The 72,089-nt window shown below is 38.9% G+C and overlaps 1 long non-coding RNA gene and 1 pseudogene across 1 annotated transcript; both read left to right on the top strand.

The window, feature by feature from the left end:
• Window positions 1-26,121: 26,121 nt before the first annotated feature.
• Window positions 26,122-36,767, top strand: LOC122470058. The gene is made up of 2 exons (XR_006293808.1): window positions 26,122-26,304; window positions 36,524-36,767. It is a non-coding gene; the product is annotated as an uncharacterized LOC122470058 (long non-coding RNA).
• A 24,558-nt stretch (window positions 36,768-61,325) lies between these two features.
• Window positions 61,326-66,092, top strand: LOC122470014 (annotated as a pseudogene).
• Window positions 66,093-72,089: the final 5,997 nt, after the last annotated feature.

Below are 72,089 nucleotides of genomic sequence, written 5' to 3'. Positions count from 1 at the left end.
TCTAAAAAAAAAAATGAACCAACAGAAAAACAAAAACAGACTCATAAATACAGAGAATAGGTGGTTGACAGAGGGGAGCTAAGTCGAGGGATGGGTGAAATAGGTGAAGGAGGTTAAGAGTTATTTACAGTTATAAAATAAGTAAATCATGGGGATGTAAAGTACAGAAGAGAGAATGTAGTCCATAATATTGTAATAACTTTGTATGGTGACAGATGGTACACTCTGTGAGCACCGCACTGGGAGCACTGCATCATGTACAGAATTGTCAAATCACTGTGTTGCACACCTAAAATTAATACAACATGGAATGTCAACTATAATTCAGTTAAGAAGAATTTCTCCAAAGTGGCATTTTAGTAACTTCTTCATGGCTATAAGGTAGACTGGATGAGAGAGAAGAGACTGAGGTCAGGCAGGCACGAAAGTTGATACACAAAGTATCAAGTGATGAGAGCCATAATCAGGAAAGGAAGTGGGAAAGAATCAGACTGATGGATTTAGAATAGAAAGGGTCAATAAAACTAGATTTGGGCAGCCAAGAAAATGAGAGAATACAAAATATCTCAAGCTTCAGATTTAAGGAGTTAGACAGAGGCTTCACTTGGAGGAAATGAGAAAAGCCAGAAAGGGGAATGATATGGAGGGTAAACGAGTGAGCGTGGCTTAAAACACGCTGAGTTTAAAATGCTAAGAGAACATACAAGTGGATATTCAAGCAGTTGTAAACTCCAGTCTGGGGCTGTGTAATGAGCAAGGCTAGGGATATAGATTTGTGGTCACTTGACCAGAGAGATTTTGTAACCTAATAAATGACATGTCCAAGAGTGACATAAAGAAAATGGAACAGACGGTAATAGCCAGAATCGTAAGGAACGTCCAAGTTGAGAGACTGGAAGGAAGAAAAAAAAAAAGGCAAAAAAAGAGATAGAGATCTAATGCTTAATGAATTAGAATATATAAGGCCCTGGATCAATCATGTACAGTTTATAACAACCTATAATGAGAAATGCTTCAAATATCCCACCCTCTGGCCTGCTGCTTCCTCTTTGTTCCCACTCACATTTTAGCAGTTCTCAACCGCCAAGTTCAAACATGTATACCAGAGTAGTTGACCCAAAAGGCAATTCATGGTGCTTAGCCCCTCCATAATCATCACTGGACTTCCCAAGCCATTCCCTGACAAGCATACAATCTAAATAGAGCCTCGTACTTGTTATGCAAATACAACTTCCAAAAAAAAAAAAAATCCCCTGGGTGCCAACCTTCCCACCCAATGGTGGCTCCTGGCCTACTAAAGGAAAACCATGTAGCTGCCACTGGAGCACACAGAGGTGCAGACTTATCTAAGCAGGCCCAAGGGGCTGTATGAAGAAGGAACAATCCCTCTCTGGTAATGATCTGTGAATTTTACAGTTGACAGAGGTAAAATGGCCTTATTGACCATTTTCCCTCAGAGACTCCTAGGATCAACTTGCCTGAGTATGTACATGTCGTTCAATTTAACCCCTGTTAGTTATATATAGTCTCCCTTGGACCAGGGGTTAGGAGACAGGTCATTTGTGGTCCATTCTTACTACATTCCAAGATGAGTCAGTTCTCTTTGCTCCTAACTTCCTCTATTTAGAGAGAATAAGGAGCTCTTAGGATGGAGGCTTAAAAAGTGGCTTAGACTGGAAGGTGGGACAATTTTCATGGGGGGAACTAATGCTAGTGGTAGATGGAATTCATCAGGCTGTGGTCCTCCCTGAAGGCAAGCAAAGAAACAATGAAGATTCCTACAGGTTCCTTCTCATATGATGGCTCCTCATGAAGGATGATAAATCCTTAGAAAACCCTCTTAGTAATTAGTAAGTTAATAAATCAAATTGAGTATTAATCAATACATAAAGCCATAGCATTGACCTCATATTTGAAACAAGGAGAGCTTAAGCAGCAAATCTTTTACAGTATTCTGAAGCTCTGTTCCAAACTACAATAGTTCACAGTCTTGTCAGGCTACAATCAATTAGTTCATAGATTTAACTGGTATGATTCCCAGGATAACACAATGTCAGTCTGTAATCAGGGAGTTTCAATAGCTAATCAGAGGTTATAATTTAAGAAAATCAGGGTAAGGCCTGCTTTTGACAAGGAATGGTATTTTACTTTTAAATTTTATAGAGGTGATAAAAATAATTTAGAGAACTTTTAAGTACTTCTTTCAAAAGGAGCTCAAAGCACTTAAGCAAAATCAACGCATTATTCCTAAGAATACTTACAGAGGAAGTAGAGGAGAAAGCAATTATTAGGTTGTATAGTTTATAGATTCAACAGAGGAAATGTTATATGCAGAGTTCCTTTTTAACAAAAAAAATAGCACATTTTATTCAAGCTCATGCAAGCACTCTGGAAACAATCATTAAGCAACAAAGCCCACACTAGGAATACAACCATCAAGCCAGGGGTCAAGATATTCAGCTGAGACCTAACTGGCAATGGTGCCATGAATAAGTCACCTTATCTTTCTGTACAATGAGGGATTGTTCTGGAAGGAGTTTGTCAGCCTTGTCATTATTCATATTTTGAGCTGGGTAATTCTTTGTAGTGGAGAGCTTCCCAGTGCATTAGAGGATGTTCAGTAGCATCACTGGCTTCCATCCACTAGATGCTATTAACAACCCTGCATCCAGTTATAACAACCAAAACTATCTCCAGGTTTCCAGACATTGCCAAATGTCCCATGAGGGCAGAAGGGTAAGTAATGGCCCTGGTAAACAACCACTGTTTTAAAAGACCCCAAATTCCCACCTGTTCTACCATCTTATCTTTTTTTTCTCAGATGGCCAGAGTACACAATAGGAGGGTATGATCCTAGGAGCAATCCTATGACCTTCAGTGGAACTCGCTAGACCACCACAAGGCTGTGCTTGGCCAGAACCAACACAAAGATACATGGCACCTTTCACTGTAGTTGTTTTAGATCCTCTTGCTCAAACCTTGTTACAAATATCTGGAGTCATACACGCTACCTTTGTACCATGAGGTCCCTTAACAGAGACCATGGGGGAGGGAAAGGGAGAAAAAAGAAGTTACAGAGAAGGAAGGAGGCAAACCATAAGAGACTCTTAAATACTGAAAACAAACTGAGGGTTGATGCGGTGGGGGGTGGGGGGAGAGAGGGGAAAGTAGGTGATGGGCATTGAGGAGGGTACCTGTTGGGATGAGCACTGGGCCTTGTATGGAAACCAATTTGACAATACATTATATTTAATATAAAAAAATATCTGGCTCTTTCTTTTCTTGGTTTTATTGGTCTGGCCCACTGGAACCAACAAATGACTTGGCTTCCAAAAGTTTGGATCTCAGGTTGGAATGCAGCTTCCATTCATTCTCTGACTCCTCATTCTGAGTCCCTCTGAGCAACTATCTTCCAAAGAGCTTTGGGTCCAAGGAATCGTCTGTCTCATCCCAACAGCAATTTACCATTTCTGGAAATTTTTAGGTCAGTAAATATGTATATTAAAAATAAAAAAGTTTTCAATACTTTGTTTCCATTTTGTTGGTGGTTTCCTCAAGAAAAAGGAAAGAGGAAATGTGGGGAACAATGGGAATCTGGAAAAAAATAGAAACATAGGACTTCAAAAGGTATTATTACTTATTAAATAAATCATTTCTTCATTTAATTTCTGAACTAAGCATTGTACTAGGCACTAGTTTAATAACAAAAAGCTACCCAAATGAACTAAAATCAGCAATTTGAAAAATATTTGTACATACATGTTTACAGAAGCATTATTCACAATAGCCAAAAGGTGGAAATAACCCAAATGTCCACTGATCAAACAATCAATGAACAACATGTCATATATCCATACAATGGAGGATTCAGCCTTAAAAAAATGAAATGTTGGGGCGCCTGGGTGGCGCAGTCGGTTAAGCGTCCGACTTCAGCCAGGTCACAATCTCGCGGTCCGTGAGTTCGAGCCCCGCGTCGGGCTCTGGGCTGATGGCTCAGAGCCTGGAGCCTGTCTCCGATTCTGTGTCTCCCTCTCTCTCTGCCCCTCCCCCGTTCATGCTCTGTCTCTCTCTGTCCCAAAAATAAATAAATGTTGAAAAAAAAATTTTTAAAAATGAAATGTTAATGCATGCTATAACTTGGATAAAGCTTAAGGACATTATGCTAAGTGAAATAAAGCCAGGCACAGAAGAACGAATACTGTATGATTCCATAGGAGACCCTAACATAGGCAAATTCAGAGAGACAGAAGTGGAATAGAAGTTACCAGGAGTTGGGGGGAAGGCAAGAATGAGGAATCATTTTCCAATGGGTATATAATTTCGATTTGGGATGATAAAGTTCTGGACATGGATGGTGGTGATGGTTGCATAATACTGTAAATATATTTAATGCCACAAAATTTTATGCTTAAAAATGGTGAAAATAATTTTTATGTCATATGGTTTGTTTTATGTTTAAAAAGAGACAAAGACAAAATTTGAAAAAGATACATAAGACAGTTTTTGCCCCAAAACTGTGCATAAACAGAGATTGTCATATATACAATTATACAAGGCTGGGAGAAATATGATAAACCATTTGGAGTCAACAAAGGAGGGAGAGAATCTTTTTCATAATACTTTAGGGCTAAGAAGAGATAAAACTCAGCAGACTAAATAGCTTCTACACAGCAAAGGAAACCATAATGCAAAGGCAAGCTACTAAATGGGAGAAAATATCTACAAATCACGTATCTTACAAGGGGTTAATATCTAAAATTTATGAAGAACACATACGACTCAATAGCAAAAAAAAAAAAAATAGGCAAAGACATTTTTTCCAAAGACAACATATAGATGGCCAACAGGTACACGAAAAGTTGGTCAACATTACTGATAAGGAAATGCAAATTAACACCACAAAGAGACATCATCCCATACCTGTTGGAATGGCTATTCTCAAAAAAGACAAGAAATAACAAGTATGGGTGAGGATGTGGAGAAAAGGGAATCCTTGTGCACTGTCTGCGGGAATGTGAACTAGTACAGACACTCTGGAAAACAATATGGAGTTTCCTCAAAAAATTAAAAATATAACATATGATCCAGCAATTCCACTTCTGGGCACTGATCTGAAGAAAATAAAAAACACTAACTGGAAAGGATATATGCAGCCCCCTGAGAAACAACCTAAATTTCCATTGATGGATGAATGGATAAAGATGTGGTATATATATATACTGGAATACTATTCAGCCATTAAAAATGAGATTTTTTCCATTTAAGAGAACACAGATGGACTCTGCCTGCATTATGCTAACTGAAACAAGTCAGAGAGAACAAATGTCTTATGATCTCATCAATATGCGGAATTTAAAAACAGCAACAAAAAACAAGTTCAGAGATACTGGTGGTTGTCAGAAGCAGGAAGCAAGGGGTGGAGAAATAAATGAAGAGAGTCAAATGATAAAAACTACCAGTTATAAAATAATTAAATCATGGTATGTTGTACACTTTAAAGTTGCTAGATCTTTTTTTTTAATATGAAATTTATTGTCAAATTATTTCCATACAACACCCAGCGCTCATCCCAAAAGCTGCCCTCCTCAATACCATCACCCACCCTCCCCTCCCTCCCACCCCCCATCAACCCTCACTTTGTTCTCAGTTTTAAGTATATGAAATTTATTGTCAAATTGGTTTCCATACAACACCCAGTGCTCATCCCAAAAGGTGCCCTCCTCAATACCCATCACCCACCCTCCCCTCCCTCCCACCCCCCATCAACCCTCAGTTTGTTCTCCATTTTTAACAGTCTCTTATGCTTTGGCTCTCTCCCATTCTAACCTCTTTTTTTACCCTTTCCCTCCCCCATGGTCTTCTGTTAAGTTTCTCAGGATCCACATAAGAGTGAAAACATATGGTATCTGTCTTTCTCTGTATGACTTATTTCATTTAGCACAACACTCTCCAGTTCCATCCACATTGCTACAAAAGGCCAGATTTCATTCTTTCTCATTGCCACGTAGTATTCCATTGTGTATATAAACCACAATTTCTTTATCCATTCATCAGGTGATGGACATTTAGGCTCTTTCCATAATTTGGCTATTGTTGAAAGTGCTGCTATAAACATTGGGGTACAAGCTCCCCTATGCATCAGCACTCTTGTATCCCTTGGGTAAATTCCTAGCAGTGCTATTGCTGGGTCATACAGTGTGAAAGTTGCTAGATCTTAAAAGTCTTTATCACAAGAAACAAACGTGCAGCTATGTATGGTGATGGATGTTAACTAGAGTTACTGTGATCACTTCACAACATACACAAGTAGTGAATCATTACGTTCACCTGAAACTAAAATGTTATGCCAATTAACCTCAATTTATAAATGTCTCAGATTTCAGACAGCTCATACTGCATATTATATCATAGCACCAGAAGGAAGGTTTAACATAGCATATCACAATCAAACAGAACATGAATATACATGTGAAATAAGAATTACAGGTAAATTAAGTCAGTTCAATTAAATATGTATATCTATATCCAACTCTATTTTTATGTTGGATAAAGTCATTTCCTAATTGGCACACTGGTTTAGGTGTGACCAAGGCTGACCCTTGGAAGTTAAACAGAGAACCTGAGAGTCCAAAAGGATAGTAGCTGTAATGAATCCCTGAACTAAGTATGAAAAACTCAGGCAGTGCAGGCAAAGTTGTGGAAAAGTGGTAACATGAGAACAAATGCGCGTAAGTCCCATACAGGCAAGGCAATGTCACATGGTCATGGTTGGTGCACCACAGGCACACAAGAATGTGCTCAATGAACTCATTCTGTCAAATTCAGCCTTCTCACCTAGAGCTTCTAGTAGCCAGTTGTCTAGATACACAGTCACCAAAGACAAAGTGATTCATTTGGTTAAGTGTTCCTAGAAGAGGACCTAGTTAATTTTTTTTTTAACATTTATTCATTTTTTGAGAGGCAGAGGGAGACACAGAGTATGAGCAGGTGTGGGGCAGAGTGAAAGGGGAGACACAGAATCCGAAGCAGGTTCCAGGTTCTGAGCTGTCAGCACAGAGCCCAATGCAGGGCTTGAACTCACGAACTGTGAGATCATGACCTGAGCCGAAGTCGGAAGCTTAACCGACCGAGCCACCCAGGCACCCTTAGAAGAGGAACTACTTCAAGGGAAACTGAAGTTTAAGTGATAAAAGGCAAAGAGAATGGCATGAGCAAAGTCAGGATGATCTGAAATTCAAAAGGCAAGATCAGGACATCCACTGTGCCTGAGTCTCTATGTGTGTGGGTGTGTGTGTGCAAGTGCACTAGGGTCGGAGGTCAGGAGGAAACTTGGAAGACAGGTTAGGGCCACATTATGAGGAATTGTTACCTTTGCCTTTCACCTCTTGTGATACTTGTTGTGTTCTTCACTAGGTATTAAGAATAAGTAAATGTACTCCCAAATCAAGTAATAATTATGCAACTGTTATTCAATGTAATTTCAGTGTTTCTAACTTTTGTGTTAGACAAACCTACTACTCTGTAAGGAATCTCCTATTTGTTAGTCTGTGCTGGATGTTATAGTATCAGCAAAAATGTGACAACAGGAGAAGCCAAACTGCATTTCTCAGCTCGAAAATGAGACTATTGATGCTATTTCCTGGGACTCTAGTGAGGACTGCTAAAATAAATGCTAAACGCCTTTCACAGTGCCTGGTATGCAGCTAATGCGCCATAGGAGGTAGTTATGAGTAATGCTCTTATAAAACAAAATTATAGTACAGCCTCTTCACCTGTCACAATCAACACTAGTAGTCAATCAAAGTCCATTAAAGCAGGAAATCGTTAAAATGATACACACAGGTATCTAATATTTTAACTAAAACAGGTAAAGGTTTACTTATCTGAAAAACTTTTGATATAGAATACTTTTGAGTGTTAGTCTTCTCATCAAAATTTTATGCCACCTGTATTGCATAAGACATATCCTCAGTATCTCCAGTTCTGTTTCTGTAAAGTGAGGAAGAATTGAAAATCACTGACAAGGGGTACCTGGCTGGCTCAGTTACTGGAGTGTGCAACTCTTGATCTTGGAGTTGTGAGTTCCAGCCCCACGCTGGGTGCAGAGATTACTTCAAAATAAAATCTTTAAAATCACTGACAAAGCATTCTGAGTGCAGAATCTATCTAGATTTTGAAGACACTGGGTGACTTGCCCACACTTAATTGAAACCATTTTCCCCCTAGAATAAGTGGCCTTTGAGATTTTTCAAAGTTCTTGAGTTCTTTTTCAGAGTAATATAAGGCGAAACTAAAACACCTTTCTTTTCACCGTGATATTTTATTGGTTTTCAAAATATTTAATGAAATTACACTAAGTTGCACCTGTTGTAAACAGGTTGGCCTGTGTGGGAACTAACACAGCTGACTCTCAATTAGTAAAAGCTACAAGAAGGGGGCCTGTACTAGCTTCAAGCATCCATAGTGGAGTGGTCAATGGGCAGTATGTCTTTGGGGCCTAGGGATGCACACGGACCCGTTCCCTCTCCGAAGAATGACATCACTGGAGAGCACCTTAGAAGCGCAGGATCTGGGGCCCGGTCAAATACTAGCCTACCAAATACTACATTCTTTTTAGCCAAATCCCCAGGTAAGTTTCATGCGCATTACAGTATGAGAAACTTCTCAAACTTACCAGCATGACTTTCCACTGCTCTCAACCCTGAATGCACTTTCAAATCCCTTAGGGAGCTCTCAAAATCCCCAGAGGCTGGGTGCCAGACCAATTATTTCAAAACCTTTGGGGAGTGGAAATTCTGCATACTTAAAACAACAAAAACACCTCACCAGGTGATTTCACTGTGCAGCTGAAGTTAATTTCTCAGAGTTGAAGTGCCTCAGAACCACCTAGGAGACTTTAGCTAAACTCAGATGGCTAAGCCCCACGAGTCTGGTCTATGGTAGAACCCAACTGATGCTCCTACTGTTGATCTTGAGAACGCCCTTTGGGAACAACTTTCTGGGAGGGCAAGAATTCACTTGCATCTGATGAGTTTGGCTTAACCTCAGTGACTTGATTTAGGGGTAATTTAAGGCAGCTTCAGCTGTTGCATGCTTTTGAAATTAGGGAAAACTCCAATCAGACACATTTTTTTAAGATGCAGTGGGAGAAAAAAGGAAATCAACATGCTAACACAACCAAACTGAAGTTACTGTGTGCATGAAACAATAGTCATCCAATCCACCTCTTTTTCTGAGCTGGCACTCCTAACATCTTTCTCTTTTGAAGCTTGTTATCACAAATTTCTAAAAAAGTTAAACTCTGTCCAACGTAAGAAAAGCCCCCTACATTTTTATGTGGTTCGCTTTTTCTTCCAGAAAGGATGCAGAACTATTTCTTCATGCTGCAGACAGGGTAGAACTCTGAAGGAGGCTGAAGGAGGAAAGAAGTGGCTGAAAGGCTCGGTCGCACCATTCAGAGGACTTGCAACAAATTGCCTGAGCAACGTGCTATTTCTCAGGCTGCATTTTTGCATCAAGTAAAGAGGTGATTTTTCAAGCACACTTTTTTTTTTAATTCTACCAAACTTAGCCTATGACAAGCCTTGTGAATGTTTCTCTGGATCTCAAATCTCAGATTTAAAGTAGCATGAATTTCTGGGAAATAAATGTTCTCTCATTTTCAGAATTTCAAAGAAATGTAGGTAGCTCAGTTTAACGACAATTTAACATATGACGGATTCCTGTTTAGTATGAACAAATCCAATTTTACATAGAAAACACCAAGTCACTGAAAGGATTTAATACTGTATTTCACATATACAGGTAACATGATCACTCAGAAATTTTGCTTACAAGGTGAATATGTTTGGAAATGAAATCAGCTCAACTACATTTCCTACACAGCAATAAGATACACCCCAACAAATAGGCCAAAGAGGAATGTTTTCTGGACTGACAGGTGGAGAGCAGACTGTGGTAGCTGTCTTACACTTCAATCCACACTGTGGTTCTACCCTTGAGTCATGTACTGTGTTTAAATGGCATGCAGCATTGACAAAAGGAATCCGGAAGAAAGAAATGCTTGCCCATTGATAGCAGCTCCTGTGAGCTGACAAGGCCATGAGTGAGAGATGCTGATAACATCAAGAAAGAGCAGGCTCTTTCTGCAACCATTTCTACACCTCACTGCTCTGGGCCAAGCAGGTGAGGAGCTGGGAGGTCAGGATGGAAGTAAAAATATGCTTGGTCAGACACACAAAAATTCCCAGCAGCCTACTGGCTTGGCAGAACCAGAATCTCAAAGTATGAAAGTCCTTGTAGGACACAGGAATACAGGTGGGGCAGGAATCCCTAAGGGATAGTCTGCCACACTGTCATGCTTCTTTAGAGCAGTAAAGGATAGAAGCCCTTGACATGTGCAACAGAATCTGCTCTGGAAGATGAGAGGCAATCCTGGGAATCAGAGCACTGTAACTTCAGAGGCCTTGTATCCTGGAAAAAGGTCTCCACAAATCCATTTTCTATGGAGACTTTTCCTAAACTGTGTGTGTGTGTGTGTGTGTGTGTGTGTGTGTGTGTGTGTGTGTGTGTGAGAGAGAGAGAGAGAGAGAGAGAGAGAGAGAGAGAGAGAGAGAGAGGAAATGTGCAAGCACACACGAGAGAAAAGTAGATTTGAAATACCCCTTGGGAACATCACAGTGAAGTAACAATTATGTAATTATCCTTGGTCTAAGTTAATTGTCAGGACCTTGCAACCCCCTCCTTTTTCCCATCAAGGGCCCAATCATCTCCTCTGTTCTCTGGGATCTGAGCTGTTCTGTCCTGTGATTCCATTCTATGTCAGCAAGACACAGCAAGGAGCTTTCTTGGCAGTGAGGATATTTGTTCTTAGAATAAAAATATCCCTGCAGTGGGGTGTTCAAGCCTGCCTTCCAGATTCCTAGCAAACCATGAACTGTTCCAGTGAACAGGGTCTGGCTTGAGTGCCTGCATCTGTGCTTCTGAGCATGGCTGCCAATTGCTCAGTTCACTGTCTCCCTGTCTCCTGACATTACATCTCCCTCCATGCCTGTCCCATCCCTCCCCTGTTGACTGGCTAGTATGTCACCAAGTATTCTTTCTTTCAACCTCCTAGCTTTATAATGTAGCTCCCTGAGAGCAGGGGAACAGCATTCAATATTGCCTGTGCTCTATAGCTTATGTGCCTGTGTTAAAACCCAGTTCTGCCACTTCCCTGTTGGCTACCCTCCATCTAAATTTCTTCATCTGTAGAATGAAGCCAATGTTACAACTTACCATACAGTGTTCTGATCAAGGAAGATGGTTAGTGCCTGTAAAGAGTTTACAGTGGCCAAACATAGCAAACACTATGTAAATCATAAATCCATGTGAGGTCGTCTTGATTTTGATCTCCAACCCCGCTGCTCTAGACTGAGTATTTGTGCTCCTCCCCGCCCAATTCATAGGTTTAAACCTATTCCCCATTGCGATGGTATTTGGAGGTTAGGGCCTTTGGAAGGTGATTAGGTCTGAGCACAGAGCCCTAAGGAATGGGATTGGTACCTTTATAAATGAGACCCAATAGAACTCTCTGGCCCCTTCTGCCAAGGGGGGGGACACAGAGAAAAGATAACTAAAACCCAGAAAGCGAGCCCTGACCAGCCACCAAAACTGCTGGGACCTTGATCTTCAAATTCCCAGTCTCCAGAATGATGAGAAATACATTTCTGTTCTTTATACATCAACCAGTCTACAGTATTTTTGTTGTAGCAGCCCGAACAAACTAAGACACTGGCCTTTCTCTTATCCTTGACTTCCATTCTCATTTTTTCTTCTCATTTCACAATCGTCTACTGCACATGGAAATATAACTCAAGCCCTTTTTCTGAAGTTTTCATTTCAGGGAATTCTTAAATACACTTAGTGAAGCACTTTTCCCCTACAATTCTAAGACCTTGTTAAGAGAACATTCGTCCATAGCACTCTGAGAATAATGTACAAAGCTCTTCAAAATACTTCTCTGGGAAAGTTTTTCAGAGACAACAACCAGAGATAAGCCATTCAAGTCAGCCACTGAGGATACCAGAAGCCTGCATTTGTCCTCAGGTAGCTGCAGTCACTTCCAATCCCAAAACTGCAGGCTCCAAACTTTTTTTTAACCAGTGCCATCTACCATTTTCAAAGCTTGACCTGATTAGAAATTCTCAAAGAAGCAGCAAACTCTAAGTCATTCAGGAGAGAGAGTCAGGTCAGTTGAATGACCCTCCATATCCCATAAATAATATAATTTGTACCTATTAAAAAGAGCCAGGTACTGGATGGCTCAGTGGGTTTGAGTTAGAGACCTTCATTTCAAGGTCATTAGTCTGAAGTCAGCCCACTCGAAGGGGAAGCCTGTAAATCCAGGTTTCCTTGTGAGCCAAAAATGTATTTTTGGTAATTAGTACTTACGTGAGTCCAAAGGATAATGAAAATATAGCTGTTCATTTACTCACTGAACACAAAGCTAATACAAATTACCCTGAGTGTCCATGTTCATCTATGGCACAAGCAGAGTTTCTGTGAGAAGGAAGAAAAAAAGAAAACAAAAAGAAAAAAAAAAGAGAAGGCAAAACTATAGAGACAGTAGTTTTTAAAAAGGCCAGGGTTTGGGAGGGAGGGATAAATAGCCAGAGCACAGAGCATTTTTAGGGCAGTAAACATACTTTGTATGGTACCATGAAGGTGGGTACACGCCATTATACACCTGTCCAAACACAGAATGTACAGCACCAACGGTAAATTCTAAAGTAAACTATGAATTTTGGGTGACAATGACATGTTAACATAGGTTCATCAATTATAACAAATGCACCACTCTGGTGAGGGATGTTGATAATGGGTAAGACTGAGCACGTGTGGGGACAGGAACACATGGGAAATGTCTGTACCTTCCCCTCAATTTTGCTGAGAATCTAATAAAACAGCCCTAAAAAATGAAGTCTCATAATAAATTTTAAAAGAACAAAAATAAAAGGCACGGTCTAAAAAGGGAAAGGAGTGCGCTTTGTCTTGTCCTGCTCCCCCCACAACATGTACAGGTGCCTCTCTTCTATAAACCTGAGTGGCACAGTGGTGATGCAGAAAGATGAAGGAGACCCCAGGAGTCAGGACTGGGGGAAGCCACCTGATGTGGTAGACCACACCGCTGGCTCTGGGACACAGGGCAACATCTGTACACAACAGGCCAACATCTCCACATCTGTACCAAATAGGACTGCACCACAAAATCCCTCCCAGTCTTGAGAGACTATGAGGCTCTGCAGTAAGTTAAATGAAAAATGGGAGAGATGTTGCTCGTGTTACAAGTAGATACCTATCAATAAGTAAAATAGAAGGCTGCCAATAGTTAAATCAACTTTGCCATATTATGAGAGCTTATCAGTATGCAAAAAGCATGTATTTGGACCCATTATATGTGAAGCGCTTTTAACATTTAAGCTTTGGTTCTATCATATGAGGTACATCCTCACATGTAATCAGGATCCCTTCCCTAAATTCTGACAAGCATTATCTCTATCATAACTTGATACTTAGGGTATATTGCTCTGGGTCTATTTATGTCTTGTTACCTTTTATGTGAAGTTATCTTGTCTTTCTTACTAAACTGCAGGCTGTTGATAGATTTAGTTAAGCAGAATAAGCAAACCTTAAATTCTGCCAATGAGCTGTCACTTCTACTTGCCTAGCAAAATCATCAAAGTAAAGGTTTCAAATTCAGAATGACTCATGAATATATCCTAATGGGTTTTTTGTTTTGTCTACTTAGAGAACATCACAAGTAACCTTGACTTGTGTATTATGAATATCACCTTTCAAAAATGATTCAGAGTAGTCCCAAAGAACTTTCCACCTTGGTCGGAGACTTATTATTCCTTCAGGCTTTCAAATGAATAGATTTCTACAGTATTTATCGTGCAAATGGAGAGATAAGCCATGCAATTAAACATGCAGATAACTTAAGGTACAGTGGTAGACAATCAGACAGTCTTTTCCTCTGGCTGCTTGGAAGGCACCCATCAATTCTCTCTGCTCCCAGAAAAGAATTAAGTTAGAGACAGCCATGGATCGTGGCAGTCAGTAAAAACAAGAATTAAATCAAACAGAACCCGATAGATGGAAACTTGGGTGGGCTGGTGAAAATCCAGTCAAATTGCTAGATATGTATGTCCAGCTGCAAAGGTTAATAGTTAAATACATTTGTTATATTACCACAAGAAATCACGCCTTGACAGTAAAACCTCAAAGGGCCAACACTGAAAAATTCAAACAGCAGCTGTTATTGCCTAAATGACTAAATGCCCTTAATAAAAATATCAGATAATCCAAACCCAATTAATTCAGAGCTCATTTTTCTGGTCCCTTGCATTTCAAATTAACAAAGTTTTTACTCTACCTGACTGGTAAATGTTTCCTATCACATTCTATTTGCATCTAATTATTTCTAGAGGCACCAGATTTAAGTGGTCTATGGTGCATGGGTTATTACACACTTTCTCTACAGGTGAAGATATCAACATTGTCAAACCTCACCTGCATTTGTGGTCCATAGTATCAGTGTCATATGGTTATCACATTTCACTACAAAATACAGATAATCGCCTTCTAATAAGAGATAATAAGCCTCTACCATGTGGATATACCACCATATATGTGTCGAACACCAACTAATCCCATCTGAACTGGGTATTTGCAAGGCTCTGCAGGCTGTTGTGTGAGAAGGTCATTATGATCCCTACCCTCTAGATCTCAGGACGTGTGTATGGGTATACACAAGTCAAGAAAAATACCACCACCACATACATGCACTACTAGAAACCGCATAGGGAAGATTCTATTGCACAGTTATTGAAGGCAGAGGTTTGCTTATTTTACATTCTCTTCCCTGATATCTATAGCAATTCCCTAAACACAATAGCAAAACATAAACATTTGTTAAGGAAATAAAATCATGAATGAAATTTTAAAATGCTAATTAAAGGATAAACATTAACAAGTCTATAAGGATTTACAAAACAGATATACTGCTGCAGGTGGGAATATTCATGAAAGGTTCTATGAAGGAGGCAAAATTTGAACTGGTTCTTGAGGCATAAACAGATTCTAAGGAATTCAGACATAATTCACATAATTCAGCATTAAGTTTCCACTACCTATTAGATACTGTGTTAAACACTTCTGAAAATGAAAATATGAATTATGCCAGGCTGCTGTCCTCTTGACCTTGTAATTTAGTGAAGGGCATATAACATAAATAATAAAACACATGAGCAAGTGCTGTAATACAGAGAACATACAACATAATGGGAAGTCAGAAGGCAGCTTCTTAAAAGTTTTGTTAGAGAAAGTCATTCAGTTGAATTTTAGTGGAGTAACAGTAACCAAAAATTAAATGAAAAGGAAGATGGGAAGAAAACGTCATTCCAGTTGAAGAGAGAATTGCTTCTCGGTAAAAGTGAGAAATTCCTAATTTTAAAGTACTGAGTAACAGGTCTACTAGGTGGAATTTTAAATGTGTTTAGCAGCAGAATCTTATTATTCACTTATTCATCCAATGTATATTCACTGAACACTTATTATATGCCAGGTACTGTTGTAGGACTCAGGTATGTAGCAACCAGTGAGACCAGACAAGGCTCCTGAAGAAAGACAGATAATAAAGAAGACAAATTCAAATAGTCAGAAGTCTTTAAAGAGGAAATAGGGTGAGTTATCTTCCACTTCCATCCCTGTACCTTGCCCCTGAAGCCAATGGAAAACTCCTGGAGTAGAGTCTTCAGACCTAAGGTTTGAAAGGATGTGTCCTGAATAATCCCTAAAGTTCCTAAATGCCACATGAAGCATTTTGCTTGGCTCACTGGGACTCACAAGAAAGACAATGAAAATAAAACTGTATTATAGTGCTATTCAATCCCTGTCGTCCAGGGATTGGTCCTGACCATGAACTGTGCTATGGACCCACAATGTGACAATGTGCTGACAACCATCCAAGCAATGGACTCATCTCATTAACCAGGTTACAAACCAGTTTGCATATTGTCAAACTCAGGTGTTGAGTTGCATGTTGTGTGAACTTCACATAAGCCATACCCAATAACAGGACCACAGATAAACTCATGATTTATTTTGAATTAAATAAACAACAACAACAAAACTGGTCCATCACCACAGAAAGTTGGAGTATTGCTTTATAATAATGGCAACTATTAGTGTTTATTATATGTCAAGAATTATTGTCAGTGCTTACATGGATTATCTCTTTCCATACTCCCCACAAACTTGTGAAGTAGTTACTCTTATTATCTCCATATTTTGCAGGCATGGAACAGATTACCCAGCCATGTGCTTAGAAGGTCAGAGCCGGAACTGGAATCTAGTTCCTCTGACTATACTCTTTACCATTTTCCTGAATTGTCCCCATGCCTCTGTCTCACTCAAGCCTGAGTCCCATGAAGTGAAGATCCATGTGTCTTTCATCTTTGTTTCATCTTTGTTCATCATCATAGGTAGGAAACATGTGGTACAGAATGGAAGGGAAATGCTAGAGAAGAAAACATACTTTAAAAGTCAGTGGTGCTATCAAGAAACTGGGGATAAATACCAAGTGGTGATGATGGACATGGGGAGGAGAGAGACTTATGAAAAATAGTGCCAATGTAGAATTCACAGGACTTGTTGACAAAATGGACATGAAAATCAAGGAGAAAGGAACCTATGATACCAATGTTAGGCACTGGACAACTAGGAAGAGTGAACTAGGAGGAAAACAGCTGTTAAGAGAGGTCTGTGAGACACGTAAGAAAAGGTGTCCAGATAGCAGATATCCAGGTAGAAGTTTAAAAATGCCCAAAGAATAGGGCTTTATTTTATAGGCACAGATTTCAAGTGTGTAAAGACATTGTGTAATGATACTAGACTTTTCTCCAGGGCTTGACAATATGGAATGAAGGAGAGGACTAAGGAAACAGTCCTGAAGCTGTGCTTCACAAAATGTCCATCAATCAGCCATATCACAGAATGGGGCATGGAAGAAGAGATGGATATGGCTGATTGATGAATTGAGCCTTCTCAATTCATTGCTTGACTCTACTATCAATGTACCTAAGGGTGGGTTACATTGCAATCCTGATACTCCAGCATCCAGGAGATTTTGTTTTTAAATGGAGAAAGCTCTTTCCTTTTCAAGGCCCATGGTTTTTCCTCATAGTTAGTGCTGGCCTTAATATTCTTGGCTCTTTTTAGGTAAGGATGAGTCTGTGTCAGGTTAAGAATGGATGATTTCCCAGTACACAGTGTCTATGTCAAAGACATATTCTTATCTATAAAATGAACAGTCATTTAATTATGTCATGGCTTATAAAAGAACTATGTGGGATTTATCCAGCCTTCTACTCTGTTGTACCTGTAATTAAGATGACTTCTGTATTTTCTAAAATTAATCTATTACCCTACTTCATAGTATTTAACCTGCTGATCTTTTTATTCATTTAAAGTGTCCTTAAATTTAGCAGAATCTCATTTTCTTTCACAGGACAGTTGACGTGGCTCTTTTTCTCTGTACTGTATCATAAATCTTGGCAAGGACGCTCAATGAAAAGGAACAGTCTACGGAAGGAACCCTGGCTCAGAGACCCTAGGGAAGGTGAAACAAGCTGACAGAAGCCTGGCCCATGTCTCCAGGGAAATTTAACCTTAACCCTCCAAGGCTTAGGGAGGTTAAGAAAAATACTGCCTGAGCTAATAGAACCCTTAATTCATAGGGAGAATTTTCTCTGTGAGGATAAGAAAAATTCTGAAAGCTGGAAGGGTCAGAATAAGAAAAACTAGAGTGGCCACTATATATCCAGACTAGCACAGAGATTCTTTGTATCCTATGAACTGGTGTGCTGGGCAGGGCAAGAGAGCACTGGAGAGGCAATTCCTACAGGTCACATCCTGCCAGGGGCAATTTTTTTTTAATATATGAAATTTATTGTCAAATTGGTTTCCATACAACACCCAGTGCTCATCCCAAAAGATGCCCTCTTCAATACCCATCACCTACCCTCCTCTCCCTCCCACCCCAGGGGCAATATTAAATTGTTGTCAATGCTTGCTATTCCACTGGGAATCAAGGAACCCAAATGCTGTCTCCTCTGCTCACTTCTTTTGTGAGCTTCAGAGGTTCACTTCACCCTTGGCCCCAGTTTAGTCATCTGTAAATCAAGAGATTTTTACTACATTAAACTGCAGGACCCCTTTCATTTGTTTAAAGAATTTTTTTAATTTTTTATTGCTTTTTTTAAATTTATTTTTGAGAGAGAGATAGAGACAGAGAGAGAATGCAAGAACGAGTGATCAGGGGAGGGGCAGAGAGGGAGACACAGAATCTGAAGCAGGCTCCAGGCTCCGAGCTGTCAGCACAGAGCCTGACACGGGGCTCGAACTCACGAACCATGAGATCATGACCTGAGCCAAAGTCAGATGCTTAACCGACTGAGCCACCCAGGTGCCCCTAAAATTTTTTTTAATGTTTATTTTATTTTTGAGAGAGCAAGAGACAGAGCATGAGTAGGGGAGGGGCAGAGAGAGAAGGAGACACAGAATCTGAAGCAGAATCCGGGTTCTGAGCTGTCAGCATAGACCCCAATGTGGGGCTCAAACTCATGAACTGTGAGATCATGATCTGGGCTGAAGTTGGACACTTAACCAACTGAACCACCCAGGTGCCCCAGGACCCCTTTCATTTGTAATCTTCCTTAATCAAGCACCCTCAGCTCCTTCCAACTAGATCACAACTGCTGGATAGCTTGGGGTGGGTGTGCTAGGAAGAGTGATGTGGAGGTGGATGGAGATGATGAGCCACAGGAGGAGTCGGGAAGAAAGCTGGTAGGAAGCATGAGGAAAAAGAAAAGGAACAGTCTTCATTCCATGACACCAGTGTCTACTGTTAGCTTCTTTTCTACTACTAACATCTAAGAGATAATCCAAACCATGTCCTGTTTTGAAGACAGTTTTCAGAGGCCAAATAATGGATGACATATTGGGGAAAATAAAAGAGATAGCCTGAGGGTGAGTTTCCTTTAAAATTAAAAATAAAATAATAAATGAGACCATTAAAAAAGGCATAAAAATCCATTTGAAACTCATATGAGAGAATGGTTTCTGGAGGGAACCTAAAAACATGTCATTTTCTTTAAAACCTTACCCAAACACATACATATTCAAGCATTCAACATGTATTTATTGAGCACCCATGATGCAACAGGCACCATTCTAGACCTTAGATAATGGTTTCATATATATGTTCATGGATTCCACATAATACAGTCAAATATCTGATGGGGCACCTGGGTGGCTCCATCAGTTAAGCATCTGACTCTTGATTTCTGCTCAGGTCATCATCTCATGGTTCAGGAGATCCAGCTCCACACTGGGCTCAGCACTGACAGTGTGGAGTCTGCTTGGGAATCTTTCTCTCCCTCTCTCTCTCTGCCCCTCCCTGACTCGCTCTCAAAAATGTATGCACTTTAAAAAATCTGATTTTCTGTTATTCACTTCCAAAAACATTTTCTTACATTCCATGCACTTTGATATGAATATCCTTCATATGGGACACCTTAATTTAGGATAGACATATCTGATGGGTTTCTGATATAAAAAGCCCAAGAAAGAATGGAACACTTGCACTCTTCAAACAGATTTTATTGTTACAAATTTCATCAAGAATTTATCCAACTTAGAGAGTCAGTCCAAGTGTCTGCCATAGCCACCTTGGACTGCAAGAGTCAAGTTGCAGAGAAAAGTTACATGAAAGGTACTTCAATTCAGTTCAGCAAATAGTTTTAAACACCTCTTCTTTTTTAGGGGTTTAGGAGAGATTCAAAGATGCAAGAGACAGCAAGAAATTTACAGATTAGTAGGAGAAGGCAAACTCATGAATAATCAACAGCCTGGCAAAATATCCTAAATTCTGTTAACAATACGTACATAAAGCGCTATGAGAGAAAAATCCGATTTGATCAGGGATGAGAAAAACGTCATGAAATTGCATCTGCACTGAGTTTTGAAGGATATTTAGAATTTCAAGGGGACAAAAACAGTGATGCTAAGAAGCAAAAGAGGTGATAATAAGACATTTATTGAGTACTTACCCTAATAACAAACTGTACAAGATTTTACTTAAATCTTACAACATCCTTATAAAAGATAACATTACACTAGTCAGGATCTAGCCAGAAAAACAAACTGCTTCCAGTATTTGTAGCCAAGGCCATGTGATGCAGGAAACTGAGGTAGCACAAATATTGGCTAAAGAAGGCAATGAGGGACATAAAGGGGAAGGGAAGATGACAGGAGCTTGGGGCCAAGGTCACTCAGAATCACAAAGGAGACCCAGACACTCTAGAGACAGCACCTGAGAGAGGCAGAGTAGCCTCCCTCTTCCTCCTCTCTACTCCATCACCTGCTAGTGCCTCCTAGAGCCAAACCCGGCCAGAAGCCAGCTGAGCAGACCTCCTGGGACTCTTCCACCTATGGGGTGAATCCTTCCAATATAGAGCAGAGGAGGAGAAGTTCAGAAATACATCTGTGGGCAAGGACACCAGCCAGGGATGAAACAAACTCCCCTTGCTGATGACAAATTCAAGTGCAGACAGGTGGAAGTGACCTGACCCATGTTGCTCAGGATATGGCAGAGGTGATATTTGGACCCAGTACGGACTCCAGGTCTGATCTTTTCTGAATGTCACAGTTGCCACTTTCACAAATTCCCAGAGCACTCATCTGTGGTGGAGAAAGAGCTGCTTTGGTAAAGGAATCAAAGCCCAATCCAAGGAATCAGAATTCACTTGATGGAGAAGAAAATACTTAGCCTTGAAACCTACTAGTACATGTTAGAGAAGAAGAGAAGAAACTCATTCTTCTCCTTTGCTCCTTACATCTTTCCATGTACTGATCTTTTACTCACTGACAAGAAAAAGGGGAATCTAGATTAAAAGGTTCAAAAAGAGGCAGTCAAGTCCCCTGGCAGGGGTCAGTGGGAAATATCAGTGGGACGAACGTAGCATCCATCATGTCTGCATCCAAATACCATTACCGCTAGGCTACTTGATGCTGTTACACAACCTGTGTAAATTTCCCAAGCCTTCTCCCCTGAGCAAATGACAACAGAAGTATTTAATAATCTCACAATACTTTGCTTGTTAACACCTATAGACAACCTGAGCTTGGTGTGTAGATCCTCCAAATATCATCCACACAGGGGCAGGAAGAAGAGAGAGAGAGTCTAATTTGCATAAAGACCACCAGGCACTGAGAGGTTAAACGACTTGCCCTTGGATCCCACAGAGCCACAGCAAGGAGGAGAGGTAAAGGGAAGGCTCCCAATTTCTCCAGTTCAGGTCTCTATTCTGCCACTTCAGACAATCACATAGCAGGGAAAACAGCACTCCTATGGAGAAGCTGGACTCCGGCAGCCCCTCAGAACAGCCAGGAGATCAATGCTTATTAGCACTTCTCCTCAAGCACCTGCCCAACATGAAGCAGGCCAGCTGGAGAAATGCCCTGTTCCTTATTAACTCTTTCATCACTGGGTTTCATTCCACTTGCCCCCAAAATAATAGTACTTACAATAAGAAAAACACCTTAAGTATCAAACTACCTGCAGATGTGAAAAACCACAGACCAGCAAGGTAATTGTGAGAAATCACATAGGTAATTAGTGGATTACTGTATCCACTGTATCCATACATGCCAGCAAAAGTCTAACAAATAGCTCTGGGTGCGATGGGGACAGAGATCCTGAATTTTAGTGTTTGCTGATTTCCATGACAAATTCCCACAAAGAATTTCAACCAAGTATTGTTCAACCTGCTTGCAAAATTCCCGAACGTTTAACAATTAATTGGCTCTCACGAGCCAGTAAGAGCCAGCTCCAGCCCACCACGAACTACTACACCCCAAAACCCCAAATCCCATTTGCTGTATGTCCAAACTCAGTTTCTCTCAAGATCCAATCCAAACATCAAGCAGTTTCTGCATATGGTTGCTACCTACCAAGTACCTTTTCAGGAAATCAAATGTGTAGAATGCCAGCTATACATAGGAGCCCTTCCCAATCTCTACTGTTCTCCCTGACAGCTTAAATTTTGTCCTTTATGACCTTAAATAGCATTTCTTTTTACATCTCTTTTATGGAATTTTTGGGTTTTTTTTACCTTTTTCAATCCATACTATTCAACATTTATTCAACAGTTACATATCTGGTACATATTTAATCTCCTGAGCTAGATGTTAAACTCCTTGAGGGTAGGAATAATGTCTTGTTCATCTTCATATTCCTGCAGAATCCTTGCCTGGGCCTTACACCAAATCATCACTCCACAAAAATTGAATGAATGAATTCTGATGAATCAAGATTTGCCCTAGGCTGCTTATGGATTGAAAATAGCTCAATGCTGCTCTGTGTAAAACAGGAAACTTTGAAATGTTAATGACTTAAGCTATGATGTGCCTACAGGAAAAATGAACACAAGTTGCCAGTCTTGATGAAATTGTACTCCTTTACCAGAGCAAAGTAGCAGAAAAAGCTTTTCTTTAATCAGGAAAAAGAAGCCCAGGAGGTTTCTGTATGATGAGAAGGAACCATGTGTCTGCCCCACTCCCTGCTATGTTGTCTCTTATCAATGTTTCTATCTTTGTCTTCTATGATTGCCCCTCCCTCAGCTACTCCCCATTTCTAAGTCTGCTAAGATAGCATTATAGCAAAACCGGGCAGGGGTTTACAGCAGGTGTTGGCCACAACACTGGTTCCAATCCTCCGGGCTGGGAAAACATAGACCAGGACTCTAGTTTAAACAGACTGTTGAAAATTCAGTTTCCTAAACTAATAGTAATAACAAGAATGCTTTTGTGCTAACATTTTCAGAATTACTGTGTTCGATGTTTAGTACTTTTGTTAGTATTTTGGACATTATTCTTTAGAAAGAGGTAAAGAAGTGTTGAAGGTTACAAAAAAGGTTTCAAATACTCCGTGGTTAAAAGTCAAATGTTTGTAGACAGGCAAACAAATACAGCATAATTTGACATTGAAAGAGTTCTGCTGGTATTAGTTTATGATATTCAAGTAACTCATTTCACTGTTTACAGTAGAACTTATTGGTTAAAATTATATTCTTCTTTTAATTTAAACTAGATACAATTTTTTTCTTCAGCAAATCTCTTTGGAAATGATAGCATTCTGTACTTTGCTTTTGCTTATTTTTAACATTGTCTGTCTTCATATCATAAAACACAATATAGGCCTCCATTTAATCTCTGCAGTTAGTCTTATTTCAAATTCTATGGAAGAAGTACCTCACGGTAGTATAAATATTCTGCCACAGAATTCCCTAGGTCTACATACTTTCTCGATTAAGAATATGATATCAAACAACACTTGCTGTTTGACAGCAAGTGTCCCATTTTTATCCACCACTCTGTATTGCATGGAGATCTATCAACCCTGAACACAAGTCTGATGTGGAACCAGAAGGTGTTTGCACTTTTGAAACCTCTGGTAGGACTGATGTTAGCACTGGCATCAAAGATTGAATACGCAAAACAAAGCAGAGAACACATGCAAGGACTCCGGTGCACAAGACTTTTTCTTTTTAACTTGTCCAGATGTATGTCTCAAACCCACAGCTTTCGTGAGAGAGCTTGTGAAGAGCAATGATAGCAAAAATACATGGATGCTCCCTGCATTCAGGGGCATCCACACTTGTGAAAAGACTTGAGTTTTATTTCTGGGTAGCTAAATTGGTAAAATGTGTTATATGAAATGATGCTTATGTTACCCTATTTTCAATGCTGTAAATGTTGTATAGTAGATTATTGTCTTATTTTTGGTACATAAATGAGGTTTGTGAATTGACGCTGTTGGAGGGTTATGACTGAGAATACTGACTGAGTTAATCCTGGCCTTGAAGCAGAGTTCACCAGTGAGCTTAGTATGAGTCTCAAAGGAAGGAGTCCTAATGACTGCAACACCCACAAGAATGCTGTTTGTGGCAGTTCTGGGTTTCAGAATTAGATTCTTTCTATAGGGTTGTTGACGTTGAAAATTCTTAAATAAAACTTTTTTTTTTAAAGAAGGAAACCAACTAGTCTCACTTTCATTTTAGATTAGCAACCGAGATTCTGAGAGATTAGGTGATTTGTTCAAAGTCCAACAACTTGTAGATAACAGAGAAAGGACTCTCACTGATGTCACTCAGTGACTTCTATATTAACAATCCCTTCAACACTTTCCTCCCCATAACATGTGTTTACATGTTATGCTTTTCTTCTGCTCCATTTGTAGTCTCCATTTTTTTCCTCAGCTACCCCTTTGTGGATCATACTGTTGGGTCTATCAGTTAAGTAGTCTTGTTTGAAAGGCCCTGGCTGAGGTTCATGGCCCAGGCACACCCACCACCTTGGACATAGCAACTGTACCTCAAATAAGCATATGATTCCAATCAGTTATTTTTAAGGAACCGATATTACTGATGGAAGAGAGAAAGGTACCTTTTCTTCAGAGTAGGACCTGTAAATTCCACATCACCTGAATCTTCTAGATGCCATTTTTCTACTCTAGAGAGATCTTGCTGAGAATGAAGCCAATACAAAGAGAAGCAAAACAGAAAAGATTCAAGAAGCTGACATCAAAAGGGCCTCTGGATCCACCTACACCTGAACTTAAGTCCTAAACTGTTGTATTATTAAAGCTAAAAGTGTTCCTGTATTTTCCATTTTCTACCAAGCTGTGATTTTTACTTCTCCTCTGCCTTGGATACCTCTTATGCTCCAACTCACATCATCCATGTTTCTGTGGCCCTCAGGTCCACACAAGTAAAAATTCAAAGCATCTGGAAAGCACCACCTCCCCTACATCATCAATCTCTCACTTTCTGCTCCAGGTTCCTCTCACTCTCTGATGGGGAGCTGCTGGGAACCACTATGTGCAAACTTGAAAATACAAAGGAGTTCCCATCCTTTGGGGGCAAACACTGAGTATTGGAGGGCTGGAGCTGGTGGGTTGTCACTTCCCCTTTTTATCCCTCAGGCAGTCCATTCAGAGGTATATTCTTCACAACTCCTAAGGGGTCCAGAGGGGGTGAGCTAGATAGTTCACCTGATACTGGCTTCCCTCCTTCCTTGGCAGTCCCAAAGTCAACTACCTGACTGGCTAGTTTAGCTTTTGGAATTTTCTTTGTAAAAGAAGCCCAGGCCAATACAACTTCTTGGTGGCATCTAATAGATCCCATTATTCCTTTTTTGGAACTCTTGCCTCCCTTTACTTCTGAGATACTGTATTTTTTCTGGTTTTGTTTTTTTCTCTTCTAACTCCTCCATTAGTACGTCCCATATGAGCTTCTCTTCCTCCATTTTCCCATTAAATGACAGTGCTGCCCAAGATGCTGTGCTCAATCATCTCTCTGCAGTCCTGAGCTCTCCCACATCAATAGCTGCACCAAATACTTACAGCCACTCTCTAATCTCAAACCCAGACCCACATGATAAGCAAATTCTCAGAGCAAAAAGATCAGTCCATGCCATATGTGTTCTGTTTTGATTTTTGTGCCAATTTGATGCCTAGCACTGATCTAGAAATAGCAAAATGATGACCAATTAGATGAGTGCCTTTCACTCCTTGTTTGCTTGACCCATATACCTTAAGGGACCTCATACTTCATAACTGCACACATTTCCCAAAAGATGTTAGAGTCCATTTTCTTGTCTATAAACAGAATTTTAAATAATTTTTAGAAAGCTGGGAATTAAATTTTATACTGCCCCTTAGGAACTGTAAAAAGGCAACTTTATTTAATCATTGTTAGTGTTGTGCATATTTCCTTGATGAGGGAAATTGGGAGGTTGGGGAAGGGAGAGAACAGGTGTTGAATTTGTACCTCTGAACCTCTTGGCCCTAGTCACTTCCACTAACCCCTGCTGACTCCCTGAGTCACAGGGACAGGTATAGCTTTTGCTTATTGATTTATCTGCAAAGCCCCTGGACACTGAAACTCTGGAATTCCTGTAAATTCTATGCATCATAATAGGTTTTAAGTCTGAGACTCGGAACACCTAGAATTACAAGTGACTAGGAGAGCTTAACTGAGCTCACAACTTCGTTCTCTTCTGTGATCTATAAATACAGAACTCTACTCACCAATTATGTTCTCTTTTATGTCGGCATACCCCCAGCCCCTTAGGATCTATGCTCAGAGGAAAAGAGAACTGGAGGCCAACTCAGCAGCCAGCCACTCAGACACTGTGAAGGTATGTGTTTATGCATCTTGCCAATGAGTCTTTTTTTGCCTGCTCCCAAGGTGCTAGTTCCTGAACTCGATCACATTATAACCAATTGCTGTCTGCAGAATGTAAATTCAAACCATGTTCTCTAATTAATCTATTGTGTTCCATCCAATTTGCATTAGAAGTTGTAGGAGCAATGCCTGTAATTGCTTTTTTCCATGGCTAAGCTTATTAGAGACCTGTGCTCTGAGTGAGGAGATGCTGTGACGCACTTCTAGTATTGCAACCTTGTCCTTTGGACAGCCTCTTCTCTGGATGCTCAGAGGTTAATGGTCCTGAGTCTTAAGTTTAAACTCTCTCTAGCCAAATGTCTGTCTTCTCAGTTGTAAGCAAGCAGATGCAGAGCAGAGACAAATTGAGAGGAGCTAATTATAGCAGGAGGCTCCAACTTCCTAAGACCCAGGGTTGAAAGTGAAGAGAGAATTTGACTCAAAGTCCTTTCCTGTGGACAGCAGGACGACAGTGTGTGGGGGTGGGCGGGAGGGGGAGGGAGGCAGGAGTTTCTCACCCATGCTACTCCACACTCAGCCTCCAGCTATTCAACAAAATTGCTATTTAAGTGTACCTGCCAGTAGTGGCTCTAGGGCCTTGGCTCCAGGTAAATGGATCTCAACACCTTGATTCTCTAGATTCCTCTGTTTCACTAGATTTCAGGATGACACTGTGCCCTGAGATCTCAGCTCTTTCTCTAATGACTTCAAGAAAAGTCACTGAATTTTCAGAATGTTCAGGTTTTTTCTTGCAGGAATGGGAATGACAAGTTCCAAGCTCTTAGTGTGTCACCACTGAAAACGAAGTCTTTATATACATTTCGATATTTTTTGGTCATCTTCTATGTTAATATCTTAGCCTTGTTTTCCAAGTGAAACAAATGTCATGGTATTTGGCTTAATGTAAATAACACTGCTAATACTGTGCCACTAGACTTATGCTCTAGACCTTTCCTGTGACAGTACATCTAGGTCTCCATTTTTTTTTAATTTTTTTAATGTTTATTCATTTTTGAGAGAGAGAAAAACAGAGCACAAGTTGGGGAGAGGCAGAGAGAGAGGGAGACACATAATCTGAAGCAGGCTCCAGGCTGTCAGCACACAGCCCAACACAGGGCTCGAATTCACAAACTGTGAGATCATGACCTAAGCTGAAGTCAGACACCCAACTGGCTGAGCCACACAGGTGCCCCTAAGTCTCCATTTTCAAAATGCGGATCATCACACATGAAAATAGCTTTACAATACAGAAAATATCAAAAGTGTTTGGCCACTTTGGTTAGTCCAAAGTTTCATCACCTATTGCTGGTGGGAGGTTAAATCGGATTTGCCACTTGTGATAAACTGTTAGGTGGTTTATTCTAAATCTGAATACATGCATAGACCCTATCACAATCCAGTGATTTTAGTTGTAGGTATATAACTGGAAAAAAGGGGTAAAATATGTTCCTAGTAACAGTATTTGTTATAGCCATGAACTAGGAACAACGCAAATGTCACTAGAATGGATAAATGAATTGTAGAATAAATACTGGAATATTATACAGCAATGAGAATTAAGGAAAAATCTCACAAACACTGAAAGAAGCCAAACAAAAAAACAGTACATAGTATATAACTGCATTTAGTTGTAGTTTAAAAGCAGGCAAAAAAGTAAGCTATGGTATTAGAGATCAGGATGTGATTTCCTGTTAAGGGTATCAGTTATTAAATGAGCACAAAGGGACACATGATGCTGGCAATGACCTATTCCTTGAGCTGTTTACATGGGGTATTCAATATGTGAAGATCTAACAAGCTGTAGACTTATGATCTGTGCATTTCTTACATGTTTATTATATTTCACTACAAAGTTTATGGAATCATAGATAATGAAGTCTAGCAATCTTGTTTGGTTCATGTTAGGTTCTAGAGCAATGTATGTGAAAATGTTTTTAAAAATCCCAATGTGATAGTGATGCACCGAATTATTATTACAATCATCCTCACCACTGCCGCCATCTATCCCATACTATTTACATGCAGTATAACCCCAAGTACTTGTACCTTTCTAAATCAGAGACAATTCTAGCCTATGTAAATTTATCTTAGAATAAATGAGAAATCTGATCTCAATTTGAACTTTCTCAGTACTCAGATTCCTGGATTTTCTTTTTACTGCAACATTTTATGGAACTGAAGGCTAATCTAAAGCCAATGTAAAAGATGACCATCAGAATTACCAAGCATGTTTCCTCATTAGACAACGCCTTACTGGATAAGAAATATAGTCCTTCTCTACTCTGTTGGTAGAGTTGTGCACACGTGGCTTATTATTGTCACTTGTTCCAGAGAGTATTTTTTCTCCATATCCTCTCCATTCTCCCTCTCTGGTTTACAATATTGAGGCTATTTGGACAACTCATAGGGTTCAAGCCAATCTTGACAAAACCTCTGATCCTTTGTGCAGTCTACCTTAGACGCCTAACTTTTATGATCCATGTAACTGTCCTTAAAATGGTTCATTCTGCAGACAGAAACCCAAGCCCTTTAAAAGAAGGGAAAATGTGTTAGATCAAAGCTATAAACAGCAAGGGGCACTTGGGATGGATTAGAAGATGAGCTAATGGGATGCAAAAGTAGATGATTTCGATGGTAATTTTTAGCAGAAAGATAATATCTTAATGGTTGATTAAGATCTTTTTCTCCCACCATACATTCTAAGTGCCAAGAAAGCAGGAACAAGACTGCATATGGATCATTGACTTCCTGATGATTAAGCCCAGTACCTAACAGGTTCTCAAATGAGTGAATGATAGCTGATGGAAACGTGGACATTTATTTGGTTAAAACTATCCTGAGGACAACTAGTTAGGCCAAACATAGAGGCAAATATCAGTAAGTAGAAAGGGGAATGGGGAGGAAGCCCAATAAAATGTGAAGATTTAAAACATATAGAATGGGGAAATTTGAATATCATCTATCTGATAAGGGATTTGTATCTAGAAAATCTAAAGAATGATTACAACTCATTTACAAAAAGACAATTCATCTAATTTTTAAATGAACAGATTTGCATAGATATTTCTCCAAAAAAGATACACAAATGACTAATGTGTAAAGACACTCAATATCATTAGCCATCAGAGAAATGCAAATCAAAACCACAATGAGATCCACTTTATATTCATTAGGAAGGTTAGAGTCCAAGAGACAGATAATTACAAGTGTTGGTGAGGATGTGAAGAAATTGAAACCCTCATACATTTCTGGGAGGAAGTAAAATGTAGCTGCTTTGGAAAACAGTCTGGTATTTCATTAAACAGTTCAAGAGACTCACCATATGACCTAGTAATTCAACTCCTACATATATACCCAAGAGAAATGAGAACATAGGTCCTCACAAAAACTTGAGCAGAAATGTTTATAGCAGATTTGTAATAGCCAAAAAGTAGGAAAAACTCCAAGTGTCTATCAATGAAGGAATGAATAAAATGTGGTATATCCATATGATGGAATACATTTGGCAATTTTGAGAGCGAGGGGGCACACAAGCAAGGGAGAGGGGTAGAGGAAGATAAAGAGAGAATCTTAAGCAAGCTCCACACTGAGCGCAGAGCCCAACATAGGGATTGATCCCATGACCTGAGCCAAAATGAAGAGTTGGGTGCTCACATGACTGAGCCACCCAGGCACCCCACATTTGGCAATTTTAAAAAGGAAGTATGATTCATACTACACTATGGATTAACCTTGAAAACATCATGCTAAATAAAAACAGAGAGACCCAAAGGACCTTCTATTGTATGATTCCATTTATATGAAATATCCAGAATAGGATAAAAAAGAAAGATCAGTGATTTCCTAGTAGTAGGAGGCTACTGCAAGTTGGTAAGAGCTAAGGGATATAGACTTACTTTGGGGGGTGATGGAATGTTCTAAACTGTGGTGACAAATGAATAATTCTATGAATATAGTAAAAGTCACTGAACTGTACACTTTAAATGAGCCAGTTTCATGGTTTGGGAATTATTTCTCAATAAAGCTGTTCAAAATAAAAGTGTGATCACTGAGATACGAGACTAGGCACTCCTGAGAATGGCAATAGTAATAGAGAAAGGGTAGTTAAAAAAAAAAAAATCAACAAAGAAACTTTATGTATGTAATTATCTATTTTGCCTATAGAGGACCTCAAATTAATCCTTGACTCCAGGGTAAAACTAATTCCTCCTAAAATTGGGGGGCTTATTTTTCCTGCGCATATGCAACTGTAAATGCGGAAGAAAATATGAATAAATCAGGACATGCAAAAGCAAATTATGATAAACCCCTTTAGTACAGATTCTAATTTAATCATGAAAAACCAGGACCTGTAAGTCAGATAAATTAACTTTTCAGGAAAAACCATGTCCTGGCTGGGTCCATGGCAATCACATCATCTCTTTGCCAGAATGTATTTTCTTTCTCCAGGCAGGTCTCTCAAATAACCCCCAAATATTCCATTAAGAGCATTTCCCTTTATGCATTCCTTTGTAGTTTAGTCATTGTTGCTGATACAATACTAACAGACCTTTTCTTTAAGTCAGACTTCCACTTATTAAAGCCGTGAGACAAAGAACATGTCCAGAAGTCTGACAATTTCTAGTCATTTTTTTTTCCAGACGTGTCTGCCATTGTTAGTTTTCTTTCTTTCACAAATAAGATGTCTGCAGAGTTACAACAAAGCATAACATTTCCTGTCTCTTAGCTTGAAGAATATAAAACTAGCATTTTCTAGACAACTCCAAAAGTTCATCTAATATTTAGTAAAAATTTTAAAAACTTTCAATAGAGATTTATGGAGCTTCTCTGCTTTTATAATAAAAATTCTATGTTCTTACTATGAAAAACTATGAAACTTAGGGACAAAGGATGATAATACAGATTGATGTCCAGTAGGAGAGACTGTTTGGATCTCTCCTATTCTCATTTTGCTCTGTTCTTCTAATCAGGCTAGTACATAAACTACCCTGACTCCTTAAAACCTACCTGGTCTCATGTATAAGTATATGCAAATTCTATATGATAATGAGAATAAAGTTGGCAAATTGACACATTTTGCTATTTACTGACATTAAGTATTACCTGAAGGTTAGAAAGGATCTGAAACATCATACAGTCCAACCATATACTGATGACACTTGAATACCTTCCACCAAACTTCCAGTCCAACTCCTCAAACACAAACAGTCAATTCTATTTCTATAAAGCTCCCACTGACTTAAAGTGCTTTATAATTAAAATTATTCTAGATCTCTTATCTTAGAGCCTACACAAAAGCAGCCTACATATTATCTTAATATTTCATTGACTCCCCACAAAAGTATAATAAATTCAATAACATTATCTCCATTTAATACCTACTCAAAGTGAGACTTGAGTAGCTTACTTTTTTCAGGCCCATGCTGCAAGGGGGTGGGGGAGCCAAAGGACCTCCAATTCTCTTTACTTCAAAGGCTTCTACTCATTCAGGAATAATTCCCCATTCTTTCAAACATTCTGCACCCAAGATTTTTAAAATTCTACTCAATGTACCCTCGTATGGTACTGTTAATGTGTGACATTCGGAATTCAACACTTCTAGAGTGATCTTATCAGGACAAAGTAGAACAAAAGCATCACACCTCTCTCCACAATTATATCCATGGAACATCATCTGCACTTACTGATTTTTTATCAATGGTAGGAGTTTGGGTGATTTTGTTATTTTACCAGTAATATTTCAACAGATATTTCGGGAGCATTCAGAGCACCTTTCAAAAGCTCATAACATTCACTTCCATTCCCTTTTTTTTTTAATGTTTATTTTTGAGACAGTGAGCATAAGCTGGAGAGGGGCTAAGAGGGAATCACAGGATCTAAAGCAGGCTCCACACTTACACCAGAGATCCAGACCTGGGGCTTGAACTCAAACTGTGGAGATCATGACCTGAGCGGAAGTCCAATGCTTAACCAACCGAGCCATTCACAGACCCCTATTTCCATTCCCTTGATTTGCAAATCAGCCATGTTAGGCAGGTGGGGGCAGTTATGAACTCTAGAAAGAGTTGAGAGAGACAATCCTAAAAACACTGCAGAGGTAGAAGTGTGACTTGACTCTATGCTGATCTCGTCACCCCAATCTCATGTTCTATTCACCACACAACACTGAGAATCAAAACTGAGTGCCCTACCCTTTCAAGCCCTAATTTTATATATGTTATTGTAACTTCTTCTTCTCTGTAAGCAATTGTTTTTAAAAGTTCACTATACATCCCTATGCTTCATACTGTGTAACTTCACCTTTTTAGGTACAATTATCAAGATCTGAGAAGTTGGCTTCTATGTGCTCCGTAACAAAACATCCGATAAATGGCAGCAAATGCCAAAGTAGAGTTAAAAGTCTCAGAGCTAGGGTTAATGGGTTTTTTTTTTCAGCATTTTAAGTATGCTGCACCATTGACTTCTATTCTCCATTTTTTTTTTTACAAGTGTGCTGACATTCTTAATGTTGGTCCCCTAAATACATCATTTATTCTTTTCCTAGATTAAGAGTTGGCCGCCTTTTACTGAAAATGGCCACATAGTAAATAATTTATACTTATGTGGTTCTGCTTCTAGATTATGGACATTTTCCTGCTTGCTTCATGGTTATTTTTTGACACCAAACACTGGCTGTAAAAAAACTAGTATCAGAGACTGAATAAATAATGTTTATTCCCAGAGAAGGTCACACAACTTCCTTTCTCAATTATCTTGGTGAGGCTGACTCTAATCCATTATTGAGCTGTGTTTGGGCTCTGTTGTAGCTTTAGAAAAATTCAGTCTAGGGGTGCCTGGGTGGCGCAGTTGGTTGAGCGTCCGACTTCAGCCAGGTCACGATCTCGCGGTCTGTGAGTTCGAGCCCCACGTCGGGCTCTGGGCTGATGGCTCAGAGCCTGGAGCCTGTTTCCGATTCTGTGTCTCCCTCTCTCTCTGCCCCTCCCCCGTTCATGCTCTGTCTCTCTCTGTCCCAAAACTAAATAAACGTTGAAAAAAAAAATTTAAAAAAAAAAAAGAAAAAAAATTCAGTCTACCATGGTCTTCAAATGTTTTTATGGTGGGAATACAGCTCTCCCTTAGTAGAGCTTCAGATCTGAACACCACCAAGACTCCAGAAATTGTCTTATGTTTTACAGTTGGTCACTAGCCCTCTGAGATATAGCAGCTGTAGTTGTGAACCCTCAGCTATATGACTGAATAATCACCTTTTGGGGCTCAGGTCATGATCTCATGGTTCAGGAGTTCAAGCCCCACATCAGGCTCTCTGCTGTCAGCACAGAGCCCACTTTGGATTCTCTATTCCCCTCTTTCTCTGGCCTTTCCCTGCTTGCATGCTCTCTCTCAAAAATAAATATTAAAAAATAGTAATAACTGCCTTTTAGGTGTCACTTGAAAGTCTCACTTTCTATCCCTGCAACTGGTTTTCTAGGCTTCATGGAATTTCTACGCCTTGTTCTCACCCTTTTCAGTGAAAACCTGGCGTATCTCAGGACATTCTCTCTCAATAATTCTGCCATATCACAATCCTAATTAGGTGATTACTATTCCTTTGGTATGGCCCCATGCATCCTGGGGGAAGGGCTGAGATCTAATCTAGCTCTCTGCCTTGTCCTCATCCTTTGAGGTTCTCATCATCATAAAAACCCCATGCACTTCAGGATGGAGGTGGGGATCTTGCTCTGTTCTTCTGCCCTGTTTTGTCTAACTGCTGACTTACATTCAGGGAAGTAGCATTTTGCCTGAAGAAAGTGCTCTCTCAACTATGCCTCTTCTTCCCTTCAGGGATGTCCTCTTCTCTGCCCCTAACCTTTGGTATTCTATCCCTGTGCACCATGGGAAATATGCAGAGATTGGATGTGTATCTGCTTTACAACCATGGATCCCTGAGATTTCCATTCATCATGTCTGTCTACATTTGAGTGTTAAAAATAGAAATCAGGCTGATTACTCCTTAGCCACATCAGAGGGGGCTTAATCCTTTACATCATGTCCCTAGGGATGACAACAGCCATGACACTCTTCATTCCTAGAAATAGCCTTTTCCTTTCTGAAACTTAGCTGATTTGTATTTTACTTGTTCTAAGTTACTTTTTAAAACTTATCCAGTTTGCTCTTGTTGAGATAAAAGTGATGGTCTTTTTCTCCTCCAAATTTTCCTTATTTTAACCTCGGTTAAAATTCTGCCCCACCATTGCTTCATTGTACTAGCTTCCTTCAAATTACATAAAGTCAAATACTTCAGTTTTCCCCTCCATAAAATGGGGACGATAATAGTAGGTCATTTTTAATATTTTTAAATATTTGAGAGAGAGGAAGAGAAAGAGAGATCACATGCATGCAAGCAGGGGAGAGGGGCAAAGAGAGAATCCCAAGCAGGCTCCACACTCAGCATGGAGTCCGATGCAGGGTTAGATCTCAAGACCACAAGATCATAACCTGAGCCGCTATCAAGAGTCAGACATTTAACCAAGTGAACCACCGAGGTGCTCCTGTTTCATTTTTTAAATAAAAATGACAAGAAAAAGTACATGTGAAAGTATTTGGTATGGCAAGTAATCATTAAAGAGTATATCAGGAATAACACTAAACATTTTACTTAATTTACAGTCTTCTTTAAAATACACACACACATGCTCAGAGATGTGTTATTGCCACCTTATGAGAAAACTGAACCTCAGTGAGGGAAGTAACTTGCTGCCTCACATAGGTGGCAGGTGACTTAATAGGGAATTGAACCCCGATTTGTCTTATTCCTATGCATTTCTTAGTATATCATCTGTCACCAATAAGTGGGCCAACTAGGCCATCTAATATGTAAGTCTCCAAAAGGCACAACAAGCTTAAAACTGTGAGCAAAAGTGTCAAAAGTGTCAAAAGTTCAAATTGGGTAGCACTCAGTCACAACTAAATCACAGCTTGATCTGAGAATGAACAGGGCAATGGGAGATTTGATCAGAAGTAGTAGGATGAAAGTTAAGATGTCCTACCCAACCTCCCCCCATGCCTTATATACCCCAATCTCTTACTAAGATACGAAGATCAGACAACTAATCCTTTTGAGGAAATCACCTCTAACCAGGAAACTTTAAAGCCAAGACACGTATTAATCACCTATTGCCACATTAAGGCTGCCTAACAAGCCCCAAAACTCAGTGCCTTAAGACAACAAGCATTTATTTTTATACTAACGGGTCTGCAGATTGACCACAATGGCTGCTTCATCTTGGGTTTGCTTCGTAGGTCTCAGTCATAGATTTGGGTTGGAGAGGCTGTCAAATGTCTTTCCCATGGATGACGTCAAAAGCCCCCAGAAAGTTGAGCAGAAACATGAAAGTTTCTTAAAACTTTGGCTCAAAACTCTCAATGTTGCCTATATTCTGTTGGCCAAATCAAGCCACATAGTCAAACCCAACATCAATGGGTTCAGTACAGACCTCCCATACAGGTTGGGTGAAAAAAGTAAATACTTTCTAGTGATAACTTAATTTTCCATAACCAAGGACCAGTACTGGCTGTTAGAATCATGCTTCAGCATATCAGGAATAGTACTATCTCCAATATGCCAATAATTAAAGGAAAAGAGCCTGGCTCATGAAAATGTGGCTAATTTGAGATAATAATCCACACCAGAAGAAAACTCCCTTGTAGCCTTTATAATCACCATTTAGTTTGTTTCAAAAGGTATATATTCTAACACTTTTAGAATTTTGGTTAGGAGATATTTGAGAACCAATGCTCTGCTGTGTAGTTTGATGACAGCCTATTTGGTGTTTTTTCCCTGAAAACTTAGTTTAGAAAACACTTCTACATTTTATTATTTAAAGCTATAGATCATAAGAGCATATGTAAGGGATATTTACAGTCATATATCAGAAGTTCATTTCTCTCGAGAATTGCTATAAAGATAGTTTAGCTCATTAGTGACTGCCCAGATATCCCTGGGGCATTATAGTTGAGTATTATAATACAAATGCTTCCCATAACTTGCAATGAAATATTTTGAATATTTAAAGGCAACTCCTTACCGCAGATGCTTTATAGCATAATGAGACCTGATTAAATGCACTGGTAAATCAACATTATTGAAAAGTACTAGACTGACATGAATCATTTTCCAAATTTCCATAATGGTAAGAATATCTATTTGGCTATAGATAAAAGAAAACAAAAAAACAAAAACAGGACAAATGATCGGTCACCAAGATCTACCATGGGACTGCACTGCCTTGGGGACTATTGACAAATGCACAATGTAATGGATAAAATTCACTAAGATGGAACACCATCATGCATAAATGCAGAAAATGGTGAGTGTTTTCATTTATCTTTGACTTTCAGAGATGGAAGAAACAGTGCTGAGAAGCATATGACACCAAAAAATAAAGACCCTGGAACGTGGCTTATGCTACACTATCTTCTATTTTTTTTCTTTTTAAAATTTTTCTTCATGTGTATTTATTTATTTTGAGAGACAGAGCATGAGCACAAGTCAGGTGGGGGCAGAGAAAGAGGAAGAGAGAACCCCAAGCAAGCTCCTAACTGTCAACACAGAGCCCAAGGTGGAGCTCGATCTCATGAACCCTGAGATCATGACCTGACCTAAAATGAAGTCAGATGCTTAACCGACTGAGCCACCCAGGCACCCCTCTTCTATTTTTTTCTCAATTTCTCTCTGTCTTGAGTTCACAACTAGATTTCAAGCACATTAAGGGCCATGCCATTAGCATCGTAACATTTACATTAGCACTTACCTGACACTGGGCAGCGCCCCACATGCTTTACACAAATCATATCAGCAATTTTCATGATTCTTTCATAAGTAGGTTTCCTTATTTTCCTAGGTTACTAGATGAGCAAACTGAGAAACAAGAAGTAAAACTTAGCCAAGATCACACACAGCAAAGTAGCAGAGCTGGAATCTGGAAGCAGACCTTCTAACTCCAGAGTCCATGATCCTAACCACTCGGCTAGGCAGTTTTCTGTTCACCTAGATCCTCTACAGTTGCCAGCTATATGCTGACCCAAGAGGATCTCTTAAATATGTTCCTCTTGAAGGAAATTCTTGCTAAAAATAAATAAACCAAAATTCACGTTTTCTGTCATGTTCTTACAATTCCCTACATGTCTACCTCAAAGTCTTATATTGGAACCAGATACTCCTACCTCCCTCTACTCACCTTTGTCAGAAATGCCAATGTTTCACATATTATGCCTGCAAAGTTCTGTTCAAAAGGATTCTGTGGCCGCATTCTAACTCAGCAAAAAAAAAAAAAAATAGCGTTGTAATCAGTTAGTAATACCTGCCGTGGTATAACAATATACATACCAACGGTAAAATACCATCTGGCTCTCTTTCAGAACACCCTGACTACAAATGGAACCGTTAGTAATCTTCCTCCTAATCGTAATGTTTGTACTTGCTCTATTTATAATAAGCCACTGTAAGTACTACAGAAAATTGCCATGCAGTTTAGGGGAATGATCACAGACTTTAGAATTGCCAGATGCAGAATTAAATTTTGTCTTTAGGTGTGTGTCCAATACACACGCACACACACACAAATACATAAACTGTGGTTGTGTACATATATATGAAACCCCTCAGCTTCTCTAAATAACATGTAGTAATTACAATGAGTGAAAGATAAGGCAAAGGACAGCAAGTTTTGTCTATAAAGGGGTAGACAGTATATATATTTAGTCTCTGTGGGTCATAGTTAGCTGACAACTGAAATAAAGTAATGTGAAAGCATATCTTAACTAAGCAGTAAAAAATGTTAATTTTAATCAATGCTTCAGAGATTATTTTTTTATTATAAGACATGGAAATACATTATTTCATTTAAAATGCAAACATAAAATAAAAAACACAAACAACAGGTGTTGGCAAGGATACGGAGAAAAGGGAACTCTTATGCACCATTGGTGGGAATGCAAACCAGTACTGCCAGTGGAAATAGTGTGGAGGTGCCTCAAAAAGTTAAAAATAGAACTACTCTATAATGCAGTAACTACTGGGTATCTACCCCAAAAATATAAAAACATTAATTCAAAAGGATACATGTACTCCTGTGTTTACTGTAACATTGTTTACAATAGCCAAATTATGGAAACAGTCCAAGTGTCCATCAAAAAATGAATGGATAAAGAGGTAATAAATGCATATGCATACACACACACACACACACACACACACACACACACACACCCTGGAACATTACTCAACCATAAAAATGAATGTAATCTTGCCATGTGCGTCAACATGGATGTAACTAGAAGAGTATAATGCTATGTGAAATAAGCCCATCAAAGAAAGACAAATATCATATGATTTCACTCATATGTGAAATTTAAGAAACAAATTAGCAAAGAAAACTACAAGAGAGACAAACAAAGTTAACTATAGAGAACTTATGGTTACCAGAGAGGAGGTGGACTGGGGGGTGGGTAAGATAGGTGATGGGGATTAAAGAGTATACTTATCATGATGAGCGCTAAGTAATATATAGAACTGTTGAATCACCAAATTGTACACCTGAAACTAATTTGAACTATATGCTAACTATACTGGAATTGAAATAAAAAACTTAATAAAAAATCAATTTAAAATATTAAAAATGCAAGCACAGCTTGGTGATATATAATAAATTGCTGTTACTTAATACCTTAATATGAATATGTCAATTTTGGATTGTGTAGTTCTTCAGCAATTTTTTCTTACATCCAAGTCTGTATAGATATTTATAAATTATATGCATTACTACTCCATCATTATATTTGTAGCTTATAAACATGCACAAAATATAAATTATTTAAGAATAAAGATTGAAAGAAGCTCTAATGTTGCCTTCCCATGTCCCCTGGATGATTGGAGACCACTATTCTACAGAATGGTGAAGAGAATGAGCACTTCCTTTTGTTAGTTGGATGGGAGTTTTAGGTATATGGTTCTCTCAACCAGCCTTTATGAAAGGTATTACTAAATTATTACACTCTTTTGCCACTTGTGTTAAGCACTGGGTACTATATTAAGTTATGAATCACTAAATTCTACTCCTGTAAACAATATTAAACTATATGTTAACTAACTATAATTTAAACATTAAAAAAAATTATTACCCTATTTTGCTAGTGAATGAACACCAAAGAGTTAATAACTTCTAAGACTACAGATAGTAAGTGGCAATTTGACTACAGTGTTATGTGAATCCCAAAATCTTGTGCTTCTTTTTTAATTTTTTGAGGGACCTCCATACTATTTTCCAGAGTTGCTTCACCTGTTTGCATTCCTACCATCCAGCAACTAGGAACATCCAAAAGATACAGAAATGCTGATTAAAAGGGACACATGCACCCCAATGTTTATAACGGCACTATCAACAATAGCCAAGTTACAGAAAAAGCCCAAATTCCCATCGACTTATGAATGGATAAAGGAAATATGTACACACACACACAATTTGGCAATGAAAAAGGATGAAATCTTGACATTGGCAACAATGTGGATGGAACTAGAGGGAACTATGCTAAGTGAAATAATTCAGTCAGAGAAAGACATCATATGATTTTACTCGTAGGTAGAATTTGAGAAACTCAATAAACATAGGGGAAGGGGAGGAAAAATAAGATAAAAACAGAGAGGGAGGCAAACCATAAGAGACTCTTAAATACAGAGGACAAATCAAGGGTTGTGGGAGGGAGTGGGGGGGATGGGTTAAATGGGTGATGGACATTAAGGAGGACACTTTCTGGGATGAGCATTGGGTATCATGTGCAAGAAATCAATCACTACATTCTACTCCTGAAACCAAGACTACACTGTATGTTAACTAACTTGAATTTAAATTTAAAAATTTCAAAAACCAGTCTTGTGCTACTTTTACAAGCAAAAATTGAAGCATCTCCCAGAGAGACCACGTCTGAAGGGAACATCAAAGGAATGACCTTGCAGGAGCAGGTTCCATACTCAGGGAAAATCTGAGTACTCAAAAGCTCAGGCTGGGAATAAGTGGGTAAAGGTGTGTTGATAAATGTTTAACTACAGGCTCTCTAGGAGAAGTGAGAGGGACCCCTGATTTGTAGCATTTTCCAGTTACTGAGATGTGCACAACAGGCTTCCATGAGCCTGCAGGTGCTGGCCCCACTACCATCTGGGTGCAAGGATGAGCACAAGCCAGATCTAAGGAAGCTGTTAAACCAGTAAGACCATCTTTGCTTTGCTCACTCCCAAGTAACAAAGTTGTCAAACACTAGGCTTCTTCCCCTCTTGAGAATGGGGCACAAAATGCACAAGTTAGGAAGAGAAAAATAGGGTGTCAGTCATTCCTTAACTATTTGAGATGAGCAAAGGCTGCTTCAATGTCCATATTTCATGGCCTTAGAAAATCATGGGGCTCACTATGCATTACGGACTTGCTAATGTTGGTTTCTCCTTCCTGGTTATTCTACTTATTCATTGAACATGGAAGATATGAAAAAGAGGAAGAAATTAATTCTTATCTTATGAATCACAACGTATATTTTAAATATCATTGCTTCTATACAAAGAAATATACACAAGGTATTCATTCAAATGTATCTTCTTGGAATTATGCATTTACCATAGCACAATACCATTATAGCACCAACTTATAAAAACTGAGATGTCCAGGTAACCTCAATGTCTAGAAAATATGGGCGGTTACTTCCAGGCAAAGCATGAAATTAGTTAAGGCAACATTTTATTGCAGGATTCTTTTAGGCACTCTAAAATGTTCATTTAATGAATAAACTGATGAGTGCTATGTTCCAGAACAATGCCAAATGGAGAATATGAATATAGGACACAGGATTTATCTTCACAGAGAGACCGTGGATCCAGATATACTGTACCTGTTCCAGGTCTAAGCACATCTCTAATCTCCCCCTACCCATTCCAGACCTTTGAGAGACAAAAACTGTGAGGAATAAGTTTAAGAATTCCCTGAGCTTGCACCAATGGGTTAACGAGACTTAGGGCAAAAAGCCACCACAGGGTGAAAGTGCCCCCCAGCATAGAACAAAGTGTAGAGTGGCAAGTGGCTTCCACAGGATGAAAGCATCTGAGAATAGGTAAACAGGTAAACAGGGTGAAAGACTGCCGCAACAGGGCGAAATTGCCTGGAGCTAGTTAGAAAAAAAAAAAAAGTGCCTTGTTGACCATGAGGTAGTGTGCTCTGTCTTACACCCTAGACTAATTAAGATAAACAGATACACCACTTCGTGCCTGCTATAAACAGCCATCTGCTGAGTGCCAGGATTTTGTTTTGTATTCACCCAAACCCCTAACACCACGTATCTTAGAAACCCCCTTTCTCTCAAACACATGAGTTAATGGTCACTGTTTTATTGTCTATTTCTGCATGTCCATCACATTTGTAAGCCTCCTGATCCTAAACACAGAGCAAGGACCCTTACTTAGGGCTCTTGTCTCCTCCTAGAAATTAGCCTCTCTCATATTCAATTCTGCATCCGGTCTCTTGCTGGACAAGAGAGAACTCCAGACTCAAAGTCTCCAACAAAAAACAACATGCTCCACAGTAATGCAAAGAAAAAGACCTCTCCTGGTTTTCCCAAATCTTTTGCAAGAGACAGATGAGGCAGAAAATCACAAACTTCTATCTGGTACCTCTACATGACTATTGGTATCACACCTCCTTGCTCTCAATAATCCCTTACATTTGTAATGGGATTTGTGCTTTTCCAAGTGTTTTTGAAATGCATCTGTCAAACAGAATCTCACTGTTGGAAGTTGTCTCAAGTCATCCCAGCTAAACAACTGTCAAGCCTTGAGTGCCCTTGACCTTACCTTGTGTGTGTGACTCACAGTAACCCTGTAGGGTGGGAAGGACACATGTTCATGCCCCTATTTCACAGATGAAGAAAAATAAAAAGATCTCATGGAAAGTTAGTGACATTGCCTGTATGGGAGGTCAGGTCTCTGGAACTCTGAGGTAGTACTGATCCTTCTCTCAAACCTCACATTTCCATGTAGATACGAGAGGCCTTAACCTGGACTGTCTCTACTCATGAAAATATCCAGTGTCCCTCAATCCTCTGACATCAGGGTGAGGAATCCCAACACAGTGCAAAAATATTCCTGCCCTTCCTATCCGTTAGCCTTATTCCCCTCTCCCCCATCACACTCCACTGTCTGTACAACACAGGAGGCTTTGCGGCCCATCAGTTGCCCTGAGCTTGAATTCCAGCTCCTGACCTTGGGTAAGTTACTTTATCCCTGGTCAGCCCATTCTTTCATCTATGAAATGTGGTCATTCTTCACTGGTGACTGTGAGAATCAAGTGAGATAAGGAATTTAAGGACTTACTTATAGGCCTGTGACAGAGGAAGCACTCAGCAAAAGCAAGCCATCTCCTCAGATAAATTTCCAGAGGGGTAGATTCACCACCTCCATTCTCAGAGTCAGAGAAAGTTGTTACAGACAAGCGTGGGCAGGAACCATGCAGCTTAATTTCCTTTTAAACGATTGGCAAATAAATGTTTTCCAACTCCATTATTAATATCATTATTGAAATAAAATGCGTTGCAATAATGTGTTCCATTGTACAAAGACAAAACTGCTTCCCTCAAGGCAGAAAAAGGAGAAGTCAACAACAGATGATAAAGAGGAACACTGGGATGATGTTTAGTAGCTTTTGCTCCCTTTTGCCAATAAATAAAAGCTATTTTATGTGGTTCCTCAATTCTAATCTTATATTTCTTGCCATTCTCATTGAGTTCCCAGAGGGGAGCCATCCTATTGCTGACATTTAATAATGCCAAACAATAATCAAGGGCTCATTAGGCCAGAGGAGGCCAGAGGAAGTGTTCAGTGTTGGCTGCTACTGGGTAGAGTCCCATTTAAAAGAGGAGGCTCTATGCCATTTTTAAAGCTGTCATGAGAAAGAAATGCCACAGACAGTGCTCAAATTGTGAATAAAAGATGATGAAGACAGTGGTAATTTTGCTTTGTGTATGGGCTAAGAAGGTTGAGGACAGGCAGAACTCAGAACTTGAGCTTGACCTTGCAGGAAGAATAGGATTCACAGCAGCTCAGAGGAGTTTTGGATTCATTCTACATTGATAAAGAGTAAGGAAAAATGAACATCTTGCTCAGGGCAGAAATGGACTACACAAGTTACTCCTTGAGTTTCCTTTTTCCAGATTAAAATATTTCTTTTGGTACAAAGGACTAAGGCTGAAATAGGATTTTTCCCATTTGCAGAGGTGAAAACATATTACCCAAGGAAGTCCTTTGTCTTCCTTACATTCGAAGTTTTACCATATGGTACCCACCTGCCCTAATCTACACACTGAATAATTCTCCTCTGTATGCCTCCTGGTTCCAGAAGAGCTTGGCCAATGCCAGCACACAGCTATTGTCTGCACATCCTGCCTCTCTAGCAGTATCAAATCACACTGGGCCAAAACACTTAGGGAAACTGGGAGCCTATGTTGGTATTTAGGAAGGAAGGCTTCAGATAAACTGAATTTTTTGCTCAGAGTTAACAAGCTGAACACTTGGCACTGAAATCTTTCAAGTAATGATTAAGTCCACTCTTCTATTTGAATGGACAGGCTAGTGAAGGGAACTGAACCCTTACCTGATCATCTGAGAAGCACAGATCTTTAGGTTAATCATTTATTTGAGAATCAAGTATCATCATCTCACACTGGACAGACTGAGAGCTGAGTCTATGGCAAATCTCAAGAAAGAAATCAAGAGGAACTGTTACTTTTCCTCTTTCCTTTTAAAAACTAAATTCATGATATCAATTGGTTTTCATGTGACATGTCTCTTTCCCTTGAAAGGCAGTAAAAGAAAAACCAGTTAATTACAATTTTTTGAAGCTGAAGCATGGTTAATCCAGGCTTTACTATATTTTACAAATCTCCTCAAAAGTCACAACCTTAAATTTATTTTCTATGTAGCCACCCTCAACATATGGTGCGCAAAGAAACTGGAAGTGATGCTACTTATTATAGTAATACTTCGTTTATCTGATAGTTATTTTTTCAGATAAGCAAAACATTGCTTTTTAAAATTGTGCTTTTTATTCAAGTTGTTTTAAATTCGTCCCTTTATCCCCTGCCTCGCAAAATGACCTTCAATTACTGCTATAAAATAGTGATACCCTTAAGAGCCCTCTTGGCAGGTAGGGTAAGTCAGTTTATCTCCACTGCCATTTAAAATGTACAAACGTATTACAAAATGAAAAAGAGATACTGAAGATCATGCGAATTAAATACAAGAGTAAATAGTTCTCAAGTATCTGAAAAAAAAAAAATCATATGACCAGGACACCATATATGTATTTAACATTCAACATATGTGAAAATGAAAAAGGTGTTATCAGTGACTATAACAAAGGTATAAACAAGTACTGCTCCAGGATAACAAGGTTATACTATAGACACGGACAGTGCATATATATTTGGGCCATGGAGTTTCTTCTTTGAATTCCAATCTGGTTCCTGACAGTATTCCAGAAACTTTGTTTGTTCATCCATCCACCCATCCATTCTAAGCTAAAGGATTATTACCTAAGTCTTTTCTACGTGCAAAGCTTTGTGCTAGGCACTGAAAGTATGTGAAAATGGAAACACACACACACACACACACACACACACACACACACACAGATCATATAGTTCAAGCTGCCAGATATAAATAAGTGAGGTGTTTCTAAAGCTGGTACTCAACTTATAAAGAGATTCTTGGTTGCTGAACTAGTGTTAGATTTCTGACTTTTTAGATTTACTTGAGACTTTGATTCACCCTCCCAAGCAGATCAGTTAACTACAACTTTGGAATTTACCATGGGCTGGCTACAGCAAGGATCCAAAGGACACAGTATTAGTGGAAGGAAATGTAACAGCAGTGCTAGAGCTTACAGAAAATATTCGGGGGGCAGGTAGCGGTCACCAGAATTTTACCTTACATTCTTCGGGGGTTCAAACTATCTTGTCAGGCAACAAACATCAAAGTCTTAGACACAGAGGTCAGGAAATGGAGCGTTTCAAGCCTCATTAAAGAGTGTGACAATTATAGGAAGAGAGAGATGTGTACTTAAAATAGGCCAGGACACTTAGCCCCAGACACAAATGACTATGTAGTTATCTCAACCTGTTAAAAAATAATTACCATCCAGGGAAAAGACATTGCTATGGACAGACTTAGTGTACATAGTGAATGTAGCCAATTTTTGCAGAGAGGGCAGGATGAGGAAGGAAGCTTGAGAAGGGGTCTCAATTAAGTACCAGTATTCACTCTGCTAAATGCTCCCTGCACAGACCTAGGGGCTGATTATCCTCTCTCCTGAGAGGGAATCTTGCCAGCCCCTCTCTCAGGAACTCACCTTCTGCTATGCTGCCTCAGGCAGCTCTGAAACTCAATGACAGCCAGACTCCACAAAAGCCACAGGATTAAGAGACAACTGAGGAGACCTCTGATGATACCACAGAAGTGCCTGACTGTGGTCATTTTTAATTGATTCCTTGAAATTTTTGATAGGAAAAGATGCTAAACTACATGGCTTCTAATCCCTCTGGCTACAACCAAGGGAGTTCCCTGTGTTTGTCCCAACATGATAAGGAAATGGTGACATGATGAGGAGTCTGGTGGCCACAACAGGTTCTGATTCTTATCCTCCGTGACTCCCTTCTCAACCCCGATTCCAGAGGCGATATAGTTGCTTCTGCCACAATTGCTCATAATTCCAGTGAATTAATGTTTCCCTTCATACACACATGGACTACTGTAGGAAGAAATCTCCTTCCCCTCTATTCAGTTTATATAGGCCTGGAGATTTGAAATCTTTTCTATGAAATGAGTAAAACAAACAAAAAGAATAAAACACCCACAAAAGCAGAGAAATAAGTAAGTTCCACAGACCACCAGTCCCAGTCATACTGCCCATCAGAATAACCAGGAGAACTTAAATACATATTCCACACCCCCACACACCCAACCCATAAATTAAACTTTCAAGGGTTAAGACGTAGGAATTAGTATTTTTATTAAAATACTCAGATGCATTTATTCATCAGTCAGCACTATTTTTGGACCAAACTTGGGAACCACTGCTCTAATTTCCTGATCTTATCCAACCTAATCTAGCCAAATCAACATTGATGCAATTCTGTCTTATGACATCTGGCAGCATCCATACCCTCATCGCAAAGAGATGCACAAAATTGTAAATAAGCTCTTATAAGCAAAGTCCCTTTCTGCGTAAATAATAAAACATATCCTATCTCAAAACACACGTACAGATATTCTGACCGTTACTGACGTAAAAACAATAATAGAGTCTTAACACTGAGAGGATTTTATATGGTGGTGAAATTCGTCAGAGAATTTCTGATTCTTAGACTTCCAGCTTCAGCATGCCTACTTCAACTATTTGTAAGCTTGCAATATCTTTATCCATGCATGAATAGCTCAAACTGATGAAATAGTTTTCGTTATAGTGAATCCATATCTCTTTTTTTTTTCAAACTGGCCTTGTTTCTGCCCTCTACAGTAACCCAGAACAAAGTGACCCCTCTATGATGACTTCTGAAATATTTGAAGACCACGGGTATATTGTAATTTATCTTCTTTAACCTACCCCTCCCTCATAACCTTTTATATGAGCTACTACCAAGCCATGTCTCACTCATCCTGAATTACTTTTGGCCTGAATACTGAACTTCATAGGTGTTTTGAGCTTTAGGGATCATCTGTGATATTAACTATTTTATGTTTATTAGTCAGAATAGCCTAGCCTATACAACCTTGAAATCTCAGTGACTTAATAATGTTTATATCCTGCTCACATTTATCCAACATGGCTAGCAAGGGGCTCTACTCTACACAGTCACTCAGGGACCAGGCGGGACCACATAAAATCTCAACCCTCCACAACTGCTGTAGAAGTATAGAAGAGAACTAGCATTTCAAACCACCTCATAAATGTGTTGCTTGCAGTCCATTGGCTGAAAATAGTTGCATGGCTAGTTAGTGGCAAGTAATCTGAGTGGTGTGGAGTAAACATCTCATAATAAGTAAATGAGCTAATCCTCATTTTTGCTATTTAAAGTGTAATAACTGTATCTACTACATAGGTGTACAAGACGCTGATAAAAGCTTACAGCAGGACAAGTCATGGATAAAATCTGAGAGCACTACTCCAGAGGCTTCTCTAACTCAACTTAGCATCTTTTAGCTGAATATGTTCTATGTTGATCATATACAAAGCAATCAATTCCAGGCCCAGAGAAAATAATTAAGAATCTCCAGATTCCCCTTTCTTCGCCTTATCCTAACTTCAGAGTGCATACAGATCATGCTACAAAGAGAAGATAATGCGGCCTCCAATGGGGAAACAACTACACATGGACACCAAACCAACCAAAATAAATTTACTAACCTGATTGAGCAGAAAACACTGATACGTGTTTTTGAAATTGGAGATGTGATGGCCATCTAGCCCCTTATTACCTATGGGCCACTGGGACTGCTCCTCTCACCAGGCAGATTAACCATGAACTATTATATGAACCATTATCATAGTCACTATCAATTCTAAGAGATCCTCAACAGATCTTAATGTAATATTGTTCCTACAAGTGAGAGCTGGAGGAAGTCCAAGAGATGGAACGATTTAACTTCTAATTCTAAACCCTAATGAATATACACATGCATACAGTTCATCCATACATCAAGGCCCAGGGAACAGAGATGACATAATTAGTTAATGGCACAACAGAGCAAGCATCCAAGTCTCTTCATCTTTATCTCTATCTTCCTTGCTCTTCCCAGGTAATGATGGTGATCATACCAGCTAATTGTAGGTCAGAGTAATGTCATACTCTGACTTCAGTCAGGCTGCTTCTGTTGTCTAGAAGGCTTCCCTCTACACCTTTCTCTGTGAGGTGAGAGTCCACTCTTAAAGATTAGCTGCTATCTGACCAATATCATTTATTAATTTTATTATCCCTATATCCTTCAGTACATAAGATCTTGAAACTCTACAAAAGCAAAAGGAAAAAATTCTGCCAGAGTCTGAGCAGATATGTTAGAGTTTTCAGCCACAGCTCACAAGCTAATTCTTCAGAGCTATTTTCACTCCCAATTTGATTGGCATTGTGAACCCTAGAGAATATCTCCAATGCTCTCAGGACTGGACATTGCAAGAGCAGTGGTCTCATCAATTCCCCTTCGGCCAACCAGGAGAAACATATCCTGAGTATACCTAAGATTTAATTAATGCATCTCACTAAGAGAAGTTTTGCTCATTACAATGGCTTCTGGAGTGTTATTGCTAGAAAACATTCTAGTAAGTGGACCGTAAACCTCTAAATTATTTCTAACATTAAGTATTTGGAAGTAACATTTATACTCCCCCTATTCTCAACCAGAAATTCCTAGAGAGTGAAGATTTCTACAACTATCCGTTGGTCTGTTTTCATTTAAAGAACTGAACTATAAGTATCAATAAGGACTACCACTAGTCTGTGTTTAACTATTAATTATGCTCATATTATATACTCTCTGAACCAAATCAGACATATTATTTTATAAGATAGATTTAAAATCTCTTCATAGCACCCTAACAGATACTCTTACAATTAGTAAGGTATGAATGATAGTTTTACCAAATTGGTCTTCCAACCATCTTATCACTTCCAAAATTAGAAGACTCACACTTAATAAATCAGGTACCCAGATATTCCTATTTTTGAGAGAAAGAGAGAGAGAGCGCGCGCAAACAGGGAAGGGACAGAGAGAGAGAGGGAGACACAGAATCTGAAGCAGGATCCAGGCTCTGAGCTGTCAGCGCAGAGCCCGACTTGGGGCTGAAACCCACAAAACGAGATTATGACCAGAGCCAAAGTGGGACACTTCACCAACTGAGCCACCCAGGTGTCCTTCCTTATGTTACTTTTAAAAGACAGAAAGCCAAACCTTCCAAGTTAAACTTCTCATGACTATTTTAGTAGAAACAGTTTGTGTGTGTCCATTCTTCTTTTTGCCACCTGAGTTTATACCATTTATGGCATGTATAAATACTAATGGTTTTCTGTTTACCTGTTTTCTGTTGCACACCTCTATTTAAGACACAGCAGAGAGGGCGTCTGGGTGGCTTAGTTAAGTGTCCAGCTTTGACTCAGGTCATGATCTCACAGTTTGCAAGTTCAAACCCCACTTTGGGCTGTGCACTGTCAGTGTGGATAAGTAAAGTAGAATGTTCTATTTAGTTTTATTTATCTTCTGGCATCTAGGTTATAGAAAATTACTAAGACCTGTGATGAGTTTTTTTAAAACAGATTTATAGCAGTGGAAATATTTAGAGAATGGGACATCATTCCATTTCTAAATTTTTTACCTTACTTCTATTTTCCAAATAGAGATTTTTTTTTATCTTACTTCTACTAACTAGTTACAATTAAAAACTGAGAAATCAAGGAACTGTATGATGGTAATGAAAACTGAACTGTTATTCACATAGTCTCTACACTTTCTGGAGGTTTCCAAAGCCAGGAATTGTTACTAGTCTCCATGCTCTTTTCTTGAGAAAATCTACTAGGGAAAGAAACATACATTCTCCAATTTGTGTAAATGGAGAATTTCTGAGAAAAGAGATGAGGGCATGAAACTCTCAACGTGTTTTAGGGAGCAGTTAGCACTTCAGTGTGTCTGGATCACAGGGTAAAAACGAGAATACCAGATGAGATGAAGGTGGAGACTCTGACAAGGATTCATCATGGAAGGCCTTGGGCTACCATATAGAAGCACATGGACTTTATCATAGAAATAAGGGGGAAGAGGAGATAATATTGTTGGTTTTAGTTGTAAAAGAGAATTCTTGTCTACAGTATTCTCAATTGCTGAAATATATGTACAGTATACCAAGGTTATAAACAAACCTGTAAGTGTTTATATGTGGTTTATAGGCACAGGAAAATAAAGTCAAAATAAACTCAGTAGTTACCATCATGGAGTGGTTTTGAGGTGATGAGAGGGAATTTTTAAATATATTATTTGAATTTTCGTAACAAGCACCTATTTACTTTTTAAATTAAAAAGAAAGCTCAATCTGGCAGCAGTGTTGATGTGCAAGACCAGAAATGAAGAAACCAATTAAGAAGCTGTTGCAATTTAATTGCCCAAATGACAGACAATGAGAGTCTAAACAGAATCCGTGGCATCAGGTACAGGGAGGAGGAGATGGATTTGAATTATATTAAGGATTCAGGCTAAGAACATGGTGACATTGGCTCTAGAACGAATGAGCAAGAGCGGCTTAAAAGGACTTCCAGGTTTCTAGCTAAAGTGACTCAGTCACCAGCATAGGATATATAGCCTGAAAAACAAAATGTATGGAAATATATACCTTCAGGTTTGGTAATGTTTGAAACATCGATGGGTTATCTGGGCAATATGGAGGTCATCACGGAATTAGATTTATCTATCTAGATCTACAACAAAAAGTTAGGCTTGTTATTGACAGAGAGAAGTATAGAATCAAGTATGCTAATTATATGAGGTAGTGTCCCAGCAGGAATCAGAATGAACCCCACATGGTTCAGGTGAAGGAAATTAATAGCAGGGGTATGGGGAAAGGAACAAACCTCCTGCCTCCATCTTCCTGATGCCTATTCACCAAACCAAATCAAAAGGAAGGCAGAGGTCAAGAGAGTTCTGGATTATGCAAGTTCACAGAACCCAGCCTCCAGGGACACAGAGGTAAGCAAACAGAGAACAAATCTGTAAGTGAACAGTCATTATCACACTGACTCCTATTTGAGCATCTCCTCTAGGGAGTCTACAATAACCTGAGGGAAGGAGAACAAAATGACACATATGAAATAATTATAAAGAAGCTGTCCTGGACTTGTGATCATGGAAACTTGGGTTCCAATCCCTACTCTGCCCCTTACTGGCTATGTGACTGGACAATTTACATTTCTCTAAGCCTTCATCTGTAAAACTAAGACAAAGATACTTAGGTTACAGAATTATCATAATTAGATTTTTTATGTAAATGTTTAGCCCAATGCTTGTTGTAAACTAAGACCTTAATAAATGATAAGAGGAAAAGGGAATGACGACAATGACTATGAATGGCAATTGTTGCTCATTCAGATCCTAAAAAGATTAGAAGGACATAGAATAAACAGAGGTTTTCAAGGTACAGGTTGAATGAGAGGGAAGATTTAAAGAAGTGCATGGGGAATACAAGCACGCTTGGCTGAGGAGTTGTGAACAGCCCAGTTTGTTCTGTAAGAGGACCGTAAGAGGACCGATGGAGGGCTTACTTACTCTTAAGCCATCTCTGAGAGCCAGCAGCACAGGAAAGAGGTCCCATATTTAAATCATCCTGATCACCTCCTGTCAGTTGACCATCAGCTCTTCTCTAAGAAAATATTTTTTCAATGTCCTCATACGCTATTCTCTTGGGGGGCTGAGTACAATTTTGCAAGTGGTAAGTAATGTTAAAAGAACAAATCTCAAGAATACACATTCTCCTAAGTCAGAGCACAGAATGTAGCTCAAGGGGTTGAACCAAGACCTAGTTTTCACAAAGTTTCCTTGACAGAAAGAAGCTTCTGGTATTCTCCAAACACCTTTGATTTCCAATGGCAAAATTCTAATCTACTCCTTATATTCTCATGTCTCTTTATATCTGCCTCATTTTATGTCCAAGTTGTTGTAAGTATATTGATGTTAACATCCCTAACAGTGTAAGGTCATTAAAAGAGATATCTCTCGTACCTATTGTAGCTATGGTTCCCAAGTACAAACTTGTACCAGAATCATCTGGGATACTTGCTAAACCATAGACTCAAAGACAAAGTGCTTTAATTCTGTCAATCTAGCATGGACCCAGAGGTTTATTTTTTTTTTAATTTTAGTTAATGTAAAGTGCAATGTTGGTTTCAGGAGTAGAATTCAGTGATTCATCACTTACATACAACATCCAGTGCTCATCATGACGAGATGTCCTCCTTAATACCCATCATCCACCACCTCCCTCCATCAACCTACAGTTTATCTTCTATCGTTAAGAGACTCTTGTGGCTTGTTTCCCTCTCTTCTCTCCCCCTTCCCATATTTTGATCTGTTTTGTTTCTTAAATTCCACATATAAGTGAAATCCTGTGGTACTTGTCTTTCTCTGACTTATTTTGCTTAGCATAACACATTATAGTTCCATCCACATCTTTGCAAATGTCAAGATTCCATTCTTTCTGATGGCTGAGTAATATTCCATGGTGTGTATGTATGTATGTATGTATGTATACATGTACACGCACACACACACTCACACACACACACACATCTTCTGATCTTCTTTATCCATTCATTAGTCAATGGACATTTGGGCACTCTCCATGGGTTGGCTACTGTTGATAATGCTACTATAAACATTGGGTGCATGTACCCCTTCAAATCTGTGTTTTTATAATACTTTAGGTAAATACCTAATAGTACAATTGCTGGATCATAGGGTAGTTCTATTTTTAGGGGTTTTGGGGGGTTTTGTTGTTGTTGTTGTTGTTTTGAGGAACCTCCATACTGTTCTCCAGAGTGGCTGTACCAGTTTGCATTTCCACAAACAGTTTAAAAGGGTTCCCCTTTATCCACATCCTGGCCAATACCTGTTGTTTCTTGTGTTGTTATTTTTAGCCACTCTGACTGGTATTGAGGTGGTATCTCATCATGGTTTTGCTTTCTATAATTTTTTAAAGTTTTCCAAGGAATTCAGATATGCATTCATTTTGAGGAACATCTGATACTCAGCTACTAGGACATTATCCCCAACACCTACAACCAAGGGCTAGTACACAGAGGAGAAAGTAGTGCCCTAATTAGGAAAATGTTTTTTTTTTATCCCATGCTAAGACATTTTATTCTGAAGACAGAAATGCAGAAAATATTTAGGAAGGAAAGGGACATAGTAAGGTACATATTTTACACGAACTATTCTAACCGCCATAGAAAGGTACTGCTCTAGAACTAGAGAAAATATCTGAGGCTGAGCAGTAATTATGGCAAACTCTGAGTGTTAGGTGGATTAGAACTGGGAGCACGGGAAGTGGAGAGGGAAGAGATGTGAATGTCTTCAGCAAGAAGAAACAGGAATTAATGATCAAGTAGACGTGGGGAGGAAAGGCAGACAGAAGTGACAACCACTCTGTTTCTGACTTGAGATCTGAGGGAGATTACAAAAAGTGTAACAGATTTGGAGTCAGGGAAATTGTTTCCAGGAAGGATGTTATCACCCAAATGGTTGAGCTGACATTCATAATCCAATATCATGGCCAGGTGGTTCTATATCATTTGATACATTAATCTCATAAGAGCCACCTGGACCCCAGGTTTAACTATGGGAGTTATTGGTATACAGGTGTTAGGATGAAGCTACGTATGTAGCACAATATTCCAGGGAGTGTATGTTGATTAGCAATAGACTAAGAAAGCAAAACATCTGTGAAATAGGTTAAAGACAAAAAAATAAAAAACGCAAAGAAAAAGCTGTAAAATTGTAAGTAATGAGCTCTCCGTCATAGGAGTTACTCATGCAGAAGGCACATGTCATAATTGGATAGTTGTTGCATTAGGCATAGGGCTGAGTCCAGTGCAGGGGGCATCATATCAGTACATAGATATCAGAGCACAAAAAAAGAAACGGATTTTTCACCATTAAGTGATCGTGGATGAATTAAATGATCTCTTAAAGCCTCCATTTTTTTTTCTACTTTATTCTATAAAGTATCCACAGAACTGCTGTAAATATGAAAACATCTTTAAATATCCACTTAAATACCCATTCCTTCTCCTACTTTTAATCCACACATAAAAATTTCAAGAAAGAGTGATGAAGTGTCGTCTTTCATCAGTTACCTGTCCAAGTCTTCTCATTTTACAAGGCCCTCATGACCACATAACTTTAAATTCTGTTGTCATTTTTTTCTATATGGATAATGAGTACTTTTTTTTTGGATTTTGTAGGAGAGGCTACTGTGTTGGGAGAGGATTGAACAATACTTCCAAATCTAAAGTTCTTGTTACCACATTCTAGAAAATAGGGGGGAACTGAAATTAAGCTTCTCCCCAGCAGTTTGTGAAAGCCATTCTTTCGATCCTCTTGAATTTTGGGACTGTTGCCCATCTTTTTCTGGCATCTATCCCACTCTCTTGATTTCTGAAAGATTATCAGCACGTTATATACAAACCATCATAATCTTTACAGCAGAAAAGATCTTTTCCTCCTAGGTAAAACAACAAGGTTTAGTTTTCTCTTACCTAAATGCCAACAAAGGAAAGAAGCCATTTAATGATTTGTCTTTTAAAACATGTTTTTCACTGCATTTGCAAAGGTTTACAAGGAATACATCTAGTGCTTAATTGCTTGTAGCTAGGGAATACAATTATTCTTCTGGAGTCTACCAAATATTTATTATGATTGCCTCTGCCTAGGTTTCAGGCTCATACCACAAAGACTGAAACTAATTGAGCCCAAACCCCAAAGCTATTAAATGATGGCAGATTCATGTTGAAAAACGGGGGTAATGTCAAGCATTTGACATGGGGGGTTGGGGGCAGGAGGAGTGGTGTTAATGTATTTTTCTGTGTGGCTAGAAAAAAACTGATTGACAGAATTCATTCTTTGCCACATAATTATGTACTTCTTTGTTGACCCATCTGGTCCCCTTAACAGTGTGCTAATACCATCATAAAACAATCAGATTAAATTGGTCTTCTGGTGATCAATGGTTAATATGGTTTCATACAAATTATTCTTAGACTGTGAAGCCTTTCCTATTAAAATTATGAACAGAGCACTACATGTTGACAGGGCCTTTCCCAATATTTGAGTGTGTGGACTAGAAATCATAAAGTCTTTCAGCATCTTTTTGACAGCATTTTTTTTTACAGAGTATGATTCAAACTCAAAGTCTCCTGGACAACCCCTTGCCTATACCTAACATTTCTTACAGATCTGCAACTGTCCATCCTTGACTGTTTTTTAACCCCCATCTCTACTTAAAACCACACAGCCACATATTGTCACAGTAAAACGCTTACTGAAAGGAATTAAAAATGCTAACAGAAGTCCGTAACAATAGTTAAAGAGAAAAGAAGGAAAAGGGAGAGCAAATCCCAGCCACCTCAGAGTTCCAGCCCTCAAAAAAAGGGCCCTGAGTTGCACACGAGAAAGCAGGTACTCATAGGAACTTCAGCTATTCTGCCTCCTTAATAACTCTTGATTTCCTGTCAATACCCTAACTCAGAACCTCACCTTTCCCCTTACCCTGCAGCCAGTCCACACTGACTCCTCTTCCTAAAGCCCAGAACTGATCATGTCACTCCCCTATCTCCCCTTCCTTGATAACTTCCCATTACTTACAACAAGGTTCCTATTTCCAAGAAAAGTATTCAAGTTTTCCATATCCTTCTCCCTGCCTATTTGGGACTTATTTATTAGTGTTACTTATCATGCACTCATAACTCTAGCCACCCTAAAACGCTCCCTGGTCGTGGAGCATGACAGGCTCTTTCATGTCTCTGCCTCCTCGCTGAGAGATTTCCTGTCTCTAATTCTCTTCCCCACAGTTTTGTTATTGTTCTTAAATCTATTCAATAACCACTTTGGGAAACAGTTTGAAATTACCAAGTAAAGTGAATCATATGCCTACTCTATGACCCAACCATTTCATTCTCAAATGTATACAAGAAAAAACGTATGTACCTATGCATCAAGAAGCACATAAAAGGGGTGCCTGGGTGGCTCAGTGCATTAAGCATCCGATGCTTGATTTCAGCTCAGGTCATGATCTAAAGGTATGTAAGATGGAGCCCTGAGTCAGACTCTGCACTGACAGCATGGCACCTACATGGGATTCTTTGTCTCTCTCTGCCCCTCTCAACTATCATACACTCCCTCTCTCAACTATTTTTTGAAAAAGCACATGAAAGAAATGTTCTCAGCATCACTATTTGTAAGAAACAAATGCTAGTGAAAACAAACTTACATCAACAGTCAGGTACATAAGTGCAGTATACACATCAAGTAGAACACCTTTAATGAAAAACTACAATATGCAACAACACTTAGAAACAACATGTTAAAACAACCCAACATGGAAGAATACACACTGTGTGATTATACTCATGTCAAGTTCAAGTATGGATGGAACTAGTCTGTGGTGTTAAATGTCAGGACAATGTTTACTTGAGGGAGGAAGGATGGGCAGTAACTGGCAGGAGACATGATGCTCAAAATGTTTTACTTCTACTTCAGAATAACTCCTCTACCTATAGACTTAAGGTTTGGGTATGTTTCTGTATGTATGTTATATAGAATGAAAGGGTTTTTTTTTTTCCTATTTTTCAATGTCAAGATTAATTACTAGCTTAAAGTCGCAGCTGAGCTCTCTCATTCAGAATTAGTTTTTCTCTGAGTTCCCTATGGGCCTGATTTTTTCTCACTCATGGCATTTAATTAACATGCCTTGAATTTTAGGCATGATGATTACATATGACATGGGTTAGGTAATTAAAAAGACCCTTTTTAACTAAAGTAAAGAAAGAGAAAACTGGGAAGAAAGATGTGATGACTAAATCTGGGTTTTGCTGGACTCCTCAACCTAACAATGGTAAACAATTATCCTGACCAGGTCCTTCAGCTCAAGTCAAATTCCTCTTTCTCACAGGTGCTCCTTATGCAGCTATGCAATGTTTTTTTTTTTTCTTCCTTGGTGAAAAGGGTACATTATGTGGTATATTTCCAAATATTGGAAAGCAATGAGCAAAGAAGCCTCCTAAAAAATGACCCAATGTTGTGCTTCACAATATTTACAGGGACACGGTTCACAAAAACCAAGTAAGCCATCTCCCAGAGCTCAGCAGCACCATTCAGTCCTCAATTCGAGCTTTCCAGGAGCACAAAGTGAAGCTGTCAGCTTCACCTACACTTACAAACCTAGACCTGCAGAAACTCTATTGCTCATATCCTCACAATCAGACATAATTCTGCAGGAAAATCCATTTTACTGCTTCTTGTAATCCCAGGTGGCCAAGGTATCAGCCTCCTAGGGGCATGTGTAAGTTGCCTTGAAGCCATTTAGTCCTGACCCTCTTTCTCAGAGAAAACAATCCTCCTGAGACTGAGTTTTTCATAAAGTCACAGAGCAGTCCTAGATGGCTGCATCACCTAACTCTCTGTGCTCAAGCCTGTCTTGCCCTCTACCTGTACACTCCCCCCCCCAACACACATTATGATGGGGCTTACTAAGGACATTCCCTATAGTATCATTCCCTATAGTACACTTTGCCCATTGTAGATAGTTGTTTCTTTACCAACTGAATGAAATATGGAACAGTGTGGAAATCATTCCCTTGGCTCAGTTTTTCAAAGTATGTGGAACGGGCCATGATTCATCTGTGCCAGAAAGATGCTTTCAGCTTTTAAATGCCCAATTGCATTTTTTTCTTTATACAATTCCTATTTTAAATGAAGGAAGGAAGAAAAGGAAAGTAGGGGATTTCTTAAAATGTTTTTTTTTTGAAAGAGAGCGGGGGAGGGGGCGGGCAAAGAGAGAGGGAGACACAGAATCCAAAGTAGGCTCCAGGCTCTGAGCTGTCAGCACAGAGCCCAACACGGGGCTCGAACTCATGAACCATGAGATCATGATCTGAGCCAAAGTTGGACACTTAACTGACTGAGCCACCCAGGCATGAGGAAGGGGACTTTCAAAGTTGCATTCAGCCATGCTCCCCAAACCCTGGAAGCAGGTGTTGAGCAGTGGAAATACAACCTTCACCATATTTAATCAATACTTGAGAATGCTCATTCAGGCTTCCAACAGTTCTGTCTAGTCTGCCTTTTGCTCCCCACTTCTGTGCCACAAAGTCCTCACTGACAACTAGCACCTACTTCTTTCTAACAAGTGTGAGGGCTGCTTGATGTTCCTTCTTTTGATTATTTTCCCTCAGGAATGCTATAGTTTGGATTCCCACTGTTTAGACTCATTTTGTTGTATATGTTTTCTTTTTGTTTTGTTCATTTCAATCTACTCTTTTGATAAACATTTCAAACAAGAGGCTCTAAGTTTCTAAGCCACTAAATATTATTCATTTATTCACTGGAGACTTGGCTATCCCAATCCTCCTTTATTGTTTTTATTCTTGCTGCTGCTGAGGCAAGTCTGTTTTTTTCTCCCCAAAACAGACATGGATCTGGTCTTCCCTCAGGCAATAAAACACCAGGCTTTGCACTTAAGCTAGCTGCTCTAACCAACCAACCAAACCCCAATTTTCAAAGACTCAATGCTACAAATGTTTATCCTGGGAGACCTCCCCATCCTGTCAACGGAAGGGGAAAGAGAAGAGCAAAGGCACCATAACTTCATTCAAAACAAAAGCACTCCCAGAAATTATAGGCACATTACTATCTCCACCCCTTGGCAATGGACCTGACAAATGTAGTCCCAGGAGGGCTAACTCCAAGTTACAAAAGGATGAGCATGAAATTTTGGTGGACAGTTAGCCAATTCACTCTGGTGCCCACAAAGTTCTCCCTTGACTTGTTAAGGGATTTCTAACATCCTCCTCTGCCAACTTTATTGGTCATTTAATGAAACATTTGTAGCAAATTATTATATGTTAGGCACAGTAGCAGGCCCTGGGAATATAAAGATCTGGTCCTTTCCCTCAAGATCTCAGGTTTAGTCCTAAATACAGAGATTGGATTGGTAAAACAATGTATCTAAACACCCTTGGAAGACAGCTATTAATTATTAAATACATAAGTATAAATGATTAAAGGTACTTAAGAGGAGAAATACTGGGGGGTATGGAAGGAAAACAGAAGGACGTGTCTTAGTGTGGAGGGGAGACTGAAGAACCAGTTCTCCAAAGAAGGGCCAATCCTTTGGTTTTCAACATTTTGTTTACTTTCTCTCAAAAATAATTTTCAATTACTATGTACCCCGTCCCATTTTTTACAGTTGACACCTGAAGTCTTTCATTGTAAATTGGATGAACAAGGCTTAATAGTCAGAAATACTTTTTCTCTTCTTATTGTCACGAATTCACATTTATTTGTCTTCCCCCTTAGAATTTCAGGTATTTTTTGCTTGTAAGCTTTTTAAATTTCTCATTCTATAATACATCTCTGCAAAAACACTTAACTAAAGTCAAATTCAATTTTTAAAGTATTTTCTTTAAGTATAAGGCTTTAATTGTTAATGGTTGTTTTCTGGATGGTTGGTGATACTATCAGCATAAAATTGATAAAGGTAGAGAACAGAGAGGCGTTTGCCCAGGGTCTGACTGCAGGGAATGTTTTACTACAAAAGGGAAGAAAGGAGAGAATTTGGGGGGATGAGGAATGCCTGGGTATCTTGACTTGAGGGCATTTACACAATCTTTTGTATTTATCAAACTTCATAAAACTCAGTAATAAAGGGTCAAATTTTTAAAAATAAGTATATAAAGATTTAGAAACTGAAGTATCATCATGATTGTTTGACATTTTTTCTTTGCAGCTCTTTTTTTCCCTTCTGAAACTCCAAAGCTTTCATTTTAGCCTATTTTTTCTCTAAAGAGATCTGTCCTCAATATTACCTGTATTTTCCTCAAAACACTGCTACTATCTTATTTAGATTCAGCAAATTTTGAAAAAGAATTAGACTTTTGATGCTACCCAATTGAGAAGTTTACTTTCCTATTTGATAGACTGGTATTTGAAGAGACTAAACAGTACGAGTGGCAATGCATCATGCCATTAAGAGGAAAAAAAAATTCCAAGTATGCATAGGCATTATTTTTACTGAGTATTTTTCAGCAAGTTACTCTTTTAAATCCTAGGCATTAGAGTTAAGATTCCAGATGTTTTCTCCCAAGACATCGATAGAAGTCTATTTGACCTCAATTGTACTTTTCTTTCCTTTTTCTTTTCTATACTTTAAGCCTTAGAAGCTTTGTAAACAAATAAGGACTCTGGCTTGCTGTGCAGAGGTGGAAACAAATATTGCAGTTACATAAACTAATATTGTATAACAGCCTGATGGGTCAACTATTTCACCATCAGAGAGGCAATGCCAGCATCCACATCAGCCAGCTGTCACCCCATAACCAAAATACTATCCAGAAGATGGCAGCGTAGGAGTATCCTGAAATCATCTCCTCCCACAGACCCACCAAATCCTTAGCTGCATATGGATAATTTCCCTCTGAAAAAGATCTGAAAACTAAATCAACTGCTTCTCCAAAACAAAAAGACCACATTGAGACTGGTAGGAAAGAGAGAGAGAGTGTCACCAAAACTCCCATTCCCCAGTGTGGCAACACACAATGGGCAAGAATCTCAACAGTCTGGTATTTCTCCTGGAAGAGCAAGGTATTCATGCCCCATACGAAGCACCCCAACCCCTGGGATATGCACAAGAAAGATGAGCCCCCTAAAACATCTAGCTTAGAAAATCAACAGGACTGATGTCCAGAGGTCCCAAAGTGTCAAAGGAAACAGATTCCTGTTTTGAAGGGTTTGCATGCAGTCTCAACTGCCCCCAACCCCAGAGGAAAAAAACAGTAATTTGAAAAGTGGTAGGCTGTATGTAAAAAAAAAAAAGTAATAAAATGTATTTGCTAACATAAAACCATCTACTGGAGGAATGGGATACAATTGAAATTATCCCCAGAGATGGAGGCACTGGCAGGTAGCAATTTTGCTGCTAGCACAGAGCACTGGTAAGCTATCTTGGACATGGCACTTCCTGCCATGTTGCTAAGACAGGAGTAGCAGGCATTCACAGAACTATCCTGTTGCCTCACTGAAGCCAGAGAGCATGTGTAGTTGCAGCACTCTCTTGCTTTCTGGCTGGGGCAGGTAGGCATGAACTATCATGGCATTTTCTCACTCCCTGCCTAACGTCAACAAGCATGGGAAATTGTAACATCCGCTGCTCCCTGGCTTGGACTGGTGAGTGGAAGCAATCATGGGATTCTTCTACCCTCAGCCTAAAGCTGGCGCGTGCACAAAGACAAGGCAGTCTTTCACTGCATTCCTGAAGAGTACAGAAGAACACCATCAAAACATTTTCCCACTGCCTTTCTGAAGCCAGTGAGTGTGCCCTGTGCCTCTACTTCTACCTAAAGCCAGAAGACATGCACAGTCCACACAAGGGATATTCTTGATTGCCTGGCCAAGACGGCTGGCATTCTTAAGCTTCAGAGGAAACAATGGGAAAGACTATTCTTGGCAGGCCGCCATACCTAGGCCATTACACAGACAGTGGACTTAAATGCAACCCCAGTCTTCCTGTGAAAAGCTTATGTACTTAGCCTGGAACTTCAGCCTGAGGGACAGGCTTCAGGTTCCCCACACATCCAGAGGCTAGGGGAAGTTCTCCCAGGAAAGATAATCAGAGAGACACAGTTTTTGCATATACCCCTTTTGGCCTTGCTACAGTGAGAGATAAGACCTTGCAGAAAGAGTTTTTCTACACTTGACTGGAGCCCAGATTTTTACAACTGTGTTTACAACTGTTACATCTCCAGATCTCCTGATCTGGAAGTCAATAGGGTTTTAAATTGTGGCCCCATTGGATGGTATATGTTTGCAATACTTTAAAAGCTGCTGCTTGAGGGTTTGGCTTCCAATCAGCCTGAAAGTAGGTGCTACATAAGATTCTCCACCCCCAAATGGTCATTTGGGACAGGTCTCAGCACACCTTCAACAATGAGGCTATATCAAAAATAAATCAAAAAGTTTAGACAATCACAAAGATCCAAGAGACAACAAAGAGCAAGGAAAGGGTGAATGAGAAATTTCATCATCTACACGAGGCTATTCCTCAAGACAGAGGTAGCTGCCTCACCTTACACATAGAAACAAACACCAAGAGTCAGACAAAATGAGGAAAGAGAAATATATTCCAAATGAAAGAATAAAATAAAACCTCAAAAAAGACCTTAATCATACAAAAATAATCAGCCTGATAAGGAATTCAAAGTAACAGTTATAAAGATGCTCACTGACCTTGGGAAAAGAACAGATGAACACATGGAGAACTTTAGCAAAGAGAAAATGCAAGAAAGTACCACCGAGACATCACAGAGCTGAAAAATACAATAACTGAACTGAAAATACACTAGAAGGGTTCAAAAGCAGAAAAAAAAATCAATCAGTGAGCTGTTAGACAAGGCAACTGAACTCACCCAGACAGAGCAATAGAAAGGAAAAAGAATGTTTAAGAAAATGCCCCAGAGGAGAAGAGAAAGAGACAGAAGACTTGTTTAAAGAAATAATGGCTAAAAACTTCCCTAACCTAGGAAGGAAACAGACTTCAAGATTCAGGAAGCCCACAGAGTTCCAAAATAGATGAATCCAAAGAGAACCACATCAAGACACATTATAATTAAAAAGTCCAAAGTTAAAGAGACAATTGTAAAAGCATGAGAAAAACAAATTGTTATATACAAGGGAAACCCCTAAGACTATCAGACAATTTCTCACCAGAAACTTTGTAGGCTAGGAGTGATGGGACATATACAAAGTGTTGAAAGGAAAAAAACTTCCAACCAAAAATATTCTACCCAGCAAGTTTATCATTCAGAATTGAAGGAGAAGTAAAGCGTTTTCCAAACACACAATATCTAAAGGAGTTTATCACTACTAAACTGGCTTTACAACACACGTTTTAGGGCTTAAGTTGAAAAGAAATGGAATTATTAACAAGAAAACATACAAAAGTAAAAATCTCATTGGAAACGATAAACATAGTAAAGGCAGTAAAGGATAATCAGTTATAAAGCTAGTTTTAAGATGAACTAAAACCACAACAATCAATTAAAGGATACATAAAATAAAAAAGTGTAAAATGTGACATCAAAAACATAGAACATGGGGAAAGGGAATAAAAATTTGGTTTTGGAATATGTTCAAGTTTAAATTGCTATAAACTTAAAATAGACTATTATACATAGAATGATATATAAACCTCACAGTAACCACCAAGCAAAAAAATAAAATAAATACACACACATAAAAGTGAGAAAATTAATTACATAACACTAAAAAAGTCATCAAACCACAAGGGAGGAGAGAAATAAGGAACATAGAGGAGCAATAAAAGCAGCAAGAAAACAACTAACAAAATGGGAATAAGTACTTATCTTTTAATAATCACTTTAAATGTAAATAGATTATATTCTCCAATCAAAGCAAGAGTGGCTGAATGGATAACAAGACACATCTATATAATAACTACAAGAGACTTGCGTTAGAAGGACATAGGCAGACTAAAAGCAAAGGGATGGAAAAAGATATTCCAAGAAAATGGAAATGAGAAAGCTAGTGTGGCTATATACATATTGGACAAAATAGACTTTAAATAAAAGACTCAAAAATTAAAAAAAGACAGATTTGCACTACATAATGTTAAAAGGCTCAATCTAGCAAGAAGATATAATGTGCATAAATAAACATTATAAATATTCATTCCACATAGGAGCACCAAAACATATAAAAAGCAAATATTAACAGACCTCAGGGAAATACTGATAACAACACAATAATAGCAGGGGCTTTAACATCCCACTTGCATCAATGGGTAGATCACCCAGACAGAAAATCAATATGGAATCATCTTAAAGAAACTAGAAAAAGAATGAATCCCAAAGAGTAATAAAGATCAGAGAGAAAACAGACTAAAAATACAATAGAGAAGATCAATGAAGTTCTTTGAATGGACAAAATTGGCAAACCTTTAGCTAGACTCACCAAGGGAAAAAAAAGTCTCAAAAGAAAAATAAATCAGAGAATTCACAACAGAAATACAAAAAATAAGAAACTACTATGAACAATTATATGCCAACAAGTTGAACAACTTAGAAGAAATGAATAAATTCCTAGAAACTTACAATGTTCCAAGACTGAATCCTGAAGAAATAGAAAATCTGAATAGACCAATTATTAGTAAGGACATTGAATCAGTAATCAACAATCTCCAAACAAACAGAACTCTAGGACCAGACAGCTTCACTGGTGAATTCTACCAAACATTCAAAGAAGATTTAATACTTATCCTTCTCAAACTTCTCCAAAAAAAAATTGAAGGGTAGGGAATGTTTCAAAATTCATTTTATAAGGCAAGCGTTAACCTAACACCAAAAACGGACAACAATACCACAAGAAAGTTATAGGCTACTATCTCTGATAAATGCAGAAGCAAAAGTCCTCAACCAAACATTAACAAAATGAATTCAGCAACACATTAAAAGGAACCTACACCATGATCACATAGGATTTATTCCAGGGACGCAAGGATGGTTCAACATTTGCATATCAATCAGCATAATACACCAAAGTAACAAAATGAAAGCTAAAAATAAGATCATTTCAATAGATGCCCAAAAAAAGTGCATTTGACAAAATCCAACATCCTTTTATGATAAAAACTCTCAAAAAAGGTATAGAGGAGATGTGCCACAACATGACAAAGGCCATACATGACAAACCTACAGCTAATATCATACTCAATGGTGAAAAACTGAAAGCCTTTCGTCTAAGATCATGAAAAAGAAAAGGATGCCCACTGTCACCACATAATATTGGAGATCCTAGCCACAGAAATTAGACAAGAAACAGAAGGCACACAAATTTAAAGGAAGAAGTAACACTGTCACTATTTGTAGATGACAGGACAGAATACATAAAAAACCCTAGGCTCCACTAAAAACTATTAGGACTAATAAATAAATACAGTAAAGCTTCAGGATACAAAATTAATATACAATAGGTAGGGAAGGATCACTGGTAAGATCCCCGGGTGAGACTTGTACGCCCACCCCCATCCTGGCCCCCAGCACCCACCCAGTCATCATCAAAGTGATGCTTGTCTTCAACAACCATGGGAAACTGCATCTCTCCAAGTTCTATCAGCTCAACTTGTTATTCACAATAACAAAGCATCAGGGAGACATTCCATTTGGTATCTAATAGAGATGAAATGTTTGTAATTTCCTAGAAAAAGGACTGTTAATTGGAGACTCTGACAACAAACTGATTTTTAGGAATTATGTAACATTATATTTTGTCTTCTGGGTGGATTCTTCAGCAAGTGAACTTGGCATTTTAGATCTACTTCAATGATTCATGGCAACATGAGACACGTGCTTTGAAAATGCCTGTGAACCGGATTTAATTTTCCATTGTAGATGAGGTTCACAAAATTCTCGAAGAAGTGGTGATGGGGGAATGGTACTAGACACCAATATGAATGAGGCTCTTACACCAAATGATACACAAAATAAACTGGAGAAACATGAAGCTGGCTTAGAGGGGGCTCCAGCCCATGCTCTATTAGCTGTAAAGAATATGAATCTTCCTGGGGCACCTGGGTGGCGCAGTCGGTTAGGCGTCCGACTTCAGCCAGGTCACGATCTCGCGGTCTGTGGGTTTGAGCCCCGCGTCAGGTTCTGGGCTGATGGCTCAGAGCCTGGAGCCTGTTTCCGATTCTGTGTCTCCCTCTCTCTCTGCCCCTCCCCCGTTCATGCTCTGTCTCTCTCTGTCCCAAAAATAAATAAACGTTGAAAAAAAAATTTAAAAAAAAAAGTATGAATCTTCCTGATAACCCAAGAAGTATTATAATTGGTGACATCAGTATAGAAATGCCAAATCTGCCCTCTTTAAATAAAAAATTTTAAAGGCCACTCCCAAGCAAAGTCAGAAAAGTCATTTAACTTTACCATGCAGTTGTTTACCAAAAATAGAGGAAGAGAGTCTCAACTTTTGTTCTTGGATTTAAGTCAGGGTACCATTATAGAGGTTGTATAAAATCAGTATGGAAGCTTTTCCTGCTCAGTGATTTTGAAATTGCATTGCTCCAATGTTATATTTCTCTTTTCTAAACTGCATTCCTATGCCCACCTAAGGCATGCTTCTATGGATTGGCTACTAAAATATTTCAATAAGTGTTTGAGACATTCCTTTAAATTATGTACAATCCAAAATGTTGGTATTTTGTATGGATCACAAGTGTAGCATTCCATAATTCTTTCTGCTATTTGTCACAATTTTTAAAGAACTGAGTATGTACTGCATGAAAACATTAGGAACTTTCTTAGTTTAAATAAACTCCAGTTAAAAAGGAACTTCTCTCTTAGTTTAAATAAACTGCAGTTAAAAAGGTAACTGGACTTTTTTTTTTTAAGTTTACTTATTTTGAGAGAGAGAGACACATACACAAAGTGTGAGCAGGGGAGGGGCAGAGAAAGGGAGAGACAATTCAAAGCAGGCTCTTCACCACGAGTGTACAGCCCAATGTGGGGCTCAAACTCACAACGCATGAGATCATGACATGAGCCGAGATCAAGAGTCAATGCTTAACCAATTAAGCCACCCAGGTGCCCCGGTAACAGGACTTCTAAAGTACCTCTCTGTTTGTCTGATACCTACACTTTAGCAATAATTTTTTCATGACCCTCTAACTCAGCTAATAAGGTATATTTTATCACTGTTAAAAAATATATACAAAAATCCATTGCACTTCTATATACAATAAACTATCAGAAAAATCAAGAAAACAATCCCACTTACAACTTCATCAAAAGAATAAAATTCCTAGAACAAATTTAACCCAGAGGGTGAAAGGTCTGTACATTGAAAACTTTAAGATACTGGTAAAGGAAATTGAAGACACAAATGAATAATCCGTCAAGCTCATGGATTAAAGAATAGTGTTAAAATATCTATATTATCCAAAGCAATCAAAAGATTCCATACAATCTCTATCAAAATTCCAGTAGCATTTTTCAGAGAAATAATTCTAAAATTTATATGAAACCATAATATATCCTGAATAGCAAAACAACCTTAAGAGCAAAGCGAGTGGTATCATGCTCCTTGATTTCAAACTACACCATAAAGCTATGGTAATTAAAACAGGATGGTATGGCACAAAAGCAGACACATAGATCAGTGCAAAAGAATATACAGCCCAGCAATAAATCCATGCATATATGGTCAATTAATTAATGACAAGGAAGCCAAGAATATACAAGGGGGAAAGGATAATATTTTCAATAAATGGTTTTCAGAAAATTTGACAGTTATGTGCACAAGAATGAAACTGGACCATTGTAATTTAAAATGGATTAAAGGCTTGAATGTAGGACTTAAAACCAGTAAACTCCTGGAAGAAAACATAAGCTGTAAGCAATTTGATCTTAGTGATTTTCCTTGGATCTGTCTCTAAAGGTAAGGAAAACAAAAGCAAAAATAAACAAGTACAACTATATCAAGCTAAAAAAAAAACAAAAACAAAAAAAATTTCTGCACAGCAAAGGAAACTATCAACAGCTAACAAAAAAAGAGGCAACCTTCTTGACGGGAGATAGTATCTGCAAATCACAAGTTTATTAATATCCAAAATATATTTTAAAAACTCATACAACCCAAAAATAAAACAAAAACTGATTTAAAAATGGATCTGAATAGACATTTTTTTTCCAATAGACATGCAGATGGCCAGAAGGCATGTGAAATTATGCACAACATCCCTAATCATCAGGGAAATACAAATCCAAGCCACAATGAGATATAACTTTACACTTGTCAAATGATGATTATCAAACAGAAAAAGATAATAAGAAGTGGATGGCACATCCTCACCACTTATTATCTTTGCCTTTTTTTAAAAACAGTATAGAGATTCCTCAAAAAGTTAGAAATAGAAACACCAGAAGATCCAGCAACTCCACTACCGAGGACCTACCTATTTGAAGAAAACAAAACACTAACTTAAAAAGATATATGTACCCTCACGTTCACTGCTAAATTATTTACAATTGCCAAGATATGCAAACAACTTAGATGTCCATTGTTAGATGAATGAAGATGTGATGTATATACACATAATAGAATGCTACTCAGCCATAAAAAATCATGAAATCCTACCATTTGTGACAACATGGTTAGACCTTGAGGGTATCATGCTAAGTGGAACCAAATCATAAGACAAATACCACATGATTTCACATGTATGTGAAGTCTCAAAAACAAAACCAAGGCAAAACCCAGATGTATAAATACACAGAACAGACTGATGTTTGCCAGAGATGGGAGAGAGGTGTTGGAGGGGGGGGGGTGTAAAATGAGGGAAAGGGACCAAGAAGTACAAATTTCCAGGAATAAAATAAGTCATGGAGGTGCAACGTACAGGATGAGGAATATAGTCAATAATAATATATTAACTTTGGTGACAGATGGTAACTAGACTTATTGTGGTGATCATTTTGCATCACATATGAATGTGAAATCACTATGTTGTACACTTGAAGCTAATATTGTCAGTTATACCGTACAATTGCTTTATGTCAATAAGACGGGCCAATCTTCAAGACAGTGAAAAGTTTATTTAATGAAATCTTTCTGTTTATCTGTAAAAAAACAAAACACAATAAAACACAAAAAAAACAAACAAAAAACTACCCAATTTGTAAACACTCACTGCCAAATTCTCTTAGTCTAACACTTTTGACTCACTGCATAATTCAGTGTGGTAGCCCGTGCTCAGGTCTAGTACGCTTTACTGCAAGCCTATACAGAAGAACAAGAGCTGACTGGCCAGGATCCCATCTACTGGAGTCCCAGTTCTCAGCTCTGCTGTTAATTCTCTGGGGGAATTAACTACCAACTATATGATGTGATTTTATAGGATCAGTAGAGCTTCTTCCGACTACTAAAGAAGTCCGATTTACTACTTGATATTTGCAAGTTAAACATTACAGATTAATTCCTTAATCTTAATTTTAGCCCTCTCTTAAATCTGTGGCACTTATTTGAGATTTAGGTAATTCTTTGCAGCAGGGTCCTAGCCAGGAAAGGCACTGCCCAAGAGGGTAAAGTGCCCAGTTCTCAGGTAGTATGGACATAATTAAAAACCTAAATAGAAAGAAGAGGACTTGGAAATAAACTTGATGTATTCCATAGTTTATTGTTGACTCAGGTTAAGGCACTGCCAAAGCCTGATTAAGAAGAGATTAAATATTCTCTGAGCAGGTGCTGTGACTATTAGTCCACTCTAATGGATTGCTCTATACTAAACCTTCAAGGAATTCTTTCTCTGATCAACAATAAGCTTACAACAGCCAATGATTTTCTCTCTTCTCCCTCTACTCTTCTCAACAAGTTTCTATGTGCCACTAGTTTCTACAAAAAATGACTCAATGAGAAAAGGTCCCTAAGATTTTCTTCTCCTTAGAAATTTGAAAAGCCAAACAGTGATCTTTTTTCTACATTCTTCCTTTCATACCAAGAGTTGCTATGTATCCTTTCCTTCAACTTACCTTTCAAAGTTTCATCAATCTTGACTGCATTTCTAATGTGAACTTTACAAGAGTGCAGTATAATACTGGTTTGTCAACTGCTACCTTCCAGATGTATTGCATTGAACTAGAAACATCCCCCCCCCCAAATCTTTATTGCGTAGGTTTATATGCTTTGCTGAACATAATATAAACCCAGCAGAAATATTAAATCATGCTGAGGTTAAATCTGGTGTCAGTGAAACTACTTCAGACAAACAAGATTGTTAACATATTAGTATCACATTGTGGGTAGTAGGGCATGCTAAGCCTTGATATACATAGGACAAGAGTGGGAGCAAGGAGCTGAAAATAGAACCAGGGGTAGGGATGAGCACTGGATGGATTTAGACTTGCCTTCCCCCTAGGAATAGCAGATAATTTATATCATAGTCCAAAAGAGTGGTGTTAGTTCCAAGCATCCCTAATGTTAATAAGGATTCCATCTGCTGGACACCAGGAGTCACCAGGCAAAGGCAATGCACAAAGTCAGGTGGGTGGCAGCCTCAGAGTTTGGGTGGTCCATTTAATTTGGAACAAGACCCCCTTTCAATGGCTGGAACTCAGGGAAACAGCATCCAGCTGCCAAATTACAGGGAATGTCAAGTGCTAGGCATGTTGACAAGATCCTAGTCAGTTGGGCTGGAGTTCAAGGCAAGCCTCCAAATCCAGCAGGGGAACTGAATTACTAAGCAGAAACAAAGACACTGTCCCACACAGTTTCACACAGTAGGCTAAGACTAGATGGACAGACAGCTGCTCACTGCAGGGGAGCCATGCTTAGGAGCATAAGACTAATTTCGGATTTAGGTGACTTTCAGGTATCATGTGACTTGATCAAGATTGACAGAGGAATCTGGCAGAAAGGAGCCTAGGGGCTGAAGGCATAGACCATGCAGATGAATGGGGATATGGAAAACAGAAGTAGACGCTTCATCAGTACAGGTTGGATTTTGTCTTAGCTGTAAGATTTAACTCTTCTTTTCCAACACAGTCACTTGGGATTCTGAATTAACCAGTCTTCTGGTCTATTGAATTAATTGTGAAATTGTCAGTTACCCTTACTCTAGCCCCAGTGGACTCCAACCAAATAAAAAGGCTGATACCCAGTTACTCAAATATTCTGTGTTTTCACAAATGTGTAATGAAAATCAGCGGCAAGACCTGGATCAAAAGCCCCTTTACAAGAGGTGAGAATGACGCAATGGCAATATTTGACATTGGATGTGGTAACATTTGTTACCCCAAGTACATCTTCTCAACTCAGCTGCCAGAATCTGCACTTCCACCAAGAGGAGTTAACACCTTTGGAATTCTTTTCCTGGGATCTTATCCCAAAGGCAATAACTGAAATATGGATTAATTTGCAGGTTTTTGAATTATCAGAGCTTCGCCTCCCAATATCAGGAAGCTGGGCAATAAGAGTGAACCAGGAATTTGGAGTTTTAAGGAAGCAGTGTTGAAAGAAAGCAGAAGATGTTGACAAGTAATGAGGAAAGTGCCAGAGTTCACCTGGAAAACTGAAACTGCCCCATACGTAATAATGAAGAAAAGAAGGGGTGGGGAGGACAAAGAGAGGCACAGAGCCTAAAAGCCAACCTTGGCTGCTCCATAACGTTCCTAGTGACTCTGAAAGCAGGTATCATACCTGAGGGTCTAGCAGAAATTTTAAAGGATGTCTTAAAAGGCTATACTACACCTACATTTTACTTATTTGGGGCTTATGGTACTACTCAAATAACACCCTCAAATTAGAAAAACAAAATGACATTCCAAAGGTGTAGTTTTCACTTGTTCTCCACTCCAAGTATTTTTTTCAAAGCCATTTTTGCTTCTGCACTCTGGCCTAGGGCCAACCCTCATCTTTCAGTGCCTTAACTATAGCCACCACCTTCTGACTGGTCTCTCTTCTTCCCTCCAACTCTGCCTTATTGAACTGAAAAATGCACATTTTGTCATTCCTCTGATCAAAGTCCTTCAATGGTTCTCAATTGTGTACAGAACAAATTCTGAGTGTCTTAAACAGATTGCATGAAGATTCTCTCCCATGGTGCTTCTGACCCATCTGGCTTTTTCTCTCATTTGGGGACTCATACTTTACCCTCTAACACCAGCAAACTCTTTGTAGTTTCCTGTACCCATCATGCCAAGTCTTATACTCCTGAGCCTTACTGGAGCAACTCAGCTTGTAGAAATCAAGTATCACAAAAGACATGAAGAAGCAGGGGCCAGTCCCTAGGCTCAAATTGCCATATTAATTTCCCTTCTGCTTACAGAAGGTTAGTTTCATTGTAAAGATGAAAAAATGCAGAGACCATAGACACCTTGGCATTATCA

This window comes from Prionailurus bengalensis, chromosome D3, assembly GCF_016509475.1.
Source record: "Prionailurus bengalensis isolate Pbe53 chromosome D3, Fcat_Pben_1.1_paternal_pri, whole genome shotgun sequence".
In the NCBI taxonomy this organism is placed as follows: domain Eukaryota; kingdom Metazoa; phylum Chordata; class Mammalia; order Carnivora; family Felidae; genus Prionailurus; species Prionailurus bengalensis.
The sequence above is the reverse complement of the archived record's forward strand: the minus strand, read 5'-3'. Positions and strand labels throughout refer to the sequence as shown.